The 72,089-nt window shown below is 40.7% G+C and overlaps 1 protein-coding gene, 1 long non-coding RNA gene and 1 pseudogene across 2 annotated transcripts in view; all 3 read right to left on the bottom strand.

Moving 5' to 3' along the window:
• LOC121295087 (chondroitin sulfate proteoglycan 4-like) overlaps positions 1 to 4,544 on the bottom strand; it is a 7,592-nt gene extending 3,048 nt beyond the window's left edge. Inside the window, exons 1-2 of the mRNA XM_041219411.1 lie at positions 3,450 to 4,544; positions 187 to 315 (exon numbers count right to left, since the gene is read on the bottom strand). Of these exons, the coding sequence (XP_041075345.1) occupies positions 187 to 220 (34 nt within the window). The 5' untranslated portion in view covers positions 221 to 315; positions 3,450 to 4,544. The remainder of the gene's footprint in view (positions 1 to 186; positions 316 to 3,449) is intronic.
• LOC121294522 overlaps positions 1 to 18,043 on the bottom strand; it is a 25,419-nt pseudogene extending 7,376 nt beyond the window's left edge.
• Positions 18,044 to 18,489: 446 nt separating this feature from the next.
• On the bottom strand, positions 18,490 to 39,108 carry LOC121295088. The gene is made up of 5 exons (XR_005946849.1): positions 38,877 to 39,108; positions 21,499 to 21,643; positions 20,613 to 20,677; positions 18,886 to 19,010; positions 18,490 to 18,659 (listed from the first exon to the last, which is right to left on the bottom strand). It is a non-coding gene; the product is annotated as an uncharacterized LOC121295088 (long non-coding RNA).
• Between the last annotated feature and the right edge of the window lie 32,981 nt (positions 39,109 to 72,089).

Genomic DNA, 72,089 nt, shown 5'->3' with positions numbered 1-72,089 from the left:
TTAAGAGCTCTATAACCAAGAATGCAGATGAGCCTGGCTCTTTTGCACAGTGGTTAAGTCTCTGCAGTGATGCCCTGTTTCCGTTGCTTGTAAAGATTTACATACATATTGTTTTTGTCATTGTTTTTGTTCTATTTGAAAATGAGTGCAAGTAACCGATAACACAACAGAAAGGCCGGTCTTCACCTGGATACACTGCAAGCTCCCCCTTGGTTTCCATGACGATGGACAGCTGCCTCACGGTAACATTGAAGACCTGAGCGGTGGTGTGAGTTCCGTCACTCACTGTGAAGCTAAAACCACCAGACAGCGGACCTGAGGAGAGAGAGCAACTGAATATCAGCTGCTTTACCACATTTTGTTCCCCTTTTGTTTGCTTGCGTTTTCCTCAGTTTAGAGGGCATTTTATAACACAAGCACAAGCAGTTTTAAATTAAAATGTTGTGAATAAGGCCTGCACTTTTGTCGTTATTTCAGTCTTTTTGTCTTTGTATGTCCATGCCTCACCTTGTACACACAGAATTACAGTACAGCAAAGCAAACCCACTCAAACGACAACAACCATGCAACGCAAGTCATTACACTCTTGGTAGAGAAAAAATGTAGAGTAAGTGGGTGAATCAAGGAGAGGAAGAAAGTATATAACACTTCTTGTCAGACAAGTGGAATCCACAGAGGTTCCTCTGGATACTTATTTTATAAAACTACACATAAACAGTATTTAATAAATGGGTCTATCACTGCTGTAGTTAGAGGTATAACAATTCACTAATGTCATGACATGACACCTGTCACAATATGCAGGTTGTGATACATATGCATCACGATACATGTTATAGTCCTGATGGACTTTGCATGATGCAAAATAAGATCAAATTATCATTTAATGATGAATTATTTTGTTAAAAGACAAAAAATAAATGAGTTTGGGAGACTATTCATATCAACTATAAAGAACACGTATTCCTCATTCAAGAACCACTTGGTGACCTGCAATGAGCTCTTTGGTGCTTATAATCTTGCATCACAATACAAACGATGCATACTCTGTTACGACATGATTAATCATGAAATGAAAATATCACGGTTTTCCAATGCAGGATGGAAGTGAGAGACATGCCTTTTTAGAGACATGCCTTTTGAGTGCCATTTTAAAATGGGGTCCCCCACTGACAAAATTGAAATTGTGAACTTCTGGTATATATTATTAGTGTTAAAGATGTTGGGGAGTGCTAGCTATCTTGTATTGGGCCAATATTAATTTGAGGCTTATTACTGAAAGACCCACCTTCACGGACGAAAATCACTTGCCCATCATTTATTTGCGCCTGACTGAAGTTCTGGATGCTGTTGCTAGGTGATGACCGCAGTGCCACCCGCCCATTGGATGGGGGCTTGATGGAATATTTCAAAAAAAGTGTCCCGATCTTCACTGCTCAAAACACTTTGACCTATTTCAACAGTTTCTCCAGGCCAAATCTGAGTAACAGAATTGAATTCATTGACACCAATATATTTCAAATTAAAATGTGTGTTTAATGACAGCATTTTTTATTGGATGCAAAGCACACAACCCTGTTAATGGTTCTGATACAGCAGAACTCCTTTCTTGTGCCAGAGGAAAAATCTGCTATTGAGAGCAGCTGCTATTGTTAGCTATGTATGCTTGACCCACTATCGCTAGTCTATAGTTAAGCATTTGCCTCTCAGACTCTTCCATTAATGGAGTCCAGATGGTACCCAATGGCTGAAAACAACATTAGAGGTAATACATGGAGCAGGTCTTGTGAGAGCTAGCAGTGGGGATTATTATGAATTGGCTGGAAAGAAATAGCACATTACACTGGGTCTGGTGAGAATAGAATGGCTGGATGAATGAGTCAACTTTTAAACACCACTCATACTGTATACTTGTCATAGGTAGTTCACATGCTTATTATTACATTTGTTTCAAATACATATATTAAAGTAACAGAATTCCCACAATGTGTTCTTTTAGAGGACTGCATTGTTAGATACAGTGCTCAACAGTTCATAGAATATGTTCTTTGCATTGGCACATGGTTAACACAAAATTATCGGGATTAAATATCTGACTTCTTGGAAAGTCCTGTACATATTAAGACCATAGGACACTATTTCTTTTCATAAAAACTATAATGGCTTCCATGAAAAAAGTAAAAAACAAAACAAACAAAAAAAACTGACACTGTAGCAAAACTAGTGAATGAAGGGTTAATTTAAGTATCCTTATGTAGCTTCTTAGTGTGTTTTACTTTCACACTAAATTAAGAGCTAAACAGCTAAAGAACAACAACCTTCTTAAACTCTTCAACCCTCTTTATTCGTTACTTTTTTGCACTGTTTCCATTCATGTTTTCATCAACACTTCGTTAACCACTGCCCGTGTTCCTTGATAAAAATAAATAAATAAATACATAAAATAAACTTAATATAAGAACTAAAACTATTCTAGAATGTTAAATTACTCCACCCTCATCTCTGACAAAGAACCAAGAGCCTTCTATGAAGCTGCCCTGCCACCTGGTGGATGTTAGCGTCACTGCACCCTCAATTATGCAGTACCTAAAGGATTTTATTTAGATAGGCAGAACTCAGTTTACTTTGGCCTTTCTAACAGAGTAAAATGTCCAGTACTTTTTAATTATTATTGTAGTATAATGAAAGACCAAATTGTGAAGCATACACATCCTAAAATGTTCATTTCTAGGTTAGTAATTTCTAGTTTTGAACCTTTGGGCCATATCCACAAAACATTTTTTTTCTCCTTTTTTTTTTTTTTTTAAAAGCCAGTTTTAACAAGAAACACATTTGCTGTGTTTCGTGTTGCCCATATTGCAGTTTTTTTATTTATTTAAACACATTCATGATAGTCATGATACATTATTAAATGCAAGAAATAAACTATCCAGTTCAGGTTCCCATCTGCAACAATACTGGAGTTCTAACTGAAATTAATGGCGTATTGTGGGAACGGAAAACAGGCCCGTCGTCACTGGTTTTAAGTGCTGTTCACTTTCCCTATCTCCTTGACCCCGTCACACCCTTAAAGTTAAACGCACACTTCTCGTTGGAGTACACAGTTGTGTTCATGTTAACATTTTACATAACTTTTAAAGACCTTAGCTTTTAGAAGGTAACCAAATTGTGTATTGTGTAACTATACTGTAATAATTTATTATTCACTTAATGTCCCATTGGTTTAGATTAGCCAAGTTAACAGTGTAGAGAGTTTATATAAATGTCAGTTTCACCAAACGATAACCAGAACTAATGCTTCCTTCTGAAAGGGTTTAACAAATATATCTCCCAAGGGATATTTGTTTATTGTTACATTTAAGTTGCTTGTTTCTGAATTATCTAAACAGTATTTGCTATATCCGTGGCTTGCAAGATTAAGTAGTACACAAGGCACTGGTTCACTTTACCTTCAATCCAATACTGCCTGTAACTCTGGGAGGATCATGATTGACTGGAATGATAGTAATGTTGACCGTCACCGGTTTGCTGTTCCTGTCTATCTCAGAAGCCAAGGCTATAACTGTGAAGCTGTCAAATTCAGTGTCGCTGCCATCATGATAGTAGAAGATAAGCCCTTGGTCCACCTGCAATTAAAAGGTTTCCTTCAGTGTTTTACAGATTTATACAGAGTAGGGATGATTTTCAAAATGCCTTTCAAATTGCTTTTTTCAGGTGCTGCACATGTGTAATTTTTAATACAATCTCACACTTTGTATTCACAAATCAATCTTCCTGGGCTGTATTCAAGAAAGCCTTTGTTCTGCAATGCTTTCAATTACTTGAACATTTCTGAAAGGCTTGTACAATAGTTTCAGACAGATACAGACATACAGAAAGCATCCCTCTCCGGTGCTGCCTGTCCCACACACAATTACCCTCTTCTTTTTATGAGCTGTGAGTAGGGATCACCTCCCAGGTCTGTCTACATTCTGAAATGCTAATCACATTTCAACCAAATAAGAATCGGTCTGGTGTCATTTAAACCACCATCATTTTAATAGTACCTTACTTAACAAGGCTTATTAAGTCAATTATTTTGATAAATGTATATGGTTCACAATTACTGTGTATTTGAAATGGATATTAATTGTTGATATTCAAGAAATATGCCAGGAAAGCATAGTTAGCTTGAAAGAATAATTACGGATTGTGTTTGTGTGTTGTGGGTCCTATCATAGTGTACAATTACTTTGATTCCGAAATGCAATTGGGTAATTATGATCCATTATGAAAGATGAATGATGGCTGACCATAATAAAGTAACCACAGGTTCCACCATCTGAGATGATAGATGGTCTAGTTGATTTCAAAGTTTCAAAGTGTATATAACTCTAATCAACCATCAGTTATAAAATGGTCCTAATTCAGGATAAACTATGGGCTCAACATTGCTCAATGTGGTTTTAATTGAGGGTTAGACATTGTTTTCTGTTCTTCTGTATACACCATGGTTAAGAACCAGATCTACTGATGCAAAAAGCAATTTCGAGTTTAAAAAATATTGCATTAAATATCTAATCGTAAAACCAGAATTTGTAGCCCAAAGTAACATTTCTGAAATGAAAATGAAACGAAAAGATCGTCTTGTTCTGCAAGAGAAGTATCAGCTGTGCACACTAATTGAATTGTAAGGGCAGGACATATTTGGGTAAAAACTTTGTACTTTTCTATTACTGTATCATTGTCATTGCAATCATTCAGAGTGGTTCTGTTCCTCACTTGTTGAGTTATTATCATCTTTTCTTCAACTATGTCTTTACCTGGCTGCTTTGAACTTATCTGGAAAAAAGTGCAGGAATAGAGTAGCCTACCTCATTCCACTTAAATCATCTGAGTTTTCAACTGCTCATCCCACTTACTCTTATAGACAAAGACCTCAGAGATGAAAAGGTTGAAAGGTTACATTCTCACATAATGTGCAGGTGATATAAAATAGCAACATATATACAAAAAAATATATAGAATGCCATTTAAAGTTTGTGTATTTTTCCTAAAGAATCTTGCACAACAAGATTTTATAGGCACAAAAGGATGACAACTTCAATCCAGAGCATTATAGTTCCTTTTGTGTTTGATTTCACGGAATATATTTAATAATAATGAGGCTTGGCCTAAAATTGAAGTGGAGTTGGACTTGTACCAGGTTTAACATAGACTAGCAGAACCCACTGATAACGTACCTCATTCCAAGTGAAGAAACACACCACATCTGGGTGGCTCGTCTACAATGAGGTCTATGTTCACACTGCTGTAGTACTGGTCGGACACTCGGAGGATGTCTTTATTCAGCGCCTTGGACCCTCCTTCCATAAGCATAATATTCTTCATCTGGAGGGGAATCATCTCAAAGAGAACTCGGATGTTTTCCATGCTGGTCGTCCCGTCGGTCACATCCACCGTGAAGGCGTCACTTTGCTGGCCCAGCTTGGAGATGTAGATGACTCTGCCATTGTTGATGTCCTCCTGAGTGAAGGACTGGGTGTTATTCAAGCTGGGGGTTGCTGTGGCAGCAGAGTCATTGACTAGCGTGATAATGTGACCTTGTTGGGGAGGCTCTTTAATGTAATAAACAACTTCAGAGGGTAGGAAATCAGCATGTTCCACCTGAAACGCATTAGAAGTTCATTTAATTATATTGCATAAAGTAAAAGACCAATATGTTTGTACTGCCACTCAAAGTATCTATTTTAGACTTAGATGAACAAACATGGTTTTTAAAGTGCCAGTTAAATTAAATGCCAAGAGACGGGCAGCAAGAATGGTTTAGAATAGTTCCCTTATAAAAGTTTCCCATAATAAAAGCTCAGCAAAGTTTAATAAAGCACTGTGAAAGCATGGTAAAGCATGAGTAAGTGTTGTAAAGTCCTGAGATGTATGGTAAAGCATATTAAAAACATGGCAAACCATGGCGAACCATGGTAATGCATAGTAGAACAATGAGAAAAAGCATGGGAAAGCAAACGTAATACCGATCCACAAAAAGGGAAACAAAACTGAACCAGGTAACTACAGACCAGTAAGCCTGACTTCTATTATATGCAAACTTATGGAAACTATAATAAGATCCAAAATGGAAAATTACCTATATGGTAACAGGGTCCTGGGAGACAGTCAACATGGTTTTAGGAAAGGGAGATTGTGTCTAACTAACTTGCTTGATTTTTTTGAGAATGCAACATCGATAATGGATAATTGCAAAGCATATGACATGGTTTATTTAGATTTCCAGAAAGCTTTTGACAAAGTCCCGCACAAAAGATTAATTCTCAAACTGAACGCAGTTGGGATTCAAGGAAACACATGTACATGGATTAGGGAGTGGTTAACATGTAGAAAACAGAAAGTACTGATTAGATGAAAAACCTCAGAATGGAGTGTGGTAACCAGTGGTGTACCACAGGGATCAGTATTAGATCCTCTGCTATTCCTAATCTACATTAATGATTTAGATTCTGGTATAGTAAGCAAACTTGTTAAATTTGCAGACGACACAAAAGTAGAAGGAGTGGCAAACACTGTTGCAGCAGCAAAGGTCATTCAGAATGATCTTGACAAGATTCAGAACTGGGCAAAGACATGGCAAATGACATTTAATAGAGAAAAGTGTAAGGTACTGCACGCAGGAAATACAAATGTGCATTATAAATATCATATGGGAGATGCTGAAATTAAAGAAGGACTATGAAAAAGACCTAGGAGTTTTTGTTGACTCAGAAATGTCTTCATCTAGACAATGTGGGGAAGCTATAAGAAAGGCTAACAAGATGCTCGGATACATTGTGAAAAGTGTTGAATTTAAATCAAGGGAAGTAATGTTAAAACTGTACAATGCACTAGTAAGACCTCATCTTGAATATTGTGTGCAGTTCTGGACACCTCGCTATAAAAAAGATATTGCTGCTCTAGAAAGAGTGCAAAGAAGAGCGAATTATTCCGGGCTTAAAAGGCATGTCATATGCAGACAGGCTAAAAGAATTGAATCTGTTCAGTCTTGAACAAAGAAGACTACGTGGCGACCTAATTCAAGCATTCAAAATTCTAAAAGGTATTGACACTGTTGACCCAAGGAACTTTTTCATCCTGAAAAAAGAAACAAGGACCAGGGGTCACAAATGGAGATTAGACAAAGGGGCATTCAGAACAGAAAATAGGAGGCACTTTTTTACACAGAGAATTGTGAGGGTCTGGAATCAACTCCCCAGTAATGTTGTTGAAGTTGACACCCGGGATCCTTCAAGAAGCTGCTTGATGAGATTCTGGGATCAATAAGCTACTAACAACCAAACGAGCAAGATGGGCCGAATGGGTTCCTCTCGTTTGTAAACTTTCTTATGTTCTTATGTTTCAAATGCTCTCCTGCCCAGTTTGCCAGGTCTGAAACTCCCTGAACTAGGTAATTTAATTCAGAAATCTTGAAATCACCAAACCCATGCTGAACAGCTCATCTCTGCTACAGAGGTACCTAGAGGTGACCCATCCATACAGAGTGATTTTAATAAGCATGCACCCTGTTAATAAGCACCATAAAGACACGAGTAGAACAAGCAAAATGATATTTCTGTCAATATCCTATTGACACAACATGAATAATGTGCCATTAGAAAATGTGAAAGAGAGTGACCATAGCTTTAACTCATAGGTTACTGTGGCAAAGTGGCTAGTGGAGGGGAACAGGTATAACGGTGATGCGATGCAGGAGTGACAGGCAGACAACAGTTTCCAGTGACAAGGTGCTTTTATTTATAATCCAGGTCTGGTGACCGTTAAATAATAAATCCCCGGCTATACACAACAATGTGTAAAGCACGGGGATAGCAATAACACAGACACAGTCCCGAACAAAACGAACACACGGTCACCAGTCCTGGGTGAGTGCAGACGTGCTTGTGGTGGGTGAAGACACTGTATTTCGTGACGGTTCCGTGCAGTGGTGATCCGGATTGTGCTGACCCTGGTCGACAGCTCCGGACCGGTGAGTTAACTGTCTGGTGGTGCAAAACGCAGACAATTACAAACAAACACAACAAAACACAACACGTAATTCTCTTTACAACGAGAGCTCCTCTCTCGCTCCTTCTCTCTCCAAGCGTTAACCCAAACGAAGGAAAAGACCAGCGTTACCCTGGCCCCTATATGTAATCCCGCATGATATCAAGATAAACGGTTGCAGCTACCTTATTACTTGCAGCTGCCTCTCGTTTACCTTTCAAATCAATACGGTCTTACAACAGAGTCGCGCTTCCCTCCAGGCTGACCCACTTCCCTGACCCGGAAACGAACTGTCAGGCCAGCCCTTCCAGATGCTTCTCCTCCCGTTCTTTAGCGCCCTCACAGGTTGGGAGGAAGATTCATCACCAGAACTCATCTTTCCGTCACATATCCCACCGCTCAGAGTGGAGCCGAAGGAACACTCGGCTAAATCTACCTTCCCCATTACTCCCCCCTCCCGGGAAAAATAATCCGCATTTTGGTGGTCTTTCCCCGCACGGTGTACCATGTGGTACATGAAGGGCTGCAATGCCAGATACCACCGAGTTATCCGGGCATTGCTGTCCTTCATTGTGCTTAACCACTTGAGTGGGGCGTGGTCTGTGACCAGATCGAATGAGTGTCCCAGCAGGTAGTATCGTAAAGAGTGAGTAGCCCATTTAATGGCCAAACACTCTTTTTCGACTACGGAGTAGTTGCGTTCCCGAGGTAACATTTTTTTACTGAGGTATAATATCGGGTGCTCTACTCCAGCTACTTTTTGGGACAAGACTGCACCCAAACCTACATTCGATGCGTCGGTGTGGAGGATGAATCTCTTGGTGAAATCTGGAGTGATAAGAGTGGGGGCCTGGCAAAGTGTACGCTTAATAGTATCAAACGCTCCCTGACACTCAGCTGACCATTTAATTAAATTTGGAGCACTCTTTTTGGTGAGGTCGACTAACGGGTTAACCACTGTGGCGTACTCGGGGATGAAGCGGCGGTAATAACCGGCTAAGCCCAGTAGTGACCTCACCTGAGTCTTGGTTTTGGGGATCGCTGCATCAACCAAAGCCTGGATTTTGGTGACTACAGGTCTCACCCTTCCATTCCCCATTAAAAATCCCAAATATTGAGTCTCTGTTTTGGCAAACGCACATTTCCTCAAGTTAGCTGTCAGCCGGGCTGCCCTTAGAGACTGAAGAACGGCTGCAACCCTAGCCAAATGCTCTCGCCAGGTGGAGCTGTAAATCACCACGTCATCAATATACGCTGCTGCATATTCATGATGTGGGCGTAAAACCTGATCCATCAGTCTCTGAAAGGCAGCGGGCGCACCATGTAGCCCAAACGGCATGGTTTTAAAGTGGAACAGCCCTTCTGGTGTTGAAAATGCGGTTTTCTCTCTGGAGCTGCGGGTTAAAGGGATTTGCCAGTATCCCTTCGTCAGGTCCAGAGTGGAAATAAACCTCGCTTTTCCCAGTCTGTCTAAAAGTTCGTCGACCCGAGGCATGGGATATGCATCGAACTTAGCAATAGCGTTCACCTTTCTGAAATCCACACAGAAGCGGTTGGTGCCGTCTTTCTTAGCCACTATGACGATCGGACTGCACCACTCGCTCCTGGAAGGCTCAATCACCCCAAGCTCGAGCATATCCCATACCTCTTTGCGAACGCCACTTCGTCGACTTTCTGGGATCCGGTACGGTCTCTCTCGCACTGTGACACCTGGTGGAGAGATAATGTCATATTCAACTAAGTTTGTCCTGCCGGGCACGTCAGAAAAAACATCGCTGAACTCCTCAATAAGCTTACGCAGCTCTCTTTGCTGATCCGGAACCAATTGTTCCCCCATAGAAATCGCTCTTGTGCTCGGGGTCTCTGAACAGGGACCTAAATCATCCTCCATATTGCCTGGGGCTATAAATAAGACCTCCCTTGCCTGCCAGGGCTTTAATAAATTGACATGATAAATTTCACGTTCATTTCGGCGATCGGGCTGTCTAATTTCATAATTTACTTTCCCTATAGCCCGAATCACCTCATACGGCCCCTGCCATTTAGCACACAGTTTCGATTCAGATGAGGGAAGTAGCAGCATTACCTTGTCCCCTGGTCGAAAGGTTCGAATCCGTGCATTTTTGTTGTAATGCTGCTGTTGTCGGTGCTGAGCCGATCTGAGGTTGTCTTGGGCCAAACGACCGACCAAATCCAGGCGATCTCGTAGTAGGAGCACATACTTCACTACATTTTTTTGACGAGCCTTTGTGCTCCTCCCACCCCTCCCTCAGCAGGTCGAGAATGCCGCGAGGCTGCCGGCCGTACAGGAGCTCAAAGGGGGAGAACCCCGTTGAACTCTGCGGCACTTCTCTCACCGCAAAAAGGAGGTAGGGAAGAAGCGATGCCCAATGTTTCTGCTCCTGTGTTACAAATCGCCTCAGCATCGACTTTAAGGTCTGATTAAAACGTTCAACCAAACCGTCCGATTGTGGATGATAAACGGACGTCCTGATGGGACGTATTTTTAATATTTTGTACACCTGCTGTAACGTATTGGACAAAAAATTGGTTCCGTGATCCGTCAAAATCTCCTTGGGGATCCCTACTCTAGCCATAATCTGCGCTAACTCGGTGGCTATTGCAGCTGCACTAGTGGACCTCAATGGAACTGCCTCTGGGTATCGCGTTGCATAATCCACCACTACTAATATATGCGTATACCCAGAGTCAGAAGGTAGCAACGGGCCCATTATGTCCATTGCAATGCGCTCGAACGGAGTGGAAATAATCGGCAGTGGGACCAAAGGAGCGGGGCGCACTCGACCTGGCGCTACTCGCTGGCAGTCTGGGCATGTGGCTACATATCTCGACACATCAGTATGAAGACCGAGCCAATAGAATCGAGCCAATATTCGCTCCCTCGTCTTCTCGGCTCCGAGGTGCCCCGCAAAAGGGATATCATGCGCCAGCCTCATGACCTCGGTCCGACAAGACGGGGGAACCAATAATTGTGTTACAGGCTGTCCTGTGCCCGCGGCTAGGTTTACCCTATATAGTAATTGCCCCTTGATACTGAAATGTGGATATACTAGCGGCCCAGCGCCATCAACATCCTTACCTTCAATGGACCGGACCTGCCCCCAAGCGTGCACCAGTGACGGGTCGTTCTTTTGGCCCCACACTAGGTCCGCGCTTGAGTACCACGGGTCCGGTATATTGAGAGGGGCTGGAATAACCTCTGCCCTAGTCGGCCCAGTAACCTCGCTGAGTTTGTTTCCGCAAACAGGGTAATGTCGTGAGGAGGAGGGTGGCTCTGGGGTCGGAACAGGGAGTTTCTGCGGAGGCCCGTGGGCGGGAGGGAAGGCGCCCAGGCAGAAGAGGAATAAACAAAAAGATCACGCCTTTCCCACTCCCTTCGACTGGCGTTTGTTACCATTACAGCACTCTCCCACCAGACCCCAGCCTTGTCTCAAAGACGCTCCCTCCCATTTCGCGGTCCGTCTCTCCTTATTTGTTTTTCTAGGACGGAAAAGAGGGGAAAACATTTCAGGATGAAAAGGAAACACATCACCAATCCGTTCCTTTTTCCCTTTTTCTGCCACGTTTACGTGTGTGGCTGAGACTGCCATTATTTGCACCAATTCTTTGAATTTTGGCCAGTCTCGGCCCAGAATAACTGGGTGCGGCAACCTTTCCGCCACCCCGACTACAAGGTGACGTTTTATCGGTCCTACCGATAAATATACTTTTAGGGTGGGGTATGCCGCCGTGTCTCCATGGATACAGGAGATGGCCACCTGACCTTGTGGCCGCCACGACATACCGCCCAAGAGAGCTGTCCTGATCAAGGTCTGCTCACACCCTGTGTCCACTAACGCGTGGGTTTTCACATTCCCTAAAACCACGTCAATCAGACAGGGCCCCTCCCAACCGTTTTCCCCCTGCTTACCCGTTCCAGGTGTCCAGTTGCATGCAGCCACGTCACACTCCATAGCAGCGGGGCATGACCTGGCCCTATGTCCTGGCTGGTTACACCTAAAACAGAGTGGAGGGACAGAGGGGGCATAGGTTAAATATCTGTCCCGCTGCTGGTAGGGCAACGGGGCAGGGGCAACACCTCTACCCCAGCTGGGGGCCATCCTCGGTCTCCATGGGGGGGAGGCAAGGGGGCCCAACAGGGTCGGCGGTCTGGGAGGTCTGGGTGCCGGGACCGAGGGTGATGGTGGTGGTGTTGGAGGAGAGGGAGGGAGAGGTTGGTTCCTGAGCAGGGCAGGGGCTGACAGGATCCCGACCCGGGCTGACGTCAAAGAGTCCTCAAAATCTTCGGCCAATTTGACCGCCTCCTCCAGGGTGTCAGGGTTGTGGCGCCGTACCCACGCCTGAGTTTCGGCGCCGACCACATGGCAGAATTGTTCCACCACAATGGCTTCCCCCATTTGTTGAGCGGTCTTCTTCTCTGGGGTCAGCCAATGGACCATGTGGTCGCACAACCGCTGTGCCACCACCCTGGGGCGTGTCTCCGGGGCTCTCCGGTACTCGCGGAACCGCGTCCGGTGGGTCTCCGCGGTGATGTTGAGACGACGGAGGATAGCCTGCTTGACTAGGTCATAGTCAGTGGCGTACTGGTCGCTCAGGGCTTGGTAAGCTGCCTGCGCTTCCCCGATCAGGCAAGGTCCTAGCTGGCTTGCCCAGAACTCCCGAGGCCATCCCGCCGCGGTTGCCAGCCGCTCGAACGCCACCAAAAATGCCTCCGGATCATCCTCCGCCGTCATTTTCATGGCCCGTGCCTTCGGGGCCGACATCAATGATGTTCCGGTAGGGGTCGCTCCTGCAGCAACGATCAGCCCTACCCGTTCAATGAGCGCCGTATAGCGCTCCTCCCTCCGTCTCTCCTCTGCATCCCGTCTGGTCTCCAGTGCCTGCAGCAACTCCGCCAGCGCGTTGCGGTCCATAGTCCCGTGTTCTGACACCACGTGTGGCAAAGTGGCTAGTGGAGGGGAACAGGTGTAGCGGTGATGCGATGCAGGAGTGACAGGCAGACAACAGTTTCCAGTGAAAAGGTGCTTTTATTTATAATCCAGGTCTGGTGACCGTTAAATAATAAATCCCCGGCTATACACAACAATGTGTAAAGCACGGGGATAGCAATAATACAGGGCACAGTCCCGAACAAAAACGAACACACGGTCACCAGTCCTGGGTGAGTGCAGACGTGCTTGTGGTGGGTGAAGACACTGTATTTCGTGACGGTTCCGTGCAGTGGTGATCCGGATTGTGCTGACCCTGGTCGACAGCTCCGGACCGGTGAGTTAACTGTCTGGTGGTGCAAAACGCAGACAATTACAAACAAACACAACAAAACACAACACGCAGTTCTCTTTACAACGAGAGCTCCTCTCTCGCTCCTTCTCTCTCCAAGCGTTAACCCAAACGAAGGAAAAGACCAGCGTTACCCTGGCCCCTATATGTAATCCCGCATGATATCTAGGTAAACGGTTGCAGCTGCCTTATTACTTGCAGCTGCCTCTCGTTTACCTCTCAAATCAATACGGTCTTACAACAGAGTCGCGCTTCCCTCCAGGCTGACCCACTTCCCTGACCCGGAAACGAACTGTCAGGCCAGCCCTTCCAGATACTTCTCCTCCCGTTCTTTAGCGCCCTCACAGGTTGGGAGGAAGATTCATCACCAGAACTCATCTTTCCGTCACAGTTACTTATATATATATAGTATATAATATATATATATAATATATATTATATATATAAAAGCTGACCCCAGGACAGTCTGGGACTAAGGCTGTGAAAAAGAAGAAGATATATATTTTTTTTATTTACCTTTTAGAACTTCCAGATTGAAACACTCCAAAACACTAATAATCTGTGTTTGTGTTGAAGAATTGTAATATAAGCAGAGTTGTTCATTTCCTTGAGACCATTTATATTTTATTATTTATTTAGTTGGCCAAAACAGCTTCCATGAAAAAGTTTTTCAATGCAATTAAGGAGTTACATTTTCCATTTTCTAAAGAGCAAATGAAAAAGTAAACCTATCGTTAGAAGGTCCTGGTTGATTTCAGTCAGCTCTCCCTCAAAGGAGTAGATCAGCTTATTTCTTACTACCTTAGGCGGTAACTGGTAGACTTCCCTAAAAATCCTTATTCTGAACATTCCTTCTATTGAGACCTGACTGGCTTTCACTGTGAACTCAAAGTAGTCCTTGGAGTTTAGATTTTTATCGCTGTGGTGGTATGACACCATCCCTTTCCTGAGGTTGTCCTGGGAAAAGAACATGGCCTCTTGTCCATTGACTGTGACCTCCCCTTCTCTCGGATGCACAACCACCTCATACTTGATGTCCTTTGGGTCTCTGATATCCATGTTGGACTCCACGCTCAAGATGGTGCTGTCCAGCTTCTTGGACCCACCTTGGTCGACAACAATCATGGTGTTATTTGCTATTTGAAGGGTCTGAGGCCTGGATTTCTAGCAGGGTTTTAGTTTTGTGAAGTCCATCAGATACCTGCAGCTGAAACCTGCCGCAATCTGCACCCTGGTGTACAAAAAGCACCTTCTTCTCTTTTAGGTCACTCTGGGAGAAACAAAAAAGTGACTGGGAGTTATCTTGTGCTGACATTATATTATAGTCAGAATCTTCATCACCAAAGAGGATGTCCTCTGTGGTCAACAAACGCTGACCGTTTCTGACAACACTGTAGGTCTTGTCCACTGGCACATGGTCATTCCTGGACTGTATGTTGATTTTGAACACTCCTTTCACTGAATCTTGCCACAAGGCTTGGACCAGAGAGCTCTCTTTGGTCTGCTCGAAAGCCAGAAATGCAAATTCATCTTCACTGCTCTCTGACCCATCATGCTTGTAGATCAGCTTCTCCAAGAGCAGGTTTTCATTACTGAACACACTGACTGCCCCTTCAAATCTTAGCTGTCCAACTGGAGATTCCCTGATAAGCCGTCCATGCTGAGGGTTCTGAATGAACTGGTACACAAAATGCGCTATGTTTCTACTATGAAGCCAGAGATGGTCTTTAGTCAAGACTTTTTCTTCACCTGCTACGACAGTCAGTCCCTCATTTATTAGGACAGGTACATCTTGGTTGGCTAGGATCCTAATCGGGTAGGTGTATACAGGTGAGTATTGCTGGTCTACAAACACCTGGAACTGGAACGCAATCCTCAATCTCAACAGCTCTGCGGATCCGAACCTTGTAGTTGAGATGAGCTTTTCTCAGATCTTCTTGAGTGAAAGTGTCTCCTTCAAATAGTTCTCGATCCAGCAGCAGCAGACTACCATTAGCAGGGGCCTTCAGGATCACATATTGGAAGGAAGTGTAATCAACACTGTCCCTTCAAGGCCGCCTCCAGCTCCTCCAGTGTGATAGCCTTTTGCCCTCCTTTTGCAACTACTAGTGGAACCAGTTTTACCATTTTGAATCTGGAGGGCTTGATTTTGATAAAGAAGGTGTTGTTCCTCAGAAGCAGATGGCCCAGTTGCAAATCAAACTTAACCCTCTCAACCACCACCTCACTGTAATCGTTAGTGTCTGTGCTGAAGTACCTCAAATGGCCTCGCCTCAGATCTTCTTGATGGAAGGATCTCACGTGTTTCCAATCTCCATTTTCCAGTTTCTGCAGCTCTCCAAAATGCAGGAGATTGGTGACATTGACCACAATGACCCCATTCTGAGCAGTAGATGACACCGCCAAGTTGTGGATACCAATCTCAGATTCTTCACTCTGGGACAGGATGAGGCCTGCGGTTTTCTGACATTGAGATTAAATGTGGCTGGCTGGCTGACTGAGTGTCCATCAGAGACCTGAATATTTAGTTGAGCAAAGCTTCCACTCTTGTGTACATAGTAGATGTCTCCATCTTTAAGTTCCATGCATGTGAACACTTCTATGCTCTGCCCTGGTTGTTGACGGTTTTCTAAATATCCTTCGTCCTTACTTGGTCCAGAAGTCACTAAGCGCTTTAGTTCATCACATCTGGTGTCTGCATCTACTATGTGGATGAAGTTGGAACCCAGACATGTGTGTGTGTACTCTTAGATCCAAGTGTCTCATCCGTTCAGCTGTGGTATATCATTGATGGGTGTGATCTGTATGGGAAGTGTATATCGCTTGGTTGCCAAATTTCAGGAAGGAAGCCTGTGCTATATGCTACCACATCAAACAGCAGCTGGTCCATGTATCTTTCTGAACCATCATGGATGTACTTGATTTTCTTATTGACCATATCAAGAAGGGTGAACTTTTGTCTTCTATTCAAGTTGTTTACATTTAAATCCATATGACCATGCCAAGGGTCTTTCTGCAGAGTGAAGACAATCTGGGACTGCCTGATGCCTATGCTGTTTAGGTCCACAGTGGGTTGGAGGTTGTCTAAGTCCACAAAGGCTTGCCCCCCTTCAGGGACTATCAGTGGGCTAATTTTTAAGAGCCAAGTGACATTCCAAAAAACAGGTGGCATGTCTTCAGTAGGGTGGTAATGCTGTTCACCAGGGTCAACATCTATTAACTCAAATACGTTAGAGTTTGGAGTTGGGGTAACTACAGATTCCTTGTCATATGAGCTTGAATAGTCCACAGAGTCTTCGTCATCACAGGTGGTCTGGATGTTGTTTGATATCAGAACATCCTGCAGGCTTCTCTCTTCATGGTTGACTTTTATGTCTCCCAGACAGCCAAAGAAAAAGTCACCTGCTATCACATCCCGAAGATGATATACGACCTTAGTGCTCCACAGATCGTGATGTACCGTCTTCCCAAGAGCACCAAGTATAGATTCCCCTTCAGATCTAAGCTTTCAGTGCCACTCAATGACACTCCGGAGGCTTGACTATCCACAGTGATCTCAAACAAGCCAGAGTCAATTCTGATTTTGACTCTGTGCCATTGATCATCGGCCACCTGAACAAAAGGGTTGTCCAGGATTACAGCCACGCTGCCTTGGTCTACAACCCCCCTTAAGTAACCAGCCATTAATCCTAAGGTTATAAAGTCTGTCTGATGCCGAGCATGGAAAAGAAAAAGTGATTCTTCAAGTGTGGTCTTCATAAGCAGCTCAAGTATCCTGCTTTCCTGTGCATTCCAGCCTGGCACTCCTTGCTGCAGCCCTTGGTGACCTTGTGACATTGCTCGTACTCCCAGGCTAAGAGGTCAACATCATTGAATTTAAATACAATGTCACTTAGGCAGCCCCTGAAGGGAGTGGCAGACCCTTCCAGATAGAGTATCCTCTCCTGGTGACCTGTTCCTCCCAAGTAAAATCCAAGGTCAATACCCTGCTGGGTGTTAGGGAGCTTAGCAGAGCGGGAGAAAAATGAATTGATCATCATGGTCAACAATCTCTCCTTCAAAGTGATGGTCACATCATGGTAAACAAGGTATTGAGCTTCAGGCCAGACTCAGATGTTAGAACCACTTCACCAGACCCCAGCTCCAAATGTACCTACAAGAAAGACAAAAAAAAGTTATGTTTTCAAACATGACGAGGATATCGCAATTAAATAATGTTTAACCATGTGTATATTTTGGTTTGCATGTGGAATGGGAGGGAAGACTTTTTCATCACCATGTGTTTTCCCAGTGCTTCCTGCAGTATGTTAATGGTATACAATTACCTATCATGTTGCTTTCAGTCACATGATATACTGTGGATTCCGTTCACTTTGTAACACTAATGTAAGAACAAGCCTGGATGTAATTTACAATAAAGCCAATTTTATAGCAATGCACAAAATGAAACATCAGGATTACTAAAAGCAAATGTAAACTCACTGTTATTACTGCTATAACTACTTCAAATTCTCCCAAGTTTTGTAAGATAAACTAACCAATAGTGATGAAAATACAGTCAGACAGTATCAATACACAACCAGGAGATGACTGCTAGTGGTTGTCTGTTGTCCTTCTAAGCCCTTGTATTCATTTTGATGTCAGTATTTTCATTTATACTAGCTAACATAAACTTGGTTTACATGCACGTGAAAATCGACTTTACAGTCATGACTGTGTGACGTTTTCACGCGACTACATTGTGAAATGCAAAAGGAGGTCCTTTTGGCAGCGCGACTTTAAGGGCTGGGTCAATCGCGTTCTCGCCTTAAAAAATAGCTGTAAAAACCCATGTAAAACAGAGAAGGTGTTTGTGACTGATTAGATGTCAGCAGTCAAGATCCAGTTATTCTGACTTAATCTCACGCAATCTCCAGCAGAAAAAATGAAAGAAACTATTGGAAACAACTCAAAAGTTTTACTCAAACATATCATATCAAACATCTGCACAGCCTAAACTCCATATTTAAATGAACAATTAAACATAAAATGTTTTTTTTTATAGCACTTCAAAAAATGAAAAGCTATAATAAAATAAACATTTCAAAAGAAACTAGTGTGTAAACAGGTGTATGTACATACAAAATTGTAAAAACAAAAGTAGTTTTTAACCTGAAATGAAAGAAACATGACTTCTCCCGCATGTGTGTCACTCGCAGCACATAATCCAGGTTGAGCTGCTGCAGCCTGCAGCTTTGCAGTTTTCTGATCACAATGTTTCTGCTGAAGTGCTGTGGATAGCTTCAAGGTGAGATCTCTCCTACTTATATTTTCCCCCGGTGCATTTCCTATACAAAACGAAGGAATCGATATGTGCTAGGTCCAGTAGATATAACAACAGGCTTATATATATATATATATATATATATATATATATATATATATATATAGCGTAATATTGTAGCATATACATAACAATTTGATAAACATTTAGATGGGAATGATATATTTATACACAATGCATATTTTTAGAATTCCACCTCAAAATGGCAAAGTACATGAGAAACAGCTTACCTATCGAATAACATTCACATCAGATTAGTTTAACAAGGAAATCAGCGTCATCTCTCCTTCGTTAAAAGTTAAAGTTCCTGGCCTTAGTCATTCTCGCAAGCCTTTCATTTCTCACAGACCACCGTCTAGACAAAATGACAGGAAAGGGTCAGATTGTGTCAGGATCCACTTCCTTGTATCATTTGCATATTCAGTATTATGTTTGGTTATTTTATTTTTGCATTAAATATGATGGTTGTGTGTACTAGTGTGCCTACCAAGAATAGCACATTACTTGCAAACCAGTATGTATGCGCCAAGTAGGACTGAATCACCTGCCAGTTCTGCACGTTCAAAAGACCCTTAGCAGTGAAACAGACAATAGCTCCTTAACGACTTAATTTTGCGACTGAACAGCGGCGAAATGTTTTCGGTCTTTACTAAGCGCTAAGTCGTCTATGCACTAATTAGTAATTACTTCTATCTGTGTGTAAACAGGAGTATAAACGGTTGATTATGCACACATTTTTAGTTTTCATTTTCTCCTGGTTTGCTGGCTTAAATATTTTGATGTAGGCGTTCATCTGTATCCTGTCCATATGACATACACAATAACGGTATGACATGAAACAGTAGTGTTTATAACATGGGTTTTCAAATATCCTTACAGTTTGGGAAGTTTGTAAATCCTATTTACAAAACTTACTTCAGCCATGTATGTGAAATCAACCAGCATATTCTTATGTTTTATTGACAGTAATTAGGCTTCCAAACCGAAGACTGGGGAAGCCTATAGTTTTTGTTAGGATTATACTTATTCTTATTCTTTTTTTCTTGCAAAAGTTGCTCAAAAACTCACGAAATTCGGTACGCTGGTAGATGCCTGTGGACAATAGTCGGTGATAGTCGGCAAATTTGCGTAAATCACGTAGTTCGGCAGCCATACTGGATTTTACGGAATTTGTTAAAACACCTGTGTATTGAAAACTACTTACTGCAGAGTTCAGAAAATTGCTATACATGTTGAGGGATAGTGCATGATTAACTGTTGTTAATATGAAGCTGATTGTTAGTACTGTGGTTTAGCAACCACATTGATTAACGATAAATGTATTTAATCACATGCTGATCGATGTAATCTAAAGCATTATTCAAATACTGGGGGCACTATAGAATGCACAGATCACTGCTAAACACAGTGCGCAAATTTGCCAGCTGCGGTTCCACGTGGTTAACTCAGAATTCCTTGCGTGGTTAGACCTTGTTCAAGCTTCGCTTCACTATCCCAGCGGCTCCGCAAACAGCAAGTAAGAAAACATATTCTTAATAATTTACATGCAGTGTATATACTTTACAAATTGGCCTAGTTTGTCAAGTGTTTATTTTTAACTAGTCTACCTGTTAAACTATCGTTTTTTTTTTTTTAATACATATGTAAGTGCGTGTTCTTTGTGTAGATGTCAGTGTTGTGCATGTATGATTTTTACACATAGTAGTTTTGAAATACTCACTGTTTATATAAAGAGTTTATTTATATTTATTTAACTTGGGATGTGTGTTGTTATAAATTGGTTTTGATTTGTGGTGAAAGTTTGCCGCCTTGTGGTGAAATTTTAGAATGCAGTCTTGGTGAACAAAGTCTGTTTTTGAAAATCTCAGCACAAGAGACCGTTTATGACCGTAATTCCTGATAAAAATATATTGCCTTACCGTGCAAAAGTAACCGGGCAAGAATTATATTGCCTTACCGTGCAAGGATGCTCATAGGTCACATAATGGACATCGTGATGTTTTGTCCAAATGTTTGCACTGCCTGTAACAAAAAACAGCTGCATATAAATTCTTCTTGTGCAGGCCTCAGGGAACTAATGCCAGCAATTGAATGAAGCCAATTGCTTAAATGCATTTCACTGCAAAAGCTAGTTAAAATATTGTTTGCATCCAAATGACATTTTAATTTGCTGCTAACCAATGCTTCCAATATTTTTACCAAAATTGACACAGTCAGCTGTGTCCAAAATGATTTGTGATGATAATGTTTAATCTTTAACAACCAATGCGCTTACATTTCACAATAACTGCTTGGAAGCCGTAAAGCTGCTTGCAACTCTAGTTGAGATTCGTACTGTGCACCTTATTACATTTTGAGCTTTTCTATCTATTCTGTGTACACTCCATTAGACTGTGAGTGACTTGAATCTCCTGGCACTTTCATAAATTAAAGGCAGTTTAATTTAAATGCACTGTGTTTATATGTTCGTAGCCAGTGGCCAAAGCAGCAACTCTGACAGCTTTCAGTTTACCTGGAGACTGTTCGGGGCCTTGCATTAGACGCATAACATATGTTTGTGTTTTAATATTCTAAATGGAATGAAAATAAAAAACAATTAAATCGACTCTGTATCTTCTTGTTATTGTTATGAAATGTTAGTCTTGTGGTATAAACAAAATAAATGACAATTCCCCTTTGAATACAGAAAATACAGAACAAAGTGGAGAGAAAAGAGATTATTAAAAAAAATAATAAAAAAAATACCCTAAACCCAAGTATAGGGGAATGTGCCCCCTGACCCCTGGGTACAACAAAAAAGTTCACAAACATGGCACCTATGCTAGTTAAGAGTATGCCTTTACCTGCAGATGTCCATCCCTGAGCTCTAGCAGCAGGTGGTCGCTGAGCCCAGCAGCCAGGAAGAGAAGCCCACTGTGTTTGCTGGTCAAGAACTGAAGCGAGAGGTTGAAGGAAGTTACATCATGGGTGGCCTTGATCTTGCAGAGACTTTCAAGGAAGTATGACATGCAATAAAAAAAAAAAAAAAAAAAAAAAAACACGGTCAAGACATGACATGGTGAATACTGAGGACACAGTAAAAACTCAACAACACAGAGATTATACATTTTAATTGTAGTCTTGTAATTTGAATACATTGTTATTAGAGTATATATTATCAATGGCTCGTTGTTTTTCTGAATTGGGTGTACACACTACTACACAATAATAATTACATGTACTTTATAGAATTTCTCTCCTTAATTTCTTGATAAAGGCAGTTATTATTTGATTAGACTTTTTTAAATAAGGCACAGCTTTTTGAATAATACCGGTACAGAAGGGGAAAGATAATGGGCACAGACGAGATTCATTAAATTGGAAAAGCCATTTTTGCAAACAGTGTTATCCCCAATTGGAATCTGTCCCAGCAACTTGATAAATGAAGGACCCAATAAGGACCCAAAGTAAAATACCAGAACAGTAACAAGATAATTCTTCTAACATTGGCAGGAAATCTAATTTAGAAACGACGCATATTATAAACCACTCGGTGAGTTAGTTGAACAATCTCTCAAGGATTTACTTGTGGTGCATGACATTAGTTCATACATGAGTAGTTATCCTGCTCTAGATAATTCTCATGACTTTGCATCTTATGGCTTTCAATCATAGGATGGCTAGTCCACAGACTGGCCTGGTCTGCATTTTTAGAAGTCTGTGAATTCGGAGCTCTCAGGAAATGAATGCTTTCTCATTACATGGGCTCCTAAATAAATATGTAGCTATTGGAGGACTCATCCCTGTTACGGTTTTCCTAAATTGCTGCCAAGGACAGGCTTCTCAGCAGCCCCCTCGTTCCCAAGCAGCTGGGTGTGTCAAAGTTCAGGGCTTAATCACATTCTGAGGAAGTATTCTGGGACAAATCCGAAACAAACTCTGCAGCTAAAACAACAGCAAGCTGAACAAGGAATAGATGGAAGCCATCTTCAAGAGCTGTTCTATAGATACTTCAAATGCTAAAATGTTGGGTTATTTTCTAAAAAAAATAATCTACTATCACCTCATAAATGTTTAAACCGTGCTTTCACTAAACTTTGCTATTCTTATGGAAAAAATATAATACAATCTTACTGCAATAAATATAGGAATACCTCCTAAGAGAACACTTCGGCCTCGGGAACAACACTGTGGTGAAACAGAATTTTCCCATTGCATTGTAAATGCTCTGCCTAAAGAAACAGGAACTTTACTTAAAAGCAATTCATTGCTAACCAATTCAAAACTGATATACTGTTTTGTAACCTGATAACTCATCATCATCAAATTCAAATGGTTTATTCAATCTTTTCAAAACTGATTTGTCATCGGCAGAGTAATCTAGAGCTGCTGCTACATTTTTTTAAAACCTGTGTAGAGATGCTGTGTTGATAACCACTGTGTTAAAATTCTTCTATTCATGATGACTGTTAGAGACGCTTCTACATTTTTACTGTATGTAGGAGTGCTTCATCAATTTAGTTGGTCAGTTAGTTTATTATTATAATTTATTAACAGATCCTTGCCTGTTGCACATCTCTTATTTATTCTATTAATTTATAATGCTGACACACATGTATCAGGACATAAATAACAAATACCTTTGTATTTACTGATTCATATTGTGATTGGCCTTGGCATTTGTGTCTGGTGGTCAACTCTGTCTTAGAGAACACTTCGACTAAGAGAATACTGCTTGCTTTCCGAGGGGTATTCTCTTAGTGAACACTTCGACTGAGAGAATACTGATTGCTTTCCAAGGGGTGTTCTCTTTAAGCGATATAGCTCCAACTGGAGTTATGCGTTCCAAGCCAAAGGCGAGGCGAGGGCACTAACGAAAGTCAAGGCCATCTACCAGACGATAGATCCCGCATCGAGAGGACTCTATCGCTATTAGAAAATGATTATTTATTTATTTTCTCTTTAAAAAAAAACTTTAAAACCTATATTTACCTTGAACTTCTAATATTTCGCCAGTTAACATTCCGCTGAGGAAAATAGTCCCTAACATAATTAGAATAGAAAAACAAAATACATGTGGAAAAAACATTATTTATTATTATTATTATTATTATTTATTATTATTATTAATAAATTATTATTAATGCTAACATTTATTTATTGGGGTCTTACTCTTTCTTACTATAATTAATCTGGACATGTACAATTGTTGAATAGTCCGTGTAGTATTTAGCCTGACTCGAAACTTGCTGTTGGAGGCGGGGCATCATTCAAGGAGTCAGGGAGTGGATTGGCTGAGGCAGGGGGTGGATTGGCTGAGGCAGGGGGTGGATTGGCTGGTGCTGAAAGAACTGAAACAGGGTTGGGAGTTTGACTGGCTGGTTTTGAGGGAGGGTGTTGTTTGGATCCAGCCGTTGACAGAATTGTGGACCAATCGTGTCTTCCCTGTTGATTTGCTGTCCAGTACCTGCGAATTGAGCCTTCATTATGGTGTCCTGTCACAGACTTGATTTCCCTTGTTTCTAGACCAGCATCAGAAAGTATGTTTAAGTTGTTTTTTTATATTATCAGATTAGTTGTAGATTAGAATGTTAAGGGAAAAAGCAGCTATTGCGCAGATCGGTTTTACAATATAATTCACAGTTAAGCACTTCAACGTTCCAGTGGGCATCTATACAAAATAGAAGCCTGTTACATCTGGAAGCTGATTGGCTGTTCGCACTCAATTGTTTTCTAATAGAGAACATTTTGGCTTAGAGAACACTGCTTGCTTTCTGAGGGGAAAAAGAGAGATCTGTGATGTGTTAATGTACTGGGTACATGTGCCTAACTGAGTACAGAACAATACAGTAATAGTACTACAGCAGAATTATTCAGCAGTACTTTTGTTACTTTAATTTACTGCTTCTAAAATACTTCAGTAATGAAATGTGTCACACAGTGTCAGTAGCTAGTGAATTGATACATTTATAAAATTGATATAAAAAACAAGAGGATGTAACTGCATGGCAGGTTAACAAAAGTACAATGCATTGTACATTGAAGCTGCAACCAGGATCGCTATTAATTTCTGCTGTCACTGCTCATTATTTGTTCCAAATCCATTGTGTTGTAATTAGTGGCTATGGTGTGGTTTGTAGATACCATATCTGTCAATATGGTATCTACAGGCAATAACATAAAGGAAAACGTTCTTAAAAACAGACAACACACGCATGTCTCGTTGCGCCTTGCCTACCCCGACAAAATACAATTATAAACCTTACAGATCGCCTTGGACAATCAGGTTCAGAGAACTGAGGGCATTATCCCACAGGTAGTTTCACTTAGAAATACTAAAAGAAACTTTAAAAAGTCTGAAGACACTGAGAAAGACTTATAGTTGAAACTTTTAAATGTTATTTTCTTTTAGTCAGAAGACATTGATTTTTTTTTTTTTTTACTCAGTACATTTGTCATTGAATTCATTAAGTTTCTTTAGAAACATCCCAGTCCCTGCTTGTGAGAGTTTTAAGTCAGGGCGTTCTAGATGTTACTGGAGTAGATGGGCATAGCTCCCCAGCCAAAGCACATACAAGGGATGGAACTTCATTAACAAGAGACCAGGTCAATGACATCTTATTATTGTATCAATAAAACACACTAGACAATTGTCTCAACTGCCCCCTATAAATCCATTTATCACAGCTTACCGTCACTTTTCACTATTATAGTCCCTACTCCATAACTGGCTCTTTGGCCAAATCTTCTGCCAAACTGATATGGATTAAGACACAAACAGAAGGCAGAGTCCATGGTATTTGATTATGTTTCGAAAGCGTCTGTTACCACCACAGTGTTTGGTTGTCGCATATGTATTTCCAATCTAAACTTTAGAAGCTAGACCAGGCCCTCACCTCTACCCTTCCTGGAAACAGAGAGTCACTGAGTGCCTGCAGGAGGCTGGGTTTTGTCCAGCCAGGGCAGATGGCTATAATTTGGCTTTTGTTTATTTATAGCACTTAAAAGAAGTGCACTGCAACTTATTTTCCCTACATTTTCTTTGAATGGACAATTTTCCTCTTTATTTCCCCCAGATATATTATCCATGTTGCCTACTTGCAACATGAGCTAAGGGAGAGAGACATAGGACTGGAGCAGTGGTAGAAATCTGCCCCATAGCTTTGTAATTATTGAGTTATAGCAGCTTCATATAAAAACTCAAAATAGGATCGCATACCTTGGATAAATCCAAACTAAACCCATAGCAGACAGTGGGGTCTCCATTTAATCTAACCAGTGGTGAATCTAAATACCACCACTATTTATATAATAAAAATAGGACCAAACCTGGCATTTTACTAAATGAAAAAGTATAGACAAAACAAGCTGACACACTGTTATAGGTGATAGTTTTCACAGAGTCCCCTTCTTTTAAAGACTTAATTAGTGGCAGTATCTAGCCTCTGCACTGTTTAAATCAATTGAATATACACCCATCAGCTATTTTGGGGAAAATATTGTGTTCCTGATACAGTGAACTGGTATCAGTATAGTACTGAAAGGGATAACCAATGGACTGAGGTGCATTCACAGTGCTGTGAAGGGGAGCTGACTGGGCTGTAATTCTGTCTGATTACTATATACCCGCTGTGTTAAGCAAGCCAAAATAAGTCACAGCAGTAATTTTATACACTTATAAATGGCACATAGAGGACTCAGTTACAACATTCTTCTGTGAGACTGTTGTAAAAGCTGGAACTCTTGACTCATTTGGCGACAGTGGGTCTTTGTGTTGAGGAGGGGTGGGGTCAGGCAGTGTTTTCTCAATGGTTACTCTTCCAGAATGTGCTGACTTGACTTGTTTTTAATTTATTTAAGCGCAGGTGGCTGATTGTGGAGGCATTTGGGGTAGTAGAGGCAGCAATACGTTTTTGCACGTTTATTTTGAATTTAAAATCTTTAATTTTATTTCATGAGAGATTTCATAAGAACATAAGAAAATTAACAAAATGGAAGAAGCTATTCTGCTCATCATTGCTCGCCCTGGTTCCCAAACTTTGTCAAGTCAGTTCTTAAAAGATCCCAATGACTCAGCATCAACACAATTGCATGGTAACCCATTCCTGACCACATGCTATGTAAAAAAAGGGTCTCATGCCCTCTGTCCAATGCCTGTCTGCATTCAGTTTCCAGCAGGTCTCTGTCCTGTGCTTAAATTACTGTCAAGGACTTTTAAAACTTCACTTTCCCCTAACCCTCTTTCCCTTATAAAAGTTTACCACAGTATTTATTTGTTTACCATTCTTTTCCAGTGGTTACACTATGCATTTTTACCCTGGTTTGCCATGATTCCAAATATGCTTTGCCATACCTTGCTAGGCTTTACCAGGCTTTATCTCTGCTTTATTAAACTTTGCTATCTTTTTACTATGGTAAACTTTTATAAGGGATCTAGGCTTAATAAATAAAATGCCTTGGGATCAATGCTTTATTGGACTCTCTCCAAGGCCAGACTGTCCTTTTTTTAGTGCCGGAACAGAACGCAACATAGTATTCCGAGTACAGTATACATCATCATCATCATCATCATCATCAAAAAAAAAAATATCATCCCATGGAAAAAACTACTATATAAACTGTTATTACAGTATTACCAGATTGGTTCTTTTATGAGTGTAACAGATTATACATTCCCTAATTCAGATGTTCCCAGATCTACTGAAGTCTTTGAATAAAATGCAGCTTATACTTGAGAATTCTTAAAATAGGTTACTTCTCATTTTTACACACCAACATTTACGCTACAGGATATCAAACAAACTTTCACCTCGCTATGACTCTCCAGCAACAGTGCTGCTTATACAGGTGCTGCATGTGAGCCTGGAGGTGAATAACTAATGCTTTTAACCACCAACATACATAAACCGCATCAAGTCTTATTATGACCAATGAGACCTACTGAATTTTCTGTTCCTTGCATTAGAAAACTGGTTCCTTAAACCATACAAAAAATATACACAAGAAACTTAAAATAAAACCCTTTCTTCTGCCCATAGTGACAAAGCAATAAAGGGGTATACATCATTTGGACTGTCAATAGGGCGTAGGGCCATCATGGACAACCAGGGGATCACTGATTCAACTGTCTGCAGGGTGTTTGGATTCCATTGCCCAACAACTGCCCCCTCAAATTATTTCATTAAAATTGTGGGTGCAACTAAAGTCTGTTTTCTGGGAAGACTTCAGTGACAGTTCCTCATGAAACAGTTTAATTTGTGCAGTCTTGTGCAGGGTTAACCACTCCCAGACTTAGAAAGTGCAGGATGATGTAGAGAGTTCCCTGCTAGCAAGAACGGTTGTTAGTAGATGTTTATAGGATGATTCATTAAACTCCATTTTAATCTGGGACAGATGCCTATACACTGTATGAAGTCTCTCTCCAATGGATCAGCATGTATGGGCTCAACTCCCCCCCCCCCCCCCCCCCCAGTGCTGGCTCCTGTACAGTAACTTCACACAGAGGCCTGGCCAGGAACATCTTCTTTCTGATTCTAGGAGACTCCGTTCCATGAAACGGCAAACAGTGCTGCAGCAGCCGACAGCCTCCCACACCAAGCAGCTATACAGAGGCATACCCCACCCTGGTTACACTCTGTATCATAGCATTGCCACTGCGTCTTTTGAGCTGCTGTACTGTTCTCTACAATTATCTGAAGAAACTTGGTATTTACTTTGCCAAACATTTTGAGTATAAGTCTTTCTTTTTGTATTCTACAGTTTGTAACTTTAACTCAACATCTCTCTATTTTCCACAGTCATGCCTGAAACCAGCAGCAGTAGAATCATCCTTTATGGAGCAGTTGCACTCCTAAACCTCTCTTTCCGAGACTGCCTGAAAAGGTTGCAATTATATGGTGGTGGTTTAGTGACGTGGACAACTGCCCACCAATCTGATTTCACTTTGAACCTGTTTGTGGATGTGAAAAGTGAGTTCAGCCACTCAGTCACTGACACACAGCAGCTCCTCTACCATCCTCAGCCTGGTCACTTAATACTGTCAGGGTCAAATTCAAGAAACCGTTGTGCTACTTCTGTACTTTTTCTTTTTAAAACATGATAAGAAGCTGGTAACAAAACTTGAAATAATTAATTCAGTGTGTTCATTTAAGGGCCCCTATGTACAACATCGCTATTTTTTGCTGGTGTAGATTTGCAACATTACCAGTTAAAGGGACAATGGGCCCGATTCACTTTAGGACAACAGTTTTGTGAAGAACTGTTTTTTTTTCTTCTTAAATCCCATTTGTATTGATTGGTCAAAGTTTTTTAGACCATGAAAATTGAGTTTTATGAATATTATGGAAAAATAAGATTTTATGGAATTTTTCTTAATCAGGTGATTTGATTGGCTATCCATTCTCGTCTCCTTCTTTTGTGCTCTCACCTAATAAAGTGTTTTATACAGTATAACACCGAACGTGTGTTAGTATATGTCCCAGTGCTATCTCCGATATTAGTTATGTTCCCTATGTATTGAAAGGCTAGCTGTTCACTCCTGGCAGATTCGAATACATTCTGTTTGTTCTTAAGGGCTCTGATTTACCATCTCTGAATTTTACTATAAACATCCCTAGTTATTCAATAGGCCTCCTGTTCCACTGTTGGCTATGAAAGAATGTTTTTTCCCACCCTGCTCTCCTTCAAAGGCTCGCTGTATGAAGAAAGCTGTATTATTGAGCCTTCCCTCATCCTAAGGCTCTCTGTGTTCTAAAAGTCATTATGTTAAACTGTAATGTTGTTCTATCCATGACCTCTTCCCTCACTCTTTGATAGCAGACCATTGTACCTGTGCCTGGGTGGTGCAGTGGAGGGGTACCAGTAGTAACTTATTCATTTAAGTAATGTAAGTAGTTACAGTTACAAATAGTTGCTTCTTAGGAACAGTTTACATTTTGCAGAGATTCATTTACTTGGTTTGGTCAGGTTACAGTTTGAAATATTCTTTCTGATGTCCGTGTTATATATATAGCTATAAATGTAACAAAGTTTTTTTTTTTTTAATATTTAAAAAAAAATTGTCATCGCCAATGGTTTTTACTCCATTTTTCTCCCCAATTTGGAATGCCCAATTATTATTTTTACCCTGGTTCACCGCTGCAACCCCACTGGTACTCGGGGAAATGGAGGCTGAAATGTGTTACCCCCTAGGAACCCCTGGTCACAGTCGGCAATGACATAGCCTGGATTTGAACTTGCACTCTACAGGCTATAGGGCGCATCCTGCACTCCATGTGGAGTGTCTTTACTGGATATGCCACTCGGGAGACCCCACTAAAAGTTTTTTTTTAAGTTACTTAAAAATGTAATCAGATTAGAGTAATGCGTGACCCTAACTACCTCTAGAATGATATCCAATGACAATACAGTGGCACTGTAATGGTTCAGTACTAAGGAACAATTGCAGCACAGAGGCAGCCACTGTACAGTGGTGTGAGCCATTGGTGCAACTGGATCTGGACAGCCAGCATGGCACTGATTTAATACGACTGCAAGGGGCTGGGAGGGATACGTGACCCTTCCTTAATTATTACCTAGTCACTTCAGTGAACTTAACAGCATTGGTTCACTGGACCATTTCTGGCTGTTTTTGCTACCTGAGGTGGGGAGTGCAGAAGAAGGAGTTGGCCCTGCGCAAACAACAATTATGTTTTTTGGGAAACGTTGCAGTTAGAGTGCAATTCAGCAAACCCTGTAGGCCCCCGCCTTGGCAAAACTAAGATTATAATCAAAGAGCTCCTATTTGCATGACTCATCCCTCTACACTGTGGAAAATAAAGATCACTCTTTAAAAAGAGCAGATGTGTTAAACACAGAGACATGAACATCTAAACTTTTGGGCAAAAATTTCTAGCTGGCTAATTTCCTGAACACTTGGATTGTCGACACATGCAAAGTAGTTTGTAGCAAAATACTTTTTAAGGAGGTTTAATTAGAGAGACCTTTATGCTCTCACAGCTCTGCCATTACCAGGAGACCATTTTAATATGTAATTAACATTCTTGGGATTATCCCCCTGTTTTCTTTCTTTTCATCATGGAGCATTTACCTTATCTTTTCAGCCATTTGAGTGCAGGGACCGGAAAACAAACAAACCTTCAGGCTAAGCAAGATCTCATGGGAAAGAGCTTTATCAAATTATAACACAAATGTGTTGAGCCCAACAGAATACTGACCGCATTTATGTTATTAAAATAACTGTCTTACAAGTATCTACAAGTATCTATACATGCAAGGGTGCAAGAATCAAAATAACATTGTTTTTGTTAAATGCAAACGTCATCTGTACAATGCATTCTTTTCCCTGCTTCATTAAACCTATTTTAGTACTGTTATGTATTAATAAAAAATGAAATGCATTTTAATCCCATCAGATTCTAGAGTGGGGCCCCCACCTTCACCCCCAAAGAGCTTTTCATAATCATATAGTAGCCCCTCGTTAAACTGGACATGTTTGTCTGACATAAGAAGGTGACGTGTTTAAAAACATTACGATAGATTCGCACACACATACATTTACAGTTCTCGATGTATTTTAAATATAAATCATTTGTGTGAAATAACACTATTGTGTTTTGGGTAGGCTACGCATTACATTATGTAAATATATAAATCTGTACAGTAGGTCTATACAGTACAGCAGTAAAATCAAATGAATACCTAGAGCACTTTTTTGCACTTTAGCCTACTAGTAACACAAAATAAATCATGTTGCTGCATCGTACACATTGCTGTACAATACGAATAAAATACTGTTTTAAATGGAATAGAAACTAAATGATCACAGCCCTATACAAATGTTCAGAATGAGCTGGAGGGGTTAGTGGCACATGTGTGCAGTATATTGCTCCCAACACAATGGGAAAAACAGAAATGTCATAAAAAAAAATTTCAAGGCTTGTAAGTACACCCTGACTTTAGTGAAAATTAGGTACTTGGGTGTTCATCTCAAAAATGCATCGAGCACAGCTGGCAACAAACGAGGAAAAGCAGACTGAGAAATGCCAGCAACAATTGCCCACAGCTTTAGAACATCTCATTACAATATTTTTTATCCCTCATCTCAACCCTGTTTTTGTGAATTTCTGCAGGAACGCCCAGAATTATATATTCATTTTAGGCAAATAAGAACTACGGCTGCAAAGCATTCATTAAAATGATGCTAACAGTGTTGCTGTTCTTTAGTGCATTTCACGCTACACTTCGGACTGGCTTGCATGTGGTTTGCAATGATTGCGACAGACGCAACACTTCAGTACATCTACCCCTTTGTCTTTAAAAATAAATCTTGAAGTTGCAGTTTGTAAACTTGACTCGCAATATTATAGTCTGTGCTGTGAGTCTTTGTAACATCAATATATTTGATCCAAATTAGGTAGTCCAAGATTGGTTCTAATCAGGAACTGTGAAGCCAGTCTCTGGGGTCTGTCTGATTTTCTAAACGTATATATACAGGTAGTGCCTTTCACGTATTATACTGTGTGAAAAAAACACTTAACATAAGTAGTAATTACACTACAAACTTGATGAGGTGGGTTTTGAAATATTGGAAGATGTCACATCTGACCCTATGCCAGTGATGAGCTGAAATGAATTATACTCTTGATTTACTATTCAATTATATTTGTTTTACAGACAGTATTAGTACCCTGTGATTGTGCTACAGTTATATAAATGCGATACACCCTCCCACTTCAGTGAAATTGACTTCACTAATGTGTAGTGTAACTACAGCTGGGTATCCATAGCCACATTTTTGAGATGTCAACAGCACCAAAGCTGTGAAGTGAAAACTCAAATGCATTTCATCTCTGTGGTAGAAGGTTTCATTTATTATTTAGGTTTTATTGAATCAGCTAAATTAATTCATTGACCTTTAAAGGTGAACTCGGTGTATGCATTATTCATGACTAAATGTTAATAGCTATTTGCTTAATTCAATTTTTGCCATTATTATAATATAGGCTGGCCCCTGATTCTTTATGTTAAATACCATGTATAACTTCCATATAGCGTTAGTGTTTCAAATATAACACATTCTCAAGTACATTTCCTTGCTTATCAAACAGCTGTTTACTAATCAAGAATCTGTAAGCTGAGTTTCACAAAGATTGGATTTTTTACTTTACAAAAAAACTGTGACATAGACTCAATAACCCCCATCTTCTAAATTGAAAAACATTAGGCACCAGTACTACAAATAATAATGTGTTTTTGTAACCTACGACATTTGGACAAATGTATTTGAAACACCTGCCATAACAATGTCATCAGGGTGTAAAAGCCATCATTAGGCCAGTTTACATGTGTGATTATTTCACGTCAATCGACAATACACAAAGCCAGTACAGTTAAGGCCTGAGCAACCTCCAGGACCTCCAAAATGTTAATTGAAAAGCAGGAAATGAGATAATGATGATAACCTTCTAGAGAGGATAATTAGGCTGGTTGCTTAATTTATTTATTCAATTAAATCTGCTGAACATCATCCAGGCTACATAGTCTCAAAATAAATATATTAACAAGAAGGATAGAAATGTTGCCGATCCCTTTCTGGTCTGTCAAATAAACTATAAAGTGTGGGTTGGTAATTTGTCCATTCCTATGTCTCATTTGTTCTTGACTATAGCAAGTCAACTGGTATTAGCCATTTTCTAGATGCAGACATCTATGTAGGTGGATCTCAGTAAATATTACAGCTTGAGGAGCCAGTACCAACTCATGTGATTTTATTATTTTTAAAACGCATTATGAATTTTGGAGCTCATGAAATGTGCAGGATTGGCAGTCCCAGAGTCTGAAGTTCTCCATTTACTCACAGTGACAACGTGAGTTTTCACACTGTGAGGTCTACCTTGAGGAGACCAACCTTCTCAGGGAATCAGGGGCAGTTTAGTCTCAATGCGTATCCTGTCCTTGACTCAAACTGTGAGGTGGTTTGGTGGTGCAGCCTGCAGTGCTGTTTACTGCTCTACTAGCAGAGTATATAGTGCAGAGGTGCACAAAGCTAGTCCTCAAGGTCCAGGATCTTCAATATTTTATACTTACTATTATTTGATTATAGCCTGGAAGGAGGTTACGTTGTCTCAAGTAAGTCATTTTGGGTACAGGTATAACAAAGACCAGGAGAGATCAGGATTGTGCATCCGTACTATAGACTATGCCCTACAGAGACACTTGTTTATCAAAGAGTCTTTCCCTAAACTTTCCAGCCCATCCACATTAATTAAAAAAAAACAAAAAACAAACAAACAAGTGCAGAAGGTGGCTATCTCACGAATTAAGTGATTCATTTGTTGCTAATCGGGAGATGGTCACCTGCATAAAAGCCTGGAGCTCTCTCCCCTCAAGGTGGGTGTGAACGAGAGCGAGTGAGAAATTTAAAAAAATTACTTGTAGGATCTGTGAAGGCCACTGCCCAGCCAGACCTGTATTATTGTGTTTGTGATTTATTTTTGTTTAACCCTTTTCTTTCTGTGCTCTGTGAGTAAGTATGGTTTTGTTTAAATATTTTATTTGATTTTTGTTCTTTAACAAACGGCGCACGCCACATCTTTTTGCAACTGCAGTACCTGTCTGTTGTTCTTCCGGCGTCTGGCCTGACATCACCACTCAGCCACTTCCTGTCAAACGTGGTATCCGCCGTGGGATCACCAGCACCTCCTGCAGTTTTTTTTTGTTTTTTAAAAAAAAAATTTACATGTGGATTGAGGAAGAGGATGGGAGGAAGAGCTGCACGCAGCGGCAGAAACAGTAGCATCGCGGGGCTGGTTGCAAGCCCCATCGCGTCTCTGCCCTGGTGGATGTCTGCCTGACATGCTTGAGGGGGGGAGGAGTGGTGCTTTGAGGTTAGCAAGGCGGGCCATGTTGAGGTTGGCAGGTGGAGCTGGGGCTACAGCCACAGGAGGAGGTTGGCTGGGAAGCCCTCCTCCACAGTATGGGAGTGCAGTATTGCTGCTGCATCTGTGGGGAGTGGGGGCATTTCCCAGCAAACTGCCCCCTCCCACCAGAGGAATGCCTGCTGTGCCCATCCCCACTAAAGCCCAAGAGGGAGGAGCCCAAACGTCCTGCGCCTAAGTGGAACAAGCCCGAATGTCTTGAGCCTGAGTGGGAGGAGCCTGAACTTCCTGTGCCTGAGTGGGAGGAGCCCAAATGCCCACAACCCAAGAGGGAGGAGTTGGTGCCTCCACAACCAAGAGCCCAGGTACCCACCAGCAGAGGGAGAATACCTGCTGGTTCCACCTCCACCTCCACCACCATGGGGGGGGGGGCTACTTACCCCTCCCACCTTCACAAGCAGAGGGAGAATACCTGTTGATTGCTCCTCTGCCGCTGTGGGAGGATTGCATGCCGCTCCCACCTTCCACCAGCAGAGGGAGCATGCTTGCAGGTTCCCCCACTGCAGCGAGAAGGGGAGGAGCCCATAGATGACACGCCCGCTCTATTCAGGGATGCCGAGTCTGCATCACCTGGGGCTGCCTGCTGCTCCGCATCGACTGGGGCTGGCTGTGTCTCTTTTGTATCCCCTAGGGTTGCTGAGGGTCCTGCTTCACCTGGGGTTGCTGAGGGTCCCGTTTTGCCTGGGGGTGCTGAAGGTCCTGCATCGCCGGGGGGTGCTGTGTGTCCTTTGCTTCTGCTAGGGTTGCTGCCTGTCCTGCTTCGCCTAGGGTTGCTGACAGCTACACTTCATGCTGCCAATCCTGCATAAATCCTGCATACTGTGGCCAGAGCCCCACAAAGGGGAGCTGCCGGCCATGAAGAGATGCTATGATAGAGATGTTGCTAATGCAAAAAATATTTAAATTAGTATATTGCAGCTCTCATTAACATATTTTCTCTTAGTATATATGACAAAATGCATACTTGCGTAATTGCCGCAATAAAAATGCTAATTGCTATAAAGTCTACCGGAAGCCATAATAGTAGTATGGTATTTCATGTTTAATGTCACATGTTTAAATTTTTGTCAGTTTTTCATCAACCACAAAGCAGCATGTAATTCAATATGCTCATGTAACATTATTCAGCAGGTTTCATTTGACATTATGAAGCAGATTGAGTTAATTTTATAGGGTGATGCTAAACTTTGGCCATAGATGTACATTGAAAACATTATTTGAATATTTGTGTTGGTTCAGGTCTTCATTTCTGTTTTAACTGGTAACTCTAAACTAGATAGTAAAGACAATACGCAGAAACTTATTTATTCAGTCATGTATAAACAAAGGCATCGCCCGGTTCGATTGAACATTTAATTTCCCCGCTGCTGGTGAATGCCAAGTTGTAAGGAAATATTGGATTCCAATAGTATTTAATTACAGTTCTATTAAGAATTGATTCTCATCAGTAAATAGTTGGCAGAATTGAAGCATACTCCGCTTAACCAAGGTGATCAGTTTCTTTTCGTAAAATGTATGTTTTAGTATGATGAAAAAGTTAATGACCATGGCATGTAGGAACAGTACCTGTATGTAGAGAATAATATAGATTATGCAGCTTCGGTCGCAATGCAAAGTTGAATTGGAATTCAATTCTCTAGATATATGCAAAGATGGAAGGATGTATGTACAAGAATACATCCACTATATCTCCAGAATAGGATATTCTCAATAACTTAAACTATGTTCAATACCAAGCTTTATGACAGTTGTATAAGCGGTTCCCCAGATATGTAAGCAGATCATACGACCACACTTTTCCCAGTCCCCAGCTGTAACCACTAAGCCATCTCACCATGTTTTATTTGATTTACTTTCCTTTAATAGTCAGTTTTAATAAGGCATACTTTATCCAATTGCTGTACATTGTTCAATTCAGTGGGTGCCAGACTTCACATGGCAAAGCCTGAAAGGGTTACCAGGCAATAGGAGTACAGTGGAATTATATTTTTATAAGCAAAAGAGGGAGCACTTAGTGGCCAGATGGGAGGGACCAGTAAAACAGGATGTAGAGAAGGAAAAGGTTTTTTTTAAAGATAGTTCTAAATTAGTCTTTGTAGCATTAACATTTGAGTTTTTGAAACCCAACTGTCTGCTTTTCTGCCACTGGAAAGATAGCACCAATGGGTTTAAAAAGGGGAGGCTGCCAAAACCTCCACTGAATTAGCTGTAGGGTTGAGCTGCAACAGAGATCTTTCCAGAAGTCAGTTAGACCTCTTCCTGCCTGGCTGGGTATTCCTTTGGGCTTTTGTTGACCAGTTTGTCTGCCATTCTCCAACACCTTTTAAACTACAGGAACACAGACTCCAGTGAAGAGGGAGGTTGTTAAAGAAGTGTCCCCTCTACTCTCCCAACAGAGAGCCTAGGGAGCATGCCAAGCTCTTACTCTCATAAGATGCAGCTGCACATGTCCTTGAGCCAGGAAGTACTGTAAATACTGTAGGATGAGACTGAAATCAGAGTTTGCATGATGGGCCTCTACAGTCAGTGGTACAGCAACTAGAACTCAGATCACATCTTTCAGTGACAGGAAATTGGCCAGCTATGCTCATTTTCAATGGAACTGCTACTTGAAGTCCGTTTCTACCACGATTAGACATCTAAGTCAGTATTGTAAATTCTTGAGTCAATCATCATCTAACTTAGTAAAAGCTAAGAAAACCAAGCAACCAATGTCTTTGAGAGGACAGCCAATGGCCAGGCAGACAAGGCAAGAATCACACAAACAAATACATTAAGTTAAGCCCCTTTCTGTTAAAATAAATGCAATAAACAAAACCATCTAGATTTAGGCTTTTAAATAAATGAACTTTTTGAAGCAGCACTACATACAGGCATAAACAGCTATCCTTTTTCTATGAACTAAACTTCTAGGCTACATAAGTTTGTATTCACTTTCCTTGCAGATGGACTGGATTGATTTGTAAATAGGTCAACCAACCAGAGCACCATTTCTCCTCCACCCATCCACACTGCCCCATGACTGGAACTAAGAAGAATTAGGGAGCCAGTTTATCACCAGAGATATGTTTTTGTATCCCTGTCCCTTCCAAATCTATAGAATTTGGATTGTGCATGGTGTCTGTCTTGTCTTTAAATTTCAGATTGTAAAGCTTATTGGATTGTCTTTTAATGTCAATGTATTGTATTTTTAAAGCTAAATCACTATGCAATCCCATAAATTTCAATGAGGAAGTTCCCATGAAAAAGCAGAACACAAGAGTCCAATTCCACTAGTTTTGCATTATTGCCTATTGTAGGTGATGGAAGCTTTTCTGTTAGGTCCTGTCTGTGTACACTGTACGGTAATTGCTATGATCATTAATCTTTGGTGCTTGCATATTTAAATGGATGATATGTCCCCCATGGATAGTTTTTGCTACACACATCTACAAAGTGTGTGTGTGTGTGTGTGTGTGTGTGTGCGTGTCTGTAGAGCTAACCTGTTAAGTATAAAATGTGTGCTTGTATAAGGTAATATAAATGTATTTTGTGCATACCGTTTTCAAAATCTACTGTGGTATGTCATGGTAAAAGAAAAAATAGTATAAAATCTCTCTCTCTCTCTCTCTCTCTCTCTCTCTCTCTCTCTCTCTCTCTCTCTATATATATATATATATATATATATATATATATATATATATATATATATATATATATATATATATGAAAAAAAAGTTTATAATAAGAACCTACATGTGTTGGTTTCTAAAAACAAAGATTAAAAAATAATTTATTTCAGGTACCTATCTATTACACCAGGCAAAGCCAATACAAAAGGAGGTATTTAACTACATTTACATTTTTCTTTTAAATCTGCATATTTTGTATCAGTTAAATGATGCCACTGAAATGCTGTAAATTTGTGTGTAATACTAAAAAAAAAAAAAAAAAAAAAAAGGGGGAAAAAAATACTTCAACATGAAAAAAACAAACATGAAACCACTTGCAGTTAAGAGAGGAGACATACTAGTTTTGAGTTGTTTTCTTGATCACAATCTTTTAGAATAATAGCTGCAATATTGGGCAACACTATCACACGTTACATAAAATCACAACTGCACAATCACATCACAGCTGCAGTTGCAATTCATTAACATATAAATGTAGAACGTTATTAAAAGTGAAACAGTTTTAAGATATAGTACACAAACAGCAAAATATTACATAACAGTACATTCGTAGGTATGTATAAAGCACTAGAAATGCTCAAACACGATAGGTAGGTACATTTCTTGAAGTATCAACTAGTCAGCTATTCTTACCTCAGCTTTTCAGCTCTGTCAAATTAGTAATCGTTTTACCCCAACTCGACACAGGACCAGTCCAAAGCACTGCGTTTTTTTCTGTAATGCAGTTTTATAAGGGGTGAGAGATCAGAGAGAAAGGGTGTTTCCCAATCTCAGTAGAGAATGTTCCAGAGTTTCATAGTGACAGCATAGAACACTTGGGTCTGTGTGAACTCAGGTCTAGTGTAATGCCCACAGACAAGCATGCTCTCCCTAGATCAAGCATTATACTCTCTTTGTGTAGAGCTGCTATATGTATCCCATGCAATCTATTCCAGTTCACAAGCTGCTAAGATCCTGGCCTTTCCCATGTTGGAGCACTGCACATTCAGCTCCTGACAGGCTCCCAATGGAATAGCCACTGACTAAACCCAATCAGACATTTGAGGGGAACAATAGTCTGCTCTGAAATACGGCCAGCATTGTTCTGCATGAAAAAAAAACAAACAAATAAAAAACCATACCCACCCCCATTTCAAAAATCAACTACTAACTTATCTAAAGACGTCAAGTCTGGGTCCAGAATACCTTAACTCTTTATTCTCTGTGGGTTGGGTTTATTAAGCACTTGCTTCAGACAGAATGATTGTTAAAAGGAGAGCCAGCTAATGTTTTAAAATCAATTTTCTTACCTCTTTTAGCTTTATCAACTTTATTGGCCTCCTTTTTTTATTGTGCTTTTGGTTCTTCACTTCTGGCATCAAATATTGAACCAAAAGAATCTTGTATACAGTAGTATTATTGCCATCATTGTAGCATACCTTGAAACTGAAGATGTCACTTCATGGAGACGAAGAAAAGCATTCTGTTGCCTCTTCTGCAGCTGTAGAAATATTGTACTTAGCTAACTGTGATATCGGATGGTAAACTTTAAAAGTTATTTTTTTTAAAAAGATAAAAAAAAAAAAAAAAAAAAAAAAAAAAACCTGCCACATTTAAAACAATCGAGAATTATGAATATTTAACTGTCATATATGTTGTATTAGGTTGGCCTATATAATAAACAAATGATAACTTGAGATTTGTTTTCGTAGTAGTGCCGGTAGCTGAGAGCCTACAAACCCTGGGTGAAATTTTGTGCAAACAGCAGATCCCGCAAGAAGATAGTCTGAACATGAAGTAGGCTATAATAATAATACAGGATTTTATTTCATTCACGCTTCTGTCGTGCAGTGGTTTCCTTTGAATGGCAGTTTACTTTACTTTGTAAATTCTGTGACATGAATACATTTTAATAAAGATGCGTATTTGTCCCAGTGTCATAAAGAAAACACTTGCGTTGTGTTCGGTTTTGCCAAGATCGTATTATTGCTACTGCATCATACAGACCAGCTGCATAAGGACCTTTGTACCACAGAATAGAATATGTTAAAAAAAAAAAAATGCATGATTTAAGTGGCTTATGAACAGTAAGTTCAAAACGTTTTAATATTATATAAAATTGTATTATATTAAATTAAGTCTGCCATATGTTAAATTCATGTGTTTTCACGTATCATGTATCAAACTGTACCAAGTTTTGTTTTATTTGGTATTTATTAGCTAGAAGTGAACTCAGTACACATCCAATGTGAAAGAAAAACGATCCGAGGAGGTTTCCACTGATAAGTGCCGAGCACACTTGGTAAATGTACCATACTGGGTACACTTACAAGTGTTCCCAGTGTGAAAAGGGGGTATGATTGCTGCTAGACCATTGGAGTGAGTTTGAACTAAATCCAAATAGCCTACAGTAATCAAGTAAGCAGACTAATGCGGATGTAAAATGGATAACTGACACCGTGAAAGCAACAGGAACGCTTTAAACACGTCTGACACATGTTACATATTATTTTTATGTAGACCAGGCAGTGGTTTGGTTATTTGATAATTGACTTAAGTATAATGCAAGTAACATGATGCCGTTTTTAGTACAACACATACATTGTTGTATGCACAGTAACAGTTATGGTGAAATGCACATGGTTTGAATGTATACCATATCTACTACAGGACACCAGCCATTAACAACTAAAGTTGCTGGAATTGAGTTTGTTCAAAGCAAAATTGAATCTTATTTTAAATGTCATCTATCTAAACCTCTCTATTATGACACAGAATGAATCCCATGCTGTGAAACAACGGTTACAGTTCAGCAACACTTACATGCACACCATGAGCACATGTATAGATCTCATGCTTTGATTTTTGAGGGCTGAACTAGATTTACTGTTTCCTACTCGACATAGCCATGGATCACTAGATCCATAAAAGTTGGGGCTTAACTAAATACTTCTGCATTAACCATTTCATTCTAGAGCAACTATTAGAAAACAAATACCAAAAAAATCCATCTACAAAAACCAGATAAATTGCAAAGAAAATTCTGAAGAAGAATTTAATGTAGTTCTCTATAAGCATGGTGGAGAAAGTAGCAGCCTTATATCTCAAATGTACAGAGGGAGCAGAGAGACCGAAACTATAAACACAACCCTTGATTATACCAGGCTGCACGCATGAGGGCTATCTGTCCTCTCAAAGGAGCAGTCATTTGGGAATAAACTAACAGACTTACAAGAGAAACAGTAGTATCATTCAACTCACTTCAGAAATTCAGCTTTCAGAGTTTGTTGAAAAGGGTTGTTTTTTTCCAAAAATAGTTAGTTGAACCTGGACCCCCATTCAGACTGGAGATCTGTTCAAGAAAAACAATCTTAATCTGTCCCATATTATAAATTACTTGTTCACTCTTTGTTTTATGTTTTTGAAACATATTTGATAAAAAAATAAATAAATCTGCCATTACCTTTTGAAATAAAATTCCAGTTAGTTGTAAATGTTGTGTATGCATGCCATAGAATTATGATATTAAACTATGTTTTCGAGAGCTGTTACCACACATTTCATACGAATGGTTCGGATCTTAGGTCAGTTCAGAGTAGTGTCTGCTATAACAAGCTAAACAACAGTAGATTGGAATAGCAAATTAATGGAAATGATATGAAGGTGGTGTTAGCACAAGGCAGTAGCTTCTTTCTATCAGAGACAGTTTGAATAGAGGGTCTCAAAAGGGTGCACCGTATAATACTGTGTAGCAGTTGGGAGTATTAGAAAAGGTGTAAAGTGAACTTTACATCAGTGTGCCTAGGAATTCTTCAAATGAGAACTGAGCGTGTAGAGGCCTTGAAAGAGCGAAGAGCTTTAGAAGTGGTAGCCTTACCATATACAGTGTCAGAGATGACCTGAAGAAAGGCTTCTCATGACGGTGGAGTCGATAGCATTCTTACAGCAGAGAGCCTGGAAGGGACGGTGCAGGAGATGATTAGCAGATAGTAGTCTAGGACTCAGTAGGACTTATCAAGGGTAGTTTTATTAAGAAGGTGTGACAAGGTAACAACTTCACGGGTCTGTAATCTGTTGATATAGTTTTGATTTAGGTAAATGTATATTCTCCACTTTACTATGCATTGTGTTCACTGTTTTCCTTAATTTACTATAGGCATGATGTCAGTTTTATTAAACGCTTTACCCCGCCCTGCCCTGCCTGGACTATTGCCATGCAGTGGAAATGCTCCCAAGCACCTCTGGTGCTGTACCAAACCAGCCTGCTCAGCAGTGCCTATTCGTGCAGTGCTCATGAGGTATCTACATGGTGATCGAGCTTCATTGTACATCACAAAATACAGGCAAGCAAACAGGTGTAAGGTAAATCATGCAAAGGACAGCAAATGCAGTACACTGTAAGACAGTTCCAAATTATCATAGTAAAAGCCAATGTTGTTAATATTTTGCATGCTAAACATTTTTAAAGGACAACATGATTAAGGACTATGATCTTGTCTGGCACGTTCTGTTTCTACAGAAGAAGATTTTGTGTATATATTAGGAGATATGACACAAACAATCATCTGAATTTGTATACAGTATGGCACACAGCACACATAGCAATCATCTGCAATCCAAAGAATGAAAAATACTATTGGGATATCATTATAATACCCATATGTATCACCCTGAAGAAACCCTAATAAAGCACTTTAAAAAACACAGCATTACCAGAAAGTGCTGCCCATCGACTCCAAAAGCACAGTATGGTACTGTAATAGTTTATAAGTGTGCCTTATACCTTAAAATAAGAACAGCATCATTACTACAAGTTTTGCAGTTTGGTTCAGGGGGCAGAAGCTCCTCCCTGTCAACCTCCTCCAGCCTAGCTTTTCGTGTGCCTTCCATTGAGTTTGGGGGGCATTCTTGTTGTGTGTTGGTGTATAGTCATTGGTACACGGGATATAAACGGGTCTGTGTAACACGAATGTTTAAAATGTATACTTGTATTTAGGCACAAGGATTACACAGCACTTCACGTGCAAGTAAAATGTAGTAATATGTGAGCACGGGGAATTGCACTTTATTAAATCACACGCAGTTGTACCGCGACTCCAATTGAATGATTGATTAGCAATCGAGTCTCGGTACAGCCGCATAAATGCAGCATGTTTTCACTCACTCAGGGTTGTGTGTTCGGTGAGTGGAGTACGGGATTGGAAATAGAGGTAATAATCAAAGTAATAGTTAAAATATCAGCTCACTGTGTTTGTCTGTGTAGTCAGTTTTGTTTTTGGCAAAAGTGCCGTGTCCTGTGTTTTGTTTGTCTTTACAACCTTTTATTTTCTGTCCGTTCACTACACTGTGTAACAAAAAACATTTTTTTTTTTGTTCCTGGGTAGTAAGTGTTATTTCCTAATTGCTTATGCCTCAAAAGTATAGAACATGGCTATTATTCCCCACAAACTTTGCTTTTGTGACCAGGACAGTGATATTTCAAAATATCACTATTTCCAATGGGAAAATGGGCAAATGTGTGTCTTTTCGTTCACATAAAGTCAGAAAAAAACAACATATGAATCCAAATTAATATGTATTTATACTAAAGTAATACAAAGATGACTACAAAAGATTTAGAAGTGAGTAGTTTTTCGAGATTTACAATTATACTTGTGATTTACAATTATAATTATAATTATATCTTGTGATAGGGTGACCAGATAGCAAGAGTGAAAAATCGGGACATTTTCAGTTGGTGCGGGGAGGATAGAAACCTTGTTTTAATTAACTACTGTACAATGCAAGTAACACAATCTACGTATTTTTCTTCTGTAGATAGGCTTTTTTTTTATTTCTTCGCCTTCCTGTGTGCATTGCACTTAGGCTTAGGCAAAAAAAAAAAAAAAAAAAACGGTTAACTTTCTTATTAAGCTACTGTTCAGGTGACAACGATGTTTTAATCAGCCCTAACAGTGCGTCTGCACATTTTTTTTTTTTTAAGTGACCAGCTCTGCTGTATGTAGCAAGTGGGACAGTCAGCACTGCATTGTTTTGATTTAGGTTGCTAAAATCTAGTTTTCAGCATTAGACGTAAAATACCAGAAATGGACGACAAAGCAAAACAAGCAAAGTATATAAAGCGGTATATGCATATATATATATATATATATATATATATATATATATATATATATATATATATATATATATATATATATATATATATAGATGGAGGTAATTGCATCTTGTAATTTGACTTCAAGAAAATACAATCGATCACTACTTAGTTTCAGAATCACACATTAAACAAAAGGCTACTACAGAGGCTGCTGAACAGAACTTAAAACAAACAACAGCTTTTAGAAAAACTGGAAAGGCAAAAAATGATTCCTGTGTCGGTTGCACCCAGTTTAAATCAGCACTACAGGTACAATTAAGCACAGCTACCTCTGTTCAAACAACCTGCTGTTTACTTTTTAAATACAGTTAGAATTTAGACCTGAATAAGCACAGGGTCTCAGGGTCTGTGTACCATGACAGACGAAGAACTGGTCGGACTGACACAAAGCTCTTGTCCTATGCACGTAGCCTCTAAACGCCCGCACTGGGCAGAGGGTATTCAATCTCTCATCCTCCGTTGAAGCAAACGGGGGTGGATGAAAGGACTCCAGTTCCACTGATTGGTTAATGTGGATGGCTGTAATCACCTTGGGGAGGAAAGCAGGGTTGGTGCGCAGCGGCACCCTGCTGCCATCCTCCCAAATACGCATACAGGAGCTGTGCACAGACAGTGCCTGCAGCTCACTGATCCGCTTAGTGGAGGTGATAGCCAAACAAAGCAATTTAAACACAAAGAAAGACAAAATGCAAAACTTACAAAAATAACAATTTCCAGGCTGGGCAATGCCTTCACTGGATTCAAACTTTCCAAACAACCAAAAAAAAAAACAACCTGCTTCCTCAGCTCTCTCTCTCCAAATGAGAAGCAGAGGCCTCCTTTTATATCAGGTGGCTGGGCGCTGATAGATCGTTAATTAACCTAATCAACTAAAAAAAACTACCCCAGCCACCTGAACATCGTTAATCAACCTAATCAACTAATCAACCCCAGCCACCTGAACATAATAAACCCAGGCAGGTAGGGGAAGTTAACCCCATCCCTGCCAATTTAAAGGGCAGAGCTTTGCTCTGCCACAGACCCATAGCAGGAACCTGCCCGGTTCCGGGTGCCAAAGACAACCTTTCACCTGACTGAGGAGATCCAAATGAAGTGGAATCTCCCAGGGGTGGCCGTGCAACAGCTAGCACAGGGTCGAAAACCATATTCTCCTGGGCCACTTGGGAGCCACTAGGAGAACTGATGCCTTTTCCAACCTCACTTTTTCTGGAAAAACCGGGAGCAGCGGTATGGGCAGAAAAGTGTAGAAAATCGCTTTGGGCCATTCGTGCGCTAAGGCGTCTATGCCGAGTGGACCGCCTTCGCGGTGGATGGAGTACCATAGGGGGCAATGTGTCGTCTCTCCCGAAGTGAAGAGATCGAACTGTGCCTCCCTGAATCATTCCCAAATGCGCTCCACCACCTGAGGGTGGAGTTGCCACTCTGATGTATGCAGACTTCTTTCTGAAGTACCGAGGCTTGTAGAGGGACAGTCATGAAAGTGTTTGTGACACCTCGAACGGAAGGTGGTCCCAAGCGGAACTGCAGGCCATAGCCATTTTGCACGGGGGCGAGCACCCAGGTATTTGAGGTGCAAGCGTACCAGTACTGTATTATAAAGTGCAGCAAATTGATTTAATATATTCCTAGTTTGGCAGCTTTTAAGAGACAAAGGTAAGCATTTTGCACTGGGGTACAATTTTGTAGATCATGGGTCTTACTTTGGCATGCTCCCAATGACTGTTCCTGCAACAGCGTTTCTTTCTTGTTTTATACCATAACAATCCTGTTTTATTCAATCAGAATTTCGAAATTTAAAATGTATCTTCAAAATAGGCCCCAAAAGTGTAAACATTAATAACAGGGTATCGCTTTACAGCAGCCAAAGCCTGTTTAATGATGTAACTGCTCTCAAGACACTGGGAATTGCATTATCTTGTGATAGGGTGACCAGATAGCAAGAGTGAAAAATCGGGACATTTTCAGTTGGTGCGGGGAGGATAGAAACCTTGTTTAAATTAACTACTGCACAACGCAAGTAACGCAATCTACGTATCTTTCTTCTGTAGTAGGCTTTTTTTTCTACTACTACTACTACTACTACTAATAATAATAATAATGTTGTATCCAACAGGGGTGATGCTTCACATCCAACTGTGATGCCGTGCTCTTTCTTACGCAATTTACAAAATGCCTTTGTAACAGTCATATGATTGAATCCAGTTCTCCCCCACTGTGTTTGGTACCTGCACTGTCTTTTTTACTTTTTAGTGACAGGCTCATCAACAACACCAGCCATCATGACACTTCGCCACATGACGCATACTGCATCTTATGATTGCAGGTTAACGTGATTGGATAGCCGCATAGATGCAATGCACATTCACTCAAACAACATGCCCTAAACTAGAGTATGCTGTTGCACCGCAAGACAGTACAGCAGCCTCATATACGAAATTTTCTAACAAGAAAATAAAACATTCCCATTTTACGCCTGGGTTTTCAACGTTTACTCAAAAAATCGGAACAAATGGCGTCCCAACAGTACCTCAATCGGGATGCGGGACAAAGCCCCTAATATACGGACGATCCCAATTTTATCGGGACGTCTGGTCACCCTATCTTGTGATGACAACACAATCACCAGCTGGGCCTGTATGCTGGATGGGAGACATAGTATCATAGTATTTTGTAAGTGAAGTGTTTGTGAAATTATAATTAATAACCCCATGCAAAGGGTTTGTACTGTAAAATTGCAGGAGGCTGGATGAATGTCTAGTATGCCTTCCAAACATCAACATAACCACAACCAATTGCCTGCAATTATAGCGGAAAAAGAGATTATTTTTTAAATGATCCATGGCAGTACATCAAGCTGAAAATGTGTTCTCCAGGTAGTCTGAAAAAAGTGCACAAAATAGTACCCGTACCTCATAGGCTAATGTTCTAGATTACTTTAATAAACGACATATTCCACAAGTATTTCATCAACATACACAGTTATTGCTATATCTAGAGTGAAATATTATTTGTCTCCATCTGTCCAGTCTGGAAAAAAATTATTGAATTTGTGGACCTTCCAGAAAACCTGGTTAGGTTCTATGGCAGAGCAGAGCTCTGTCCTTGATAAATTGGCAGGGATGGGGTTAAATTCCCCTACCTGCCTGGGTTTATTGTGTTCAGGTGGCTGGGGTTGATTAGATTAATTAAAAATCAATCAGCATCCAGACACCTGACATAAAAGGAGGCCTCAGCTTCCCATTGGGGAGAGGAGGGAGCTGAGGAAGCAAGCAGATGAAGCAAGCAGACGGTTGTGCTTGCTATGTTTTTGGTTTACTGTTTTGTGTTTTTGTGAATTTTCTAATCCATTGAAGGCATTGACCAACCTGGAAACTTTTATTTTTGTAAGTCTTGTTCTGTGTCTTTCTATTTGTGCTTAAATACCTTTGTTTTGGCCCTTGTGCCCTTTTATTTTGTGTTTATTTATAAGAAAAGTATTCTTTTTTTTTGAACTGCATTCTGTCTCTGGGCCTTTATCCACTCGCCAGCCGGTCACACTTGGTGTTAGCAGTGGGATATAGCGTCTCCAGGAGGCTCAGAGCAGTACTGTAGGTTTTTTTTTTTTTTTTTTTTGGGACAATTATTTTTCTTTTTTTTTTTTAAAGATAAATAAATAAAAAAAAAAAGAAAGAAATGGGAAAGAAGAGCAGAAAAAGGCAACAGAAACTGCAACAGCAGAAGGAGGTATTGGATGACAGCTGGGAGGTTTTTTTGAAGAGCCTCGCAGCGGAATTGTGCCCTGGCTGTGGAGTATATGGACACACGATGGCTATCTGCCCCACGCAGTATGAGGAGGAGGAGCTGCCATCCCGAGAGCCAGAGAGGGAGGAGCTGCCGTCCTGAGAGCCAGAGAGGGAGGAGCCGCCGTCCCGAGAGCAAGAGAGGGAGGAGCTACCGTCCTGAGAGCCAGAGAGGGAGGAGTCGCTGCTCCCAGATCCCAGAGGGGAGGAGCCACCACTCCCAGAGCCCAGAGGGGAGGAGGCTGATGCCCTACAGCAGCCTTTACATGTGCTGCTGAGAAGAGCCCAGTGGAGGCCCACCCGATCGTTATGGCAGGTACCAGCCCTGCCTCAGAGGCCACTAGAATGGCCACAGCCCCCACCACCGGTGGTGGGGGGCTGCAGCCGTTGCCGCTGGAGATGCTGGAACTGCCTTCACCGGCTGACAGTGAGGAGGAAGTCTGGCCTCTGCCACCCTGGCCAGAGGTTCCTGAACTGTTGGCCATGCCTTGCACCACCCAGGGATGCCACGCCCGCTCCGCTCAGGGATGCCACATTTGGATTGCCTAGGGTTGCCTGCTGCTCTGCATCGCCTGGAGCTGCTGGCGTCTCCTTTTTGTCTACTAGGGTTGCTGAGGGTTCGCTGCCGCCGTCGCCTCACCTCTGCCACCAGAGGGATGCGGGCCGCTGTCGTTCCCGCCTCCGCCACCAGAGGGAGCCTGGCTGCCGTCATTCCCACCTCCGCCACCATAGGGAGCCGGGCTGCTGTCGTTCCTGCCTCAGCCACCAGAGGGAGACGGGCCGCCATTCCCGGAGGGTCCAGAGCCACTAAAGGGTCTGACGCCACGGGAGGGTCTGACACTGCTAGGGGGACCCACACTGTCCGAGGAGGCCACGCCCACACTGTCCAGGGGTGCTGCCTGCCCGCCAAAGCTGCATCTTCTGGAGGGTCCAGGTCCCATGATAGCATCGCCATACTTCCTTGAAGTTTCGGGGCCCCCTCAACCAAAGAAGGCTTGGGGGCTCCGACATCAACCCCACCCCCCCCCGCCCACCACCACCCACCAAAACAGCCCACCCAAGTGACATAATTGGACTCTTGGGGAGGGGAGTTGGCCGATCGCGGCCTGTGTACTTTGTACATGGGGGGAGGTGTGTGGCAGAGCAGCCCCTGATAAATTGGCAGGGATGGGGTTAAATTCCCCTACCTGCCTGGGTTTATTGTGTTCATGTGGCTGGGGTTGATTAGAGTAATTAACGATCAATCAGCACCCAGACACCTGACATAAAAGGAGGCCTCAGCATCCCATTAGGGAGAGGAGGGAGCTATGGAAGCAAGCAGACGAAGCAAGCAAACGGTTGTGCTTGCTATTTTTTTGGTTTGCTGTTTTGTGTTTTTGTAAATTTTCTAATCCAGTAAAGGCATCTCCCAGCCTGGAAACTCCCAGTCTTGTTCTGTGTCTTTCTAGTTGTGCTTAAAAACCTTTCAAGCACCACTTTCCCACTGAGGTACTGTACTGTAAAAAGTAACTACTCAATAGGCATCGATGTGAAGTGCACTGAATTGCTGCTCTAGAACAGAGTGCAAAAGTAAATATCTCTGCACTGCCAGAGTTGTTAAATCTGAGCACCCACCTCCATAGCAGGGTCCAACCAGGAAAACCAGCAGCAGCAGGGCACTCAGAACGAAACTCAGAGATCTCATGGTAGCACGTAACTTCTATTCGCATTGTACATCCAGAAGTATGTGTTTTCAATTGAAAGTCTGTTCAAAACTGTTGTTCAGTTAATTGAAGTAGGCTGGGTACTTGTGTGTAAAAGTGACAGCCCCCCCCCCCCCCCCCCCCCCCCCCCACACACACTCCCACCACCCCAGAGAAACCTGCAGCCACTCAAGTCAGCTGCCTCTCACATTACAAAGGCTATTCCCTCTTAAAGAAAGAGTGCCCCCCATTTTTCTAGCAGCAGTTTTCGAATGATCTGAAAATAGTTACTGTACGTCACTAGGTTTGACAATGTTAGACGTCTGCTAAAAAAGATTTAGTAAAAGAGACATACTAAGAATGTTAATGTTTCCTAAATGACCCAAGTATTCATTTTAATGTTAATTCCCCATTCTCAAATACTTTGACTATCAATCTGCTGATCATTTAAAATGCCTAATATACTTGGGTTGAACTGCTAGAAAGATGGATACATTCATGAATTGCCTCTTTAACAAGATAGAGTGTAGCCTAACTGTTTCAGGTAAAATGAGGACCTGGTACCTGGTCCTTGCCAACCCAACGTCTTAACTTTGTCTTACATGTGCTACCTCCTTTCCACTGTAGGAGTGAGTCTCCTACCAACTCATAGGGTGAGAGCTACAGACAATGTGCTGTATCATAAAATCAAACTCCTGTATGGTTTTTAATAGTCAATAATTTAATATTGCGAAAAGTTAATACTGAGAAACGTTAACACTGTGAATCAAAATACTCAAAACAGTACTGGCTGTTAGGTAAAGACTGGATTGAAAATATGGCCCATAGTAATATATATTTGCATATATTGTACAGTAACCATGCTATACATCTATGTATATAAAAATTATATGTATATCTATATAATATGTATTTAACTTTGAAAAATGTAATTAGTTTATACGTGAGCTATCATAATTTGTCTACATTTGTGCATTAACTGAATATCTGCAGAAACAAATCCTTATAGAAATCCTTAACCACTGCCAAATTCAAGCTAATAAAAAACCTACTCTCTCTTTTACTTGTATTTTTTGTAACAGACAGAAATACTTCGACTGAGCTTACTTTCGTTGGGAGCTGTCATTGAGTAGTCTAAATGATTTTAACATTGCCGGTATGTAGCAGGGGTGTGCAAACAACTCGTTAATCATGCTTGTATTGTCTTTAAGAAGTATTTACAGACAGGTATCCAATAAATCCATCCATAATGTGTTGACTTCAAAACAAAGAAAGCTGTCTCCCTCACGTTTCCAGCTGACTACCAATCAATGGTGATTCACTTCCCCATTGGCTGTTTAAAAAGCCGATTGGAAAATAACTTTCTTCTCATCAGTTTATGGCCTCAGTACATGCACCATACACCAGTTATAGATTGGCAGTGATTTTTCTGAAGGTAAGATGGTTGAGAATGAATTTGTATTTAAAAAGGCACACACTGCGTTAGTTTCTTACTCCAATAACCATTTCCTGTTTATTTTCAAGTCCCTTCCACACCCTTCAGTCCATGGAGTCACAGTGAACACAGCCCCGCTGGTAAGCCTGCAAGAACAGAACCTTTGTTAAAATATAATCACATTAAAAGCCATCTGGTGTATGATATAGCATGCAAACTTTCTACTGTTTAATGTTCTTTGTATTGGGTTGTCCACCAAAGAATAGCTATTCTGTAGCCTTATGATGTTTTCAATCATTACGAGGTGTGCAATTATTCCAATATTGTCTATTTATTTTTATTTTTTTTTTACCACAGAAACCAAACAAAATCTGTCATTTTACAAAATGTCAAAAGCTTCTCTCATCATCCTTTCTCTCTGTCTCCAGAGTAGACTATGCACTAATATTGTTCACTTTGAGATACACTTTTGATGTATTTACCAAAATCTACCAAAATCAGTACAAATCATGGCAAAAGAAAATGTCTATACATTTTTTGTGAATGTGACATTGAAACTGCTGTTAACTTTGATGTGAACTGTTCAGTAATTCTACTACAGGTTCCCATAGCAGAAGATATCTCATTGTATCTCAGTTACCACAATGTCATCAGAGGGCAGAATTCTAGAATAGTTTTGGCTCTTGCAGCTGTGCATTAATGTTCTGAGATGAGAGAAAAAAATTAAATGTCAACATTTTCAAGAGGCAAGAGGTTACAATGAACTCATATTAAACAGACTGCAGCCAGAATGAACATAATTTTGTAGGTACCTAAGTCATTATAATAATAATAATAATAATAATAAATAATAATAATAATAATAATAATAATAATAATAATAATAATAATGTTTTGTTTATGATGTGGCAGAGTAGGGGGAGGAAATAAATGCAAATGTAGTCCTGGAGGATATAGTACTACATCCCCCAGAATACCTTGGGGCTGATTGGCCATTAAGCCAATAATGAAACGCACCGCCTGTGATCAAGCAGGCAGGTGTAATAAAAGCAGGGAGGAAATGTTTGTTAGTTGTTTGTGTGAAGGCCTAGGCCCTTTGGAGAGACTGGTGTGAGGGTGAAATGTATTATGGGTGACTTGTTTTAGAACAAGTGGGTTTGGTTACCAGTAATTTTAGGTTATTACCATAACCCTGGTTCCCTGAAAAGAGAATGACAACCATCACCGAATAGGAAGAGCCTCTCTGACCATATATAAAAAAGCTGCCCTATCAGGGCCCTGCTGTGAGAGAGAAGTCCCTCCCACCTCTTGTTGAAGAGGGACGTCCTCACAGTAGCACATCATCATTTTCTTTCAAGGTCAGCTGGGGACATGACCTCAAAGGATAATGGTTGTCATTCTCTTTTCAGAATAACCTAACAGTCCCTTTCAATTAGAATGACTGCCATTACTGAATGGGAAAGCTGTACCAAAGCTGTCATGGCTCTAGATTACTGACAGTACAGTGAAAGTTTCCAAAACCATTGATTGGTTAATATGGAATGAGGATACCACCTTTGGCAAAAAGGATGGATTTGTTCTTAATGTTACCCGCAAGTCATTCCCATTAAAAGCCATACATGTGTCATCGATGGACAGCACATGGAGCTCACATACTCGTCTGGCAGACGTAATGGCTATTAAAAATGCCACTTTCAATAAAAAGGGCACAGTTCTGCTGACGCCATGGGCTCAACTGGGGGACCTATAAGGGCCCCCAGTACCAGTTTTCATGGAAGGACGAAGCGTCCGAGCCCCTTTAAGAAATTGCACTGCCAAGAAATGTGCCCCAGGGGACACCGAGTTAATTTTGTCATGGCGCACTGATATTGCTGCCAGGTATACCTTCAAAGTTTCCTGCGTCAAACAAGTGTTATAAGAAGGTTAATATCGTCTCAATCGGGCAAGTCACAAGATTGTGACCTTCGGCAAGGTACCAGTCTTGGAAAACTTTCCATTTATATGAGTACTTGGCTCTAGTGCTTGGCACCGTAGCAGACTGTAGTGTTTCCACTACTGCATCTGGCAAACCTCGTCTGAATAGATGGCTCCGTTCAACGGCCAGACTCAGAGTTGGAGCTGCGCTGGGTTCGGGTGCCATAATAGCCCCTCTGCTTGGTTCAGGAGGTCCTTGCGCAGTGGAAGCTGCCATGGCCCATCCGACAACATGTCGGAGAGGAGAGCAAACCAGGGACGTCTCGGCCATCTGGGTGCAACCAGCAGAACCTGTGCTCTCTCCACCCTGATCCTCTCTAATGTCAGGGGTATTAATGGTAGCGGAGGGAACGCATACAAGAGCCCCTGTTGAAGGAGTATCGCCCTCGCTGGTTTGACGGTGGTGAGGCGCACACCCTTGTAGGGTGGCAGACCTATGCGGAATTGTAGAGCGTATCCGTGTCTCATAGTCGATAGCACCCAGGAGTCCTGGGTGCAGCCTTGCCATGGGTCATTGCTGTTGGTCAGTCCGGTTGTGGGGGTGGGGTGGGGTGGGGGTTGGTGGCAGCCGGGGCCCCTCAGGGGCTGTCTCCCTTGGGCTTGGGAGGGGGCGGGTTTTTCTTAGGCCCCAGCCTCAGTCTCCAGCCGGAGAATTGGTTACCCCTGGCCTGCGGTGGTCCTCTGCCACTGGCCCTGCCTCTGCCTCTGCCTGCTTGCCTACTCTGGGGTGGAGGGAGGTGTTCAGACCCTTTTACCCCAGCAGGCTGCGAATGCCACCTTGGGCACTGACTGTAAGCCAGAAGGCGCGAAAACTTCAAGGCAACCTCCGTGGCCTTGTGGGACCTCTCAAGGCTCACATCAATGATCGCCCCAAAAGCAGCCCCACCTTCTCGGTCTCCACGACCTTGGCTTGTGTCAGCCACAAATGCTGGCTGGCGGGCGGGCACCATCACTGCCAGCAACCTCCCTGATGCCTGACCTGACCCATTAGGTCAGACATTGCCTTATCCATCGCCTGGAGTTCCCCTGTGTCTGCCTCTGTAGTTCTGTCCTGCAGCCTCTCTGCCAACTGGTTTTGGTAGAGCACCAGTATTGCCATGGCGTTTGCTGCTGGCACTGACAGCGCTGCCGATGCGTATGACTTTTTCAGCATCGTGTCCATTGTCCTGCAAGGCTTGGATGGGCAGGTTGGGTCCTTATCTCCCTTGGTGAAGGTAGAACCTTGCACCAATACCGTGACTGTGTCCCCGACAGTGGGGAATGTGCCTAGGCCCGCTTCTTGGGCTCCTACAGTCAGAAGCAGAGACTGTGCTGTTCTGGAGACTGAGGGTGCAGACGCAGGGTTGCCCCAGGAGGAGCGCACCAAATCCAGGAATTCCAGGCATAAGGGGAGGGCATGCTGTGGGTGCCCTTTCTGCTGGAGGAAGCAGTTTCCCTTTCCCTCCTGTTCTGCCGAGCAGGGGTCTTCTGTGGCTGCAGCTGCACGCTACATTAGCGCCTGGAACTCCTCCCTCTGCAATATGTGTGGCAAGGGCAGCAAGAAGCCCCCTACTGTGGCCTGCCCGACGGAGGTGGCTGGGTCTGAGCCATCCGATCTGGACGCCGTAAAGGACAGCTCGCCTGGGCTAGGGGGTCTAGGCAGAGGGGATGGGGAACAAGACTGTGGGGGCTGGGGCTGCCCGGTGATCAGCCAAGGTGTCTTGGAAGGAAGAGCCAGTGTCATCTATTGATCTACCACTTTGCTTTGCTGGAAAAAACCCTTTTAAGTGTGGTGCTTGTGTTCAAATTAAAGACAGATTGGCTGATCCAGCCTACATTGCATATGTTTATAGCAGGTAACTAGAACAGAAGAGCAGCTTATGAGCTCAATAGTCAAAGCACCTTAACAGGCTTTTCCCCTCTGTGGCTTCATTCAGCTTCCATTTGTACCCTCCCTGTGCTGAGCATGAAACGAGGTCTATTTATAAATGTTTTTTTACTGATGTAACCAGGATTGTGGACAAAGTATTCAAAGTGGAGCATTATATAATCTTTTTCATAACTTTTACATAAAATCTAATGTAAAAGTTGCAAGAATGAAAAGCTTTGGCTAGTACCTTCATCAGTGTAATTCTATTTTTCTATTCAAGTATATGCTTTAATCATCTGTTTCTGGCTCCCGAGTGGAGTATCCAGTAAAGGTGCTCCACGTGGAGTGCAGGATGTGCCCTATAGCTTGGAAATTTCAGGTTTGAATCCAGACTATGTCACTGCCGACTGTGACTGGTGGTTCCTAGGGGGCGGCACACAATTGGCCTCCGTTTCCCGAGTTACCAGGAGGTTGCAGCGGTGAACCAGGATACAAATAATATTTGGGCATTCCAAATTAGGGAGAAAATCAGGGTGAAAAAAACATTGACAATGCCTAAATTTCTGAAAAAAATAAATCATCTGTTTCTAGACACCTGTTAGCACTATCTTGGACTACCTTATCCAAAGTAACATGTAGAAGTTCAAGATTGGTGGTAATTCAGGGACTGTGAAACCAGTCATACGTCATCTTATATAATCATATCATAACTAAACTGGGTTCTTTTTTAGCTTATATATAGTTGCACAACAGCTCTCTAAGCAGAGGCAGGGAGCTTATCAGCCTCTTAATAGATGAGAACCAGCTGGAGGCGGTCATGCCAAAATCAGAGGTCACTAGATTGATCCTAGAGCTCAGTTTAGATCAAATACAAAGGATTCTTTATTCATTTACTTTTTTTTTAAATTCTATTTCCTTACAGTAATATTAATTATTTTGCATTTTCATTCATTATTTTTTTCCCAGCTCCCCACTAAGAGCCTGTGTAGGTTTTCAATGCAATTTTCTAATACAATTATAAGAATAGTTATAAATGAAAGGAGGCCATTCAGCTCATCTAATTTTGTCTGGTTCCTTGTCGCTGACTGATCTCAGAACTTTGTCAGGTTGGATCTTGAAGGATCCAAGAGATTCTACCTCAACAACATGATTAGGCAGCCCATTCCATACCATCACCCTGAATTACTGTATAAAGTATAAACGCATACAAATTCTGTTTCAGTTTGTAAGGAGTTGACATCCCATCTCATTGCATTGAATGGGAAGGCAAGGACTGGACACGAACTGCAAACCATACAGTTCAAAGACGAATGTCTTACCATTCAGCTAAAGAGCGAGCTCTGTTTGAAAGGTAAGCATGGGTCTTATGCTGAAGTCAGTTTTATTGTCTCATCAGCTGCTAAGAGGAGATTCATTGCAAGTTATTTAAGGAGCTTTGTTGATCGAAATAAAATTAGAAATTCATGAAATGTTTCCAGACTGTTTAAAAAAAAAAAAAAAAAAAAAAAAAAAAAGTCAACAGTTTAATTTAACTTCATTCAAAAACCACAGAGCCAGTTTTCCAATTGAGTGTGAGAAAGCAACGTCTCTGAAAACTCTTAGAAAGTGGAATTTTGCACTAATCTGATTTAATATTATCCTCCTTCATCCTCCTCCTGCATGTTGGAAATATGAACCTTATTAGTCGCTGTAGTCGGGAGCCATAGTTGACCATGCTGTTTGTGTTCCGCCTTGTCACGAGAATACTAGTGTTTGTGTAATGGCATTATGGGAAAAACTGAGCCATGACAGTACTGCCTTATAACCTGTTCTGCAGTATAAAGGGCCACCTTACAAAAGGGGAGCACTACACATACATGGGTATGAAGTTATCAAGTAATGTTAGATATACAAACGTCTGTACAGTACATAACATGGTCAATAAAGACTTGATGCTTGTCTCTAATAAAATACAAAAATGTTTATGTCAAATGATAGTTGACAATACAGCTCTCATAATAATGACTCTTTTCTGGAATTCGTGAAACTTGAATAGGCAAGCTGGCTTTGATATTTTCGAATTGGACAAAGTTCACATTGGCTTGATTCCCCTGCCATGCCGTTGAGGCAGGCACATGTAAATCCTGGCCTGTGTTTAAATATCCCGCTGAGTGCCATTATGGATTCCCAATTGGTTTGGCATGTCCAGGTGAGACTGATATCCACTAGGGTTTTACCCTCAGTAAACATGGGGCTGAAGCCATAGTTTCTCTTCAGTATTAAGGGAAGTAGGCTCCCTCAGTGGCTGGATTAAAATGCTGCTACAACTCCAATCTTTTCCTTTTTTGGATCAGGAACTTTTACATAGAGAGCTTTCTGAATGTATTGCCCTATGCAAATCATGTCTACTACTCTCTCACAGTGCCCATTGTCCTTTATTTCCACATTCCAGAAAGTACTGTGAGGCTGTTGGCAGTCAAGCCAGCTTACTGTTGTTGCAGGTTCTGTAGCAGAAATGCATTTGTTGGGCACACAACATTACACAGTGTCGGGTTTTAAAGGGAGGAGCCTGTGTTCAAACAGCTAAAACTACTTTTGGAACAAAAAGCTCTTTATTCTGAGAGTGTGCACACAGACAGGTGAAGTTAAAATGTAGGAAACAGACTAGTAGCACATTTTACAAAACCCTGGTGGGACGCCAGTTTTAAATGCTTGTACTAATAATATTCACTAGCTTTTAACCACAAAACTGCTAAATTATTTATTTTTAAGTCTTGCGGTTGGAAAACTATAAACAGGATGTTTGCTTGTCCATAGCACAAATGGATGGGAAATTTTTGTTTGGAGGGAAATACTTTGGAAAACTGAATTTCGGTCAAAATGCAAAAGATCTCAATCACAATTAGTCATGTAAAGCTGCAAATGTGGTACGTTTAAGAGCACAATATAATTCTTGAGAGGTGGCTTTGCTAAGAAACTAATGGAGCCTCTGGGAAGGCAATACTGGGCACTTTCAAATCCCCAGTTTGCCAGAACATTAATTGCTTTAACCAGTCAAGAAATCTGAAGCTATTGACTAAAATGAGGGCAGGGGAGCAGCTTGAGTGACTTTTGTAATAAGAGAGTATGAAAAACTGCCTATGATTTGACAGTATTTTGGTCCCTCAATTATTACATTTTTGTGAGGGCCTCTGGCTTGCTAAATTCTGTCATAGTTGATCTTATTGTTTAACTTGGTGGAGTCTAGGCATGAATCCACACACTCCAATGCAAGCAACTTAACCACTGCCAAGTTTTGGCATAGTTATGTAAAAGTTAACCCGTCGTGTGTAGGATGTTATTCTATAACAAATGTCTGCAGATTCGGAGACAGCAACGCAAGGTGAAGCTGAGCGCTTCTGGCTTCCAAAACTGTGGGAAATGATGATTCTTATAGAATGAGACACCCTACACATCACCGCCACCAAAAGTAACATTGGACAGTTAAAGATTAGTGCTAATTGGGGTCTGTGAAAGCGCTGATAGTGGTAGCATGGGGTGCGATGTGTATAAACCCACACCATGTTACTCTTGATTATCCTAAAATCACAGATAATCTACTGCTTTGAAAAAAGTAAAACTACTCTTTGTTTTGTTGGTGGCACTGCTGAGCTGAGCAGTTACTCAGTGTTCTGTTAGAATACTGGAAAGCACTGTGATGCATCTCCAGCTGTAATAGTTTCCATGGTAACAATAATTGCAGGACTAGCTGAAGGAACTGTGACAGTTTGTGTCCTTGAGTAAGTTGATATATGAAAAATGCTAACAGTACCTTCCAGTGAACTACATAGAGTTTTATTGACTTTCTTATTTATAACTTGAAGTACCACCCTTCTTTATTTATCTTGGAGACTTTACATTCATATACAATCCAGCCACAAATCTATAACATTTCTCTAGGGCACGTATTGAACTTACAATTAAATGAGCACCGCATTTACCTCACAATTCGGCACAGTACTGAGGAGAGTGAGATAGGGAAGCACGGTACTATCAGAGGGGCTTTATGAGAGTAGAGTGCTCTCTTCTTCTTTGTTGGATATTATAAGACTAGCAACCTCAAGGGTACCTTCATGACAGTGCAAAAGAACAGCTAAAACTGATCAAGACAATGACATCCAACCCAATAAAGGGTTGACTGTGACCAGGCTGACAATGAGCTGCTATTGTTCAAAGTATGTTTCGTGAAAATGTTAAGCAGCTCTCTGTTTCACATGTCTAAATGTCTAAATACAGACGTACCCTCTGTAAATACCAGAGCTGCACCTACACAAAACAAACCTGCATTACACCACCACTCATTTGAAAAAAAATAATACATTTTATTTCACTGAGAAATATACATGTCATAATAACTATATGATTGAGAAGCAAATCCATTAGTTTAAATAAATAGCCTCCCTACTGTACTAACACAATTCTCGGCTTGGTGCCCCTGCTATTGATCAGGACGGGCTGGACTTTTATTCCACTGTAATGGTCGGTGCACTGTGCTGCGCGGCACATTGATCACATGGCTTTCGCTCACTTCTGCAGTCACTTCTTCAGATGTGTGGAATCAGTGTAAGGCTTGAATCTGACTGTAAATTGCTGTCAAACTGGATTGCGAATGTATTAATTGACTTGCCTCAGGAGGATTCTAATTAACCACTTGCAGTTAGAACAATGTGCAATGTTTGGATAAAGAAGGCAATTCTTCTGGAAAAGGAGTGACAAGTACTGACTTTCAAATAATTTTCAATCAACACTGTTATTGCTGCTGTTCTATTATTTATTGCTCTAAAAAGAACACTCCATGAAGGTTAATGAGTTATGTGTTTATTTCACTCATTTGTGAGGATTTATGCAGTATTATCTGTACATATGCAGTGGCTATAGTAAGTATTCTCCCCCTTGGATGTTTTCACAGCTTGTTGTCTTACAACATGAAATACTGATGCATTTAAATGGGATTTTTTTTTTCCTTTTATTTACACAATGTACTCAACACTTTGAAGAGGCAAGAGAGTTTTTATTGTGAAACAACAGTTAATGAAAAAAAAAAAAAAAAAAAAAAAAAAAAAAAAACTGAAATGTCTTGGTTAGATAAGTATTCACCCCCCTGAGTCAATACTTGGTTGAACCACCTTTGGCAGCAATTACAGCTGTGAGTCTTTTGGGGTAAGTCTCTACTAGGTTTGCACATCCTGGATTGTGCAATATTCGCCCATTTTTCTTGGCAAAATTGTTCAAGCTCTGTCAAGTTGGATGGAGAACGTTGGTGGACAGCAATTTTCAAGTCTGAGAGTCCGGGCTTTGACTGGGCCACTAGGACATTCAATTTCTTGTTTTTAAGCCATTCCAGTGTCACTTTTGGCTGTGTGGTTAGGGTCATTGTCCTGCTGAACGGTGAATCTCCGTCCCAGTCTTAGGTCTTTTGCAGACTAAAGCAGGTTTTCCTCAAGGAGTTGCCTGTATTTACCTCCATCCATTTTGCTCTTTACCCTGACAAGCTTCCCAGTCCCAGCTGATGAAAAGCACCCCCATAGCATGATGCTGCCACCACCATGCTTCACAGTAGGGGTGTTGTTAACTGGGTGATGTGCTGTGTTGGGTTTGCACCAAATATAACACTTTACATTTAAGCCAAATAGTTCAATTTTTGTTTCATTGGACCACAGAATCTTTTGCCATGTCTTTTCAGAGTCTCCCACATGCCCTTTTGCAAATTCCAAGCTGGATTTTAAGTGAGCTTTTTTCATGACTCATGGACAGTTTCTCCCATCTCAGCCTTGGAACGCTGTAGGTCTTTCAGATTTGTCATTGACCTCTTGGTGGCTTCTCTGACCAATGCCCTTCTTACCTGGCTGCTCAGTCTGGGAGGATGGCCTGCTCTAAGCAGATTCTGGGTGGTGCCATATACCATCCACTTCTTAATGACCGACTTGACTGTGCTCCAAGGGATATTAAATGCCTTTGAATCTTTTTATACCCTTCCCCTGATCTGTGCCTTTCCACAACTTTATCCCGGAGTTGTTTTGAAAGCTCCTTGGTCTTCTAGTATCTTTGCTTTGAATGCACTACCCAACTGTGGACACGGAGTACAGAGACAGGTGTATTTAATCTGAAATCATGTGAACCTCTTTTTTTGCACAAGGATGGACTCCATTGAACTTATTGTGTGAACTCTGAAGGCAATTGGTTGCACCTCAGCTTATTTAGGAGTGTCATAGCAAAGGGGGTGAATACTTATCTAATGAAGACTTCAGGTTTTTATTTTTAATTGATTTGTTTTTGCTTGATTTACAGAGGGGACACCACATTTTCCAGAGTGATTGTAAAAAATGGTACCCCCCTTGTTTATTGAGTGCAAATGCACACCAGAGTGATAAAAGTTGTTGAGTATGCAGGTGAGAGAGACACTAACTAACAGTATAAGTTTGGTAGTTTTTGGAAAGCTCCTGAGTGATTTAGAGGAGGGACACCACATGTTCCTGGGAGACTAAACACGAAAATTCAGTGTCCCCTTTCTTTTCATCTGCAAATGCATGGCTGAGAACTGGAAATGCACCACAGGGCAAAACCCACTACTACGATGCTTTTTCAGATGCAAATAAATAATAATTATAATCTCCTTTCAAGTTTATTGTTTCTGTTATTGGTTTATATGTGTGTGTTACAGTTGTGAAAAGCTGTCAGGAATGAAATTACTTACAAATGAATAAGTAAATAAACATTTAGAAGATTGTACTGCATTAACTGAATTATAAAATAACTGGATTAATTTACAAGTGATAGATTACTTGTGTAGTAATAGTAATAAATAAATATAAATAAGAGTGTCTCGATTCGTTTATTGTGGTCTGTGAAAAATACAGTTACAATTTGACCCCCTGTGTCTGCTGGTTTTCATTCCAACCGTGCTCTGAATTACTTAACTAGACCCTTAATTGAACTAATAATTTGCTTAATTAGACATTTTTACTTGTTTTCAGCTCTTAAACGGTTGCAGTTCAAGTTTCTTGTCCAATGTTATAGTTAACTTGAAATATGCAACTGTTGAAGAACTGAAAACTAGTCAAAATGTCTAATTAAGCAATTGGGATTGGAGATCTCAGGGTTTACGGTTTGAAGCCCACAATCAGCTGGTATGCATAATTAAATATACATACTCATTTTAGGCTCATAATTTTTTTACACGTTTTATATAAGACAGAGCTAAGAATAGTGTGGGCAGCAACAAATGTACAAACTGCCGCACGTATCAGTGATATGTCCTCCAGTGAATTCTAGCTTGAATGCAAGTGTAACCTTTAGCTACAGATGCTTGTGGAAAGAGCCTAGGGGGACTATTTAAGACCACCAGAGTGTCAGGTTAGAGAACTTTGATCTAAACCATCAGACACCGTCCGTTTCCAATGTTTTGAACTGATTACATTTGACACAAGATTTCCACCAGGGGGTTTTGGCACCTTGTCAAGCAGCCCTGGTCTTAATATGTTGATGTCGATGACAGCTCTGATACTATCTTGTCCTTCTAGACATCACTGAACATGACAAGCTGTACAGCCTTTTTTTTTTTTTAAATAATAATAATTTGGGGGGGAATAGGTGGAACAGCAATGAAAGGCTTCTCTAATTCCAAAAGATGTATCCAATATAAACATACATATAAGCATACTCCTCTATAAACATGCTAAAATGCATGTTATATAATTGAAAACAAACAAAAAAAAATTGTACACTAAGATGCCACTTGCCCTTACTAGCCATACGATTTCATCGGTTCCATAATACAAGTGAGTTTGTGAGACAAATTGAATTGGATGCAACCTGCTCAACACTTCATGTTGTAATCATTAAACAAGAGGGCTTCTATGTCTAAGTTCACAACACTACATGCAGGTGTCAAGTGTTTCAACTCAAAATTTCACACTCAATATCCCACTTGTATCATTGGCTAGTGCTAAGGACCACTCAGTTTTACCACTTATGTTTGTACAACCTTGCACTGTAATACCCAACCTAAGAGTCCTTTTGCAGTAAATTTTGGTAAGGGAAAAAATACATTAGTTTTAGTCATCTAAACACATCTCCCATTTGAAAAGAACCCAAATTGGCAGTTTGTGCTTGACAGTAACCCAGGACTGAATGACAGGAGTATTGGTTGCTCAAATTTGGGTTTAATGTGTGTCGGGGGTATATACAGTGATTCAATCCATTACAAAAAAAACCCCAAACCTCTATTGCATTATGTATTCAACTGTATTGTTTGTATGTGGTTGCTTCAATTCTATAATCTTCTGCAGTTGGCATGGAGACAACTTCATACTAACAGTTCAGATGGGATCACATGGCTTTTATAAATGACCTCACATACTTAGGCATTTGTAGCTGGTTTAGAGATTTGTACAGAGGAAATGAGAAATGTCTGGCTTCAGATATCTTCATTTGCATTTTCATTTTTATTTTCAAATACACGTTACTGTGGACACCTTAAATGCAGCTAATAATATAAGTCACAAGTTATTTAGAACAGCAACCTAATACTTATTTTAACCTAATGTATTTTCTGAGAATAAACCAGTATTTTAAACATAAATGTATAAGAACCAGTTAAATAATATGAAAAGGCAATTGTCCAATTTTACCCCCCCCCCCCCCCCCCCCCCCCCCAAAAAAAAAAAAAAAAAAAAAAAAAACATGAAAGAAAGCATCCCGGAGCATCACTGAAGCGGACTGGCATGTGTGAAATAGATATTTGAAAAAAGATCAGTATAAATCATAACCAGATGTGAAGATGTGACAGGGCAACATTTTATTTTACTGGACCAGTAATGGAACTTGACAGGAAGAATCATACAGTATAGTTTTGTTCAAAGGCACTGGGGTCTATTTGGATCTCAATAATGCCATCCTGAAATGTAGATACTGTACCTGTTTTTACTGTATGATTATTGTAATTGTGAATTTTAATAAGTGAGTCCATGAATGAGCCTGGAGTTAAACAGCAGTATTAATTAGATCCGTCCCTGTGTGGATGATTAAAATACATACCACTTTGTCAAGGAGTGTGGTCTTTATCATTGATCTGGCCTGTACCCACTACAAACTAATGCAAGCTACATAAATACACAACATACAGCACAAACTCAAAGAGGTTATTTGAAATAAATCATCAATATAAACTACTATCATCAATCAACCAATATCTGGAATAAACTTGGAATGATGAACAGTTTGCTAATATTGCAATATTTTAATATTGTAATGAATGTGTACAACAGAGTAGTCTACTAGTAAAACAAATGTGAAATGTGTTTTCTCTAAGATAAAATGGCCAATTTAATTTAATTATCTCCACTGTTACAAAAGTGTCTGCTCGTTTACATTCACCTCCACTAAATGCAACCTTCCCGGAGAGCTTCAACTACCCAGTAACTGTCTAAACACAATTGCACTTATGTACGGTACAGGAGGTTTTGAGTGCATAACAAAAAGATAAAGATTTTAGAACCATTTAACTTTGTTTTAAATGTTGTGTTTCCCACTGTCCATCCTATCATGTTTTCATAAGAAAAATGGGCTTAAATCGTAGAGGATACTTGTGGAAAACTGGTCTCTGCTTAATGGTTGTGATTTGTCTGTAAATGCTAAGCTATCAGGATTCTACAAGAAGAGAAAGGACAAGCACTTTGTGCAATGTCACACACGGCTTGACGCCTTTGACTCTAAATTGAAAAAAAAATCTACTCCTGGCATCTGTTTAGCAGATGAGTTATACGTTTTGATTTTGGTATTTCTGGAACACATGCAATTGATGTTGGTTGGTTATTCATTCAACTGTGCAATAATTAACATACCCATTCAATTAGGTCAAGCATTAGAATGGTATGACTAAGAAACACTAAGGCCCAGTGCACATCAGACGGAAACTGAATGAAAACAAATTGAAGCCTATGAATTAAGATTTTTACATTGTTTGCATCGCCTGCGTGTGCAGTAGTCCATTTAAATCAATGTTTTTAGTTTTTAGTTTTTAGTTTTTTGCTCTGTGGGCCCTAACGTCATAGTTTTTTTTATTTTTTTATCACTGAAATGTACTGACAAGTGCCATTATTTGAGGAAATAATTGACTGAACAGCAGATAGGCGACTCCCTAAGCTCATTCTGTCAATGCATTTCTGTTTTGGTAAGTCCGTCTGATGTAGCTAGTTTAAAACAAAACATTCAGAGCACTTGATCAAATGTGATAACTGTGTGTGAGGCTTGCCTGGATTCAAGTAAAAGATTCAAGTGAATTATTTTATGTAATACCTCCGGTCGTGTAGGCTGCTGTGGGATCACTCGACTACACACACACACACACACACACACACACACACACACACACACACACACACACACACACACACACACACATAGTGAGAAAGTGTAGTTCTGGGGAGCACAGGAGTACACCTCCCAGAAAGTCACAGGCTGAAAAGCCTTAATTTAATTATTATTTGTTAATTGTTTTGGCAGTTGGCTCATTATTGTAAATTAGAGCCAACTGTCAATACTTAAGGAGAGCTGTCAGTCTGCTCTGTGAAGAGCCTGACTGTGTGTTCATTTTAACAGGTAAACAGCTTAGTTGTCCTGTTTATTTAGCTAGGTCCCTGTTATGTGCAGTCAGCTCTCCAAAGTGGAGCTAGGTTATTCTTTTTTTTTTAAATGTAGTCGTTGCCAATTATTTTTTTTATTATTTTCTCCCAATTTGATATGTCCAATTATTTTTAGGCTCAGCTCACTGCTACCACCCCCGCGCTGACTCGGGAGACCAAAGATGAACACACGCTGTCCTCTGAAGTGTGTGCCGTCAGCCACCCAAGAGCTACAGTGTCGGAGGACAACGTAGCTCTCGGGCAACTTGCAGGCAGTGCCTGGCCAGACTATAGGGATCGCTGGTGCACGGTGAGCCGAGGACACCCTGGCTGCCCTAAACCACCCCCCTCAGGTAATGCTCAGTCAATTGCGCGCCGCCCCCTAGGAGCTCCTGTCCACAAACTTGAACCGGTGACGTCCAGGCTATAAGGTGCATCCTGCACTCCATGCGGAGCGCTTTTAATGGATGCGCCACTCGGGAGCGCCAGAGCTAGGTTTTTGTTGTGTTTATTTTTATTTGTGTTCAAAATAGAAAGTGTGCTACAGCACGCTTAAAAATCTATTTCCTGGTGTGTGCGTCAGTCACTAGTGCTATAAAAGGACCAAGGCTGGAGAGAGGACTGCCGGGGCGGGACCTGACAGAGCTGGACCAGAGCTGCTACAAAAATGGAGGCAAGCAATAAAAGCCCCGCTGTCTCCAGGAGGGAGAAGCCACACAGTCTCACATATATATTATATTTAATCATTTTACACACCACAGAAAATGTTTATTGTATCCAGTTCTGTGTAAGCTGCTGAAAAACTTCTAAAGTGAGGTGCTTTGACCATTAGGGGTGTGCAGTTGTAATTTTGGCCCACTCTGAAACTGGGAATTTGTACAGAGATTTTCCATTTACTTACAGTTGCAGGTTAGGCAAAACTACCTCAAATGGCCCTTTGTAAACATGCAAACTCAGAAACCAACAAACATATACAAAAGTATCTAGGTGCCTAGATTCATAAAACTTGAAGGTATCTTAGTGCTGGATGGAGAAATCCCCTGGTATATTTATGGATGAGAAAACAGCAATACAAAAGCCGATCAACTCCACATGCAATGCCCAGATTGATTAAACAGGAGAACTAAGAGCAAAAGAATAATTTTACTGTTGCTGCAGCTTTGGCCGAGGACATTGTATTGCAGTGGTCAGTGTACTGCATTGTTTTTCAGAGTCAGCAGAGGGCAGCATTGGCTGAGTAACAAATAGACATTGACAGGCATGTTTCTCCAGCATTCAAGTGCTTGATGCTCAGCCAGACACAGACTGTGTCCATCCGCCAGCTGGCAGTGAGGGGTACCTTCACAGACGTTTGAAGAAATATATTGCAAATTACTAATAAATCGCACTTCAAAACAACAAGTATATGAGGAGTAGTAAAAATTACATTGACCAGGCATACTCAACCATTGTTTGTGACATTTAGTACTAGTGAAAAATTACAGAATGGAATACATTGTTATTACTTAAACATCATAGAAATGGAAAGCAATATATCAACTGTACTGTATTCAATAAATCTTACCTCTAAAATTCCAGGGGTGCCCTGGCCAAGTACACACACACACACACACACACATATATATATATATATATATATATATATATAGTAACACAGGGACTCACCACACAGGCTCGCTCAGGTTCTTTTCATTTCTAAAACATCACCAAACACACAAATTTGAAAGAAAGCCCTGACGCACACTTCAACTTTATTACAAAATAAACAAAACAAAAGCAAAACCTAGCTCTCTTTGAGCACTAACTATACATTTGAAAGTAATACAAAAATGACTATTTACAGTATAATCGTAAATCTCGAAACACTACTCACTTCTAAATCTTTTGTAGTCATTTTTGTATTACTTTAGTATAAATACATGTTAATTTGGATTCATATGTTGTTTTTTTCTGACTTTATGTGAACGAAAAGACACACATTTGCCCGTTTTCCCATTGGAAATAGTGATATTTTGAAATATCACTGTCCTGGTCACAAAAACAAAGTTTGTGGGGAATAATAGCCATTTTCTATACTTTTGAGGCATAAGCAATTAGGAAATAACACTTGCTACCCAGGAACAAAAATTGTGTTACATAGTGATCAGATTAAGGATTTTCAGCCTGTGTCTTTCTGGGTGATGTAGTCCTGTTACTTACTGACAGAAGGACCTGAATATATGGTAAACACTCTTTCCTCTTCCAAAAATTTAATTAATTTGTTTTTATTCAGTTGTGGTTCTACAAATGATGACACAACTGAGTGTATAGGTATGAGTGATTACCTTCTAGAGGAAACTCAGGCAGCTATGGAGAGAAATCTGTTTACCAGTTGTGAGCACATTTGGCATGGGACTGATTGCTGCCCTCCGATCATTTAAAAAACAAATATCAATGTACTGTATGACTGCCTTTAATGCCTTTAATGGAAGAATCATAACACTTATTTTGATATACCAATGATGAACCATTGCACACTGGTAATCCATTGTAGATTGGAACCATTGCGCAATATTTGTTCTTAGTCCATTGCAATTGTAGGTCTGCTAAAATCACGCTTGCATTAAGTCATTGATTTATATTGGTGCTAAAATGGTTCAGCAGTGTCAAACCATTCTGTTTGGGAAAGAGGTGGACAAGGTGATTCATGCTACCCTGGTTTCATAGTAAAAAAAAAAAAAAAAACTTTGCCATTGGTTTTAAGCATTCATTAATTCATATAAGCTGAGCATGTTTTAGCATGCTTGGCTTTTAATTTTGAACAGACACTAAACTAGCACAACAAGACAACTTATCAAATATTCAGCAAACTGTTGTGAAAACAACAGATGATGGCGCTTCCTTTTAATTGTTGAAATGAACTAATTAAAGTGCTGTGGCAAAGTGGCTGCTGATTGTGAACAGGTACAGAGGTGATGCAGTGAAAGAACAAACACAGACAGGGATATGTAATCAGTTTAGGAAAGGGATCTTTATTTTATAATTCCCGGTCTGGCGAACAAACAATAGGCTCTGGCTATACACATCAGTGTGTAAAGAATGGAGGTAGAAAAGACAGGGATTGCAGCCACAATTATAAATACATGTTATTCGTCCCACAACAATACATACGTCACCAGTCCAGGACTGTGCAGTAGTGCTCGTGGTGGGTGATAACAACTTATTTACTGACTGTGGTGGAGTGTAGAGTCCTTTGGACGAGCAGGCCTGACAGTTCTTTCCCAGGGTCGGGGGATCGGGAAGGAAGTTGTTCAGTCTGGAAGGCGGCGAGACTCCATTGCAAGAACGTATTGACCCGGAAGGGAAACGACATAGTTTCGCTTCGCTTGGTTTTTGTATGGAGAACTGGAAGGACCTTGAGAATCCCAGTGAAAGCTGATAAAGATATTCAAGAGTGTTTTGTTTGTTTGTTGCTGTTAGTAATTGTCTTTGTGAACTACCAGACTGCTAACATGTATCCGGAGCTGTCGTCTTGGGCCAGCACAAAGCCCGAACTACTTTCACTGCTTAGTGCCTTCACAGGTTGGGAGGGAGATTTACAACTAAGGTTCACCCTTGTACTATGATGTATTCTGTCTAATGCCTGCGAGACAGAAGCGGAGAAAGACCAGCGAGTTATATTTTCGGCACAGTAAGCAACAGGCAGGATCAATGCTTGTAGTACCTTTAAGTGCCTACTGAGACAGTTTTTTTAGTGTTCAAAAAGATTTCACTGGCTCAGTTATGAAGTAGAATGTCAGGCCAGGTCTCAGCAACACTGATACGGTTTTCCTGTTATTTGTTTTTCGATTATTAATCTATTTTATACATAAATTGTGCTCAAGCATTGATCGGGTGCTTTGCTGAAGTATTGCATCATTAGTGTACTGAATGATAAATGCATGTTAGTTTACAAATAGCAAGTAATAAGAAAAGAGACTTGGGCCAAGATTGAACCCCGTGGGATGCCAGCGATAACAGATTGGAATTGGTGTTGCTAATTATAACTGACTGAGTCTGATTGCTCAGATGTGATGGAAACTAATGCAGGGTGTGCATTCTTGTCTTTAACCCTTTTGTGTCCAATTTTAATTGTCATTACATTTTAAAAGAAACCTACAACTCAATGGTGTAATGTACTGTAGGACTATAAAAGTAGATGAAGGGTCAAACATCTTTATAACTAAAACTCCAGAACCTGCAATTTGTGAAATAAATGAGTTGAAGATGAGCTGGCTTCATCTCCATTACAACAGGGACAAAGTTTTAGCAAGAAAAATAAACTGGTACTTTATTTTAAAGTGTTTACCATTTAAACAAAAGTTTGGGATTACAGTCCCAATTACTTTTGCTAGACTTGAGACCTTAATAAAACAAATCTTTGTGAGCAAGAATAAAACATGAATTGTTTATAATTGTTTATAAAACAATTATAAAGACACTTCAAAAGGTATTGCAACAGCGAACTAATTAGTGTAAAATATATGTCAATATTTCCACTCATGCCTTTTCATGTTTGTATAGCGTTAGTGTTTATTCTAATCGCTATTAAGAAATAAGAGATGGAGACTGTGGATACCAAGCTGAATCACTGTATTAACAAAACCGGAGTATCACATACAGCAGCAGAGCACATTCAGGTGAACACAGTGATGGAGAGCTGCATAATCTTTATCGTCTTTTTCTCGTATTTTTTTTCCTTCTTGCTCACACAACAATCACGCGAGACTAACTAACCTCTTCCTGAGCTTATATTTACATTAAATAATATCGTTTAAAATAAATTCTGCTATTGAAGTAAAACAAAGCTACAATGTTAACGGGTTTACAATCGGTAAATATCCACTTTGTAACTGACGCACTATACTGGAACTCACTGACAGCAGATACCAGTAACCCTCTTTCTATCGAGTGAATCATCAGAAAGTTTTTAAAAAATATGTTTTTCAGTTTGAGTGTTTTGCTACATAATGCGGTAACATAACTCATTTTCTATTCAAACGATGATTACACTCATTCAATCATGGCGTGCAGTCAAGTGTATGCCGCAGGAAATGAATTACAGTGTGAAGAGGGTTAAGACAGAGGAGTGCGATTAACGTGTTACGTGATGTAACTGAAAATAACTGCAACTAATTGAACTGTCGGGATATATATATATATATTATATATATATATATATAATATATATATATACCGCTCTGGAAAAAATTAAGAGACCACTGCAAAATTATCAGTTTCTCTGGTTTTACTATTTATAGGTATGTGTCTGGGTAAAATGAACATTTTTGTTTTATTCTATAAACTACTGACAACATTTCTCCCAAATTCCAAATTAAAATATTATCATTTAGAGCATTTATTTGCAGAAAATGATAACTGGTCAAAATAACAAAAAAGATGCAGTGTTGTCAGACCTCGAATAATGCAAAGAAAATAAGTTCATATTCATTTTTAAACAACACAATACTAATGTTTTAACTTAGTAAGAGTTCAGAAATCAGTATTTGGTGGAATAACCCTGATTTTCAAGCACAGCTTTCATGTGTCTTGGCATGCTCTCCACCAGTCTTTCACATTGATGTTGGGTGACTTTATGCCACTCCTGGTGCAAAAATTCAAGCAGTTTGTTTGATGGCTAGTGACCATCCATCTTCCTCTTGATCACATTCCAAAGGTTTTCAATGGGGTTCAGGTCTGGAGATTGGGCTGGCCATGACAGGGTCTTGATCTGGTGGTCCTCCATCCACACCTTGATTGACCTGGCTGTGTGGCATGGAGCATTGTCCTGCTGGAAAAACCAATCCTCAGAGTTGGGGAACATTGTCAGAGCAGAAGGAAGCAAGTTTTCTTCCAGGACAACCTTGTACTGCCCGATTCCAGCCTTGCTGAAGCACCACCAGATCATCACCAATCCTCCACCACATTTCACAGTGGGTGTGAGACATTGTGGCTTGTAGGCCTCTCCATGTCTCCATCTAACCATTAGACGACCAGGTGTTGGGCAAAGCTGAAAATTGGACTCATCAGAGAAGATGACCTTACTCCAGTCCTCTACAGTCCAATTCTTATGGTCTTTTGCAAACCTCAGCCTGGCTCATCTTTGCTTCTCATTGATGAAGGGCTTTTTTCTAGCTTTGCACGACTTCAGCCCTGCCCCTAGGAGCCTGTTTCGAACCGTTCTTGCTGTGCACTTCACCCCAGCTGCTGTTTGCCATTCCTTTTGTAAGTCACTTGATGTCATCCTATGGTTGCTGAGTGACATTCGAATGAGTTGGAGGTCATCCCGGTCAGTGGAGAGTCGTTTTCGCCCTCTGTCGGTCTGTAGCT

Source organism: Polyodon spathula, chromosome 19 (assembly GCF_017654505.1).
Source record: "Polyodon spathula isolate WHYD16114869_AA chromosome 19, ASM1765450v1, whole genome shotgun sequence".
NCBI classification, from domain to species: Eukaryota; Metazoa; Chordata; class Actinopteri; order Acipenseriformes; family Polyodontidae; genus Polyodon; species Polyodon spathula.
This window is presented reverse-complemented; position numbering and strand designations above follow the sequence as displayed.